Source organism: Rosa chinensis, chromosome 3 (assembly GCF_002994745.2).
Source record: "Rosa chinensis cultivar Old Blush chromosome 3, RchiOBHm-V2, whole genome shotgun sequence".
Classification (NCBI taxonomy): Eukaryota; Viridiplantae; Streptophyta; class Magnoliopsida; order Rosales; family Rosaceae; genus Rosa; species Rosa chinensis.
In genome coordinates, this window is record NC_037090.1 from 43,684,070 (window position 1) to 43,756,158 (window position 72,089).

The window sequence follows — 72,089 nt, forward strand, 5'->3', positions numbered from 1 at the left end:
CTAACTTAACCATCAAGTAGCAATTCAAGTCTCATCTAGACAATTAAAGGACAATGCCGTCGGAACTCTCCTTTAAGCTGCATACCTATGAGTCTCAAGCAACCTCGACCGTTACTCCCATAAGCTATCATGGCAGATAAACTAGAATTCTATTGAAATTGTAATCACTCGTCCTACCAAGGACGTGATTACCTATTTCCTGCCTTGATCACCATCTGCGATCTGTCACCATCTGTAACATATGATTTCAGACTCCGTCTAGTCATGAAATCAACATCAAGGTCGCCATCTGCAACTATCACCATCTGTGACATATGATCTTTAGACCCATCTGATCTCAGCTCAACCATTGATCACTATCTATCACCATCTGTGACTAATGATCTTCAGACCCCATCTGGTCATCAAATCAAACATTAAGGTCACCGTCTGCAACCTGTCACTATCTAAGATCTATCACCATCTGTGACATAAGATCTTCGTAGACCCTATCTGGTCTTAAGGTCAACGTTAAGTAAGTCACATCTGACTTAAAAACGTTACAACATCTAGTTTCGGTTTTCCTAATCCCTGCTCACCATCTGTGACCCTTGATACTAAAACCAATACATCTAAAGTGAGTCACGCTTGACTCAAAATGTAACATCAAGCTCAAGACTTTCCAAACAATAGAAAACATCTTTTTCTATAATATCGAATCCTGAAAAGTCACATTTAACAATAATATGAACACCATCATGCATATTATTATTCATCACAATAATTCACAAGGATATATATATATTTCATCTAAATATATATATGTAGTCATTCGCTCAGGAATGCCTACTAATACCAACTATAGTTTGCAGTTAAATAATTAACGCCAAAACAATAATGGTACTTCTGTTCATAAAGGTCCTTGTGAGATTTACTCACCTCGAAACTCCTGCTGCGTCTTCAACAAAACACAAAGCCGCCAATTCACAAATAATCATCCACTGTACTTCGTCAAGTACCTAATCACATACGTTTCCAATTTAGTGACGATTTACATTTGATTTAAGTTCGAAACCCTCTGTTTTGAACTAAAACCCTCAAAGTGGCGCCAATCGAGGCAAAACCACATCCAAGACCTCCCAAGGTCTCCGGAATACGCCCACGATCGATGTGACCAAACCACAAGTCGATCGGACGCTCGAATCCTCACGGATCGAATAAATCGATCGGTATGAAACTGTAAAAATCATAACAATTTCATACGAACTCCAAAATTTGCATATTATATATCGAAACACTCGTATCAACGACTAGAACATATATAATACCACAAACAGTCCCTTACATGGCCGGAACACTGCCGGAACGCCGCCACAGGCGGTGGCGCACCGCCGCCGGCCAAAACTCAATATTTCACAAAACTCCCAACATCAAAAAGCTTCATCTAAGCATGCTTGTGAACTTTCATAACTGGATCGAAGTCAGAAAACAAGCTTAAGGGATCGAAAACTACCTCACAAGCCGTGAACAGTAATCCAATCCGAGTTTATCCGATTTCCACGTAAATCGATCGAAACAACCACCATAGATCGATCAGGAAGCCTATTCTGAACTCAACCAAGGAATCGTTGAAGCCATGAAGTCACCGGAGTTGTGTTTTCCGGCCGGGTCCGAAAACGCTAACTGTACAGCCTTGAAGCGCCGTACACGGTGGATCTCGTCGCTAGAGAACACCACAGGGACCACCAGACGGCGGAGATGATCCTGTCTGGAAAGTTTCGTCGCCGGAGATGGCCGGAGCTCGCCGGAAAAGTCGGGTCGGAATGCCGGGTTCGGGTCGGGTCAGTCGAAAATCTTCGACTCTGAGGACGCGGACGAGAGAGAAGAGAGAGAGAGGATGGCTTCCGGAAAAGGAAATGAGGAAAATGAAAATATTTTCTGATTTTTCCTTTATATACTAAAACGGAAACTTTTTCCAATAGCCATAACTTCCTCATACGAACTCCGATTTACGCGTTCCACATGTCCACGAACTCGCATCGACGCGCTCTACGACTTTCGTGAAGGAAGTTTTCCGAGAATCCCAACATATAAAAAGTCAAACTTCACACGACCCCCTAAACTGTGAAATTCAAATATTTATACGTACGAAAATCTTTCCACTCTACATACAACCTACGAATAAAGCATAATAACAAATATTTGTACAACTGGTCCATTATTAATTACCAAATTTAAATAACAGAAAACCAGGTCATCACAGTCTACCCTCCTTAAAGGAATTTCGTCCCGAAATTCATGCTTGCTCATCAACAAACAACTGTGGATACTTCGCTCTCATATCTGACTCCAACTCCCAAGAAGCATCACCCTCGTCATGGTGACTCCACAATACCTTGACCAAGTCAACTTCTTTCCTTCGAAGTTGCTTTGTTGACCTATCCAAAATTCGAACAGGTTCAACAACAAAGGTCGTATCCGCATGCACCTCAATCGTACCATAATCAATCACATGTGACTCATCCTGAACATACTTCCTCAACATAGACACATGGAAAACATTATGCACGCCAGACATAGTAGGAGGCAAGGCAAGCCTATAAGCCAAATCTCCTACCCTTTCCAGAATTTCAAAAGGTCCAACAAACCTTGGTGATAACTTCCCTTTCTTGCCAAATCTCACCACACCCTTCATGGGTGAGACCTTCAAGAACACATGATCACCCTCTTTAAACTCAACCTGTCTCCTTTTCAAATCTGCATAACTCTTCTGTCTACTCTGTGCTGTTCGAATCCTGTCCCTGATAACAGAAATCTTATCAGAGGTCTCCTGGACAATCTCAGGACCCAATAACACCTTATCTCCTGCCTCTGCCCAGCAGATCGGAGATCTACATGGCCTACCATACAGGACCTCATATGGTGCCATGCCAATACTGGAGTGATAACTGTTGTTGTAAGAGAATTCAATCAACGGCAGATGATCCTCCCAGCTTCCCTTGAAGTCCAACACACAGGCTCTCAACATATCCTCCAACACCTGATTCACTCGCTCAGTCTGCCCATCAGTCTGAGGGTGAAATGCCGTACTCATATCTAAATCAGTTCCCATGGCCTTTTGGAAACCGCTCCAAAATTTAGAAGTGAACCGAGCATCACGATCAGAAACAATTGACACAGGCACACCATGAAGTTTCACGATTACCTCGATGTAAAGCTCGCATAACATGTCAACCGAATACGTCATTGACACCAGAAGAAAGTGCGCTGATTTCGTCAAACGATCCACGATCACCCACACTGCATCGTGACTTCGTTTGGACCTAGGCAGTCCAGTGACAAAATCCATTGAGATCTGCTCCCACTTCCATACGGGAATAGGTAACGGCTTTAACATACCTGCAGGTCTCTGATGCTCAGCTTCACACGTTGGCAAGTAAGACACTTAGAAACATACTCTGCCACATCCCTTTTCATTCCATTCCACCAGAATTGTCTTAGCAAATCCCGATACATCTTAGTACTTCCAGGGTGTACAGTATACCGCGATCGATGTCCCTGACGAAGAATCTCTCCCCTGAGGTCAACACGATCCGGAACATACAACCTATGGTTCAACCTCAAACCACCATCTACTCCCACCGTCCACTCAGATGGAACACCAATTGACGAATCCGCAGCCAACTCTGCCAACTTCGCACGCGAGAACTCATCCTCTGTCTGACCTTGAATGATCCTGGAAATCAAGGTAGACTGTACCGTGATACTTCCAAGGAAACTTCCATTCTCAACTCTTGCTTGCACGAGGTCAAACTCAGATGCAGTCTCCAACATAAGCCATTCCTGAACCATAATAGAAGCAACAATACCTCTGGGCTTCCTACTCAAAGCATCCGCCACCACATTGGCCTTTCCTGGATGATACTCCAAGGTGAAATCATAGTCCTTTATGAGCTCCATCCACCTTCTCTGTCTCATGTTCAACTCCTTCTGAGAGAACAGATACTTCAAACTCTTATGATCCGAAAAGAGTTCGAACTTCTCCCCATACAAGTAATGCCTCCAAATCTTCAAGGCAAACACAACTGCAGCCAACTCCAAATCATGAGTAGGGTAATTACGCTCATGCACCTTCAACTGTCTAGAACCATAAGCGACAACACCACCATGCTGCATCAACACACACCCCAAACCCTGATGAGACGCATCACTATAGATGACTAAACCACCACCGCTTGTGGGAATAGTCAGCACTGGGGCTGTGGTCAATCTAGCCTTCAACTCATTGAATGCTCGCTCACATTCCTCAGTCCACACAAACTGGACATCCTTCCTGGTCAACTTGGTCAAAGCCGAAGCAATGCTAGAAAATCCCTCAATGAATCTCCGGTAATAACCTGCCAAACCCAGAAAACTACGTACCTCAGTAACAGTAGTGGGTTGGCCCCAGTTCATCACTGCCTCAACTTTAGAAGGATCCACGGAGACTCCATCCTTCGAAACTACATGACCAAGGAACTTGACCTCCCTTTGCCAAAATTCGCACTTCTCGAATTTCGCAAACAACTTCTTTTCTCTCAAAATCTGTAGCACAATCCGCAAATGCTTATCATGATCCTCCAGCGTCTTGGAATAAATCAAGATATCATCCACGAACACTACCACGAACTTATCCAAGTACGGACTGAACATACGGTTCATCAAGTCCATAAAGGCAGCAGGTGCATTGGTTAGACCAAAAGGCATGACAACAAACTCAAAGTGTCCATACCTAGTCCTAAAAGCAGTTTTAGGAACATCATCATCTTTCACCCTCAACTGGTGATATCCAGATCTCAAATCAATCTTCGAGAACACAGTAGCTTCCTTAAGCTGGTCGAACAAGTCATCAATCCTAGGTAAAGGGTACCTATTCTTGATCGTCACCTTGTTCAATTGCCGATAATCCACACACAACCTTAGTGAACCATCCTTCTTCTTCGCAAACACCACAGGTGCACCCCAAGGAGAAGTACTAGGTCTAATGAACCCTTGTTCAAGTAAACCATCAATCTGCTCCTTCAACTCTTTAAGTTCAGTTGGTGCCATCCGAAAAGGTGCCATGGATACAGGTGCAGTACCTGGTATCACATCGATAGCAAAATCCACTACCCTCCTTGGAGGTAACCCCGGTATTTCCTGAAATACATCACTGTACTCGGAAACCACGGCAATCTCTGCCATAACCGCAGTACAACTCACCGACTCCACATGAGCTAAGAATCCTGCCCTTAAATCAGTATCTGACCTAAGACACCGATAACGAAACACTGGCTGTCCAGGTATATGAAATGACACTACCATTTCAAAGCAATCAATCATAGCATGATTTGGCCTCAGCCAATCAATTCCCAAAATAACATCATACGTATGATCTGCTAACACAATCAAAGTTGCAGAAAGCTCCCTACCACCGATCACAATCGGACATGCATCACAAAACATATCAAGCTCAAGGGAAACACCAAGTGGGGAAATAACACACAAGGGTCTAGCAAGAGGTCTAGGAGTCAATCCTAACATATCAACCACAGAGCTAGATATGAAAGAGTGAGAAGCTCCCGTATCAAATAACACTCTAGCAAGGAAATCAAATAAGGATAAGGTACCTTCCACTCCGGTATTCTGCTGACCAATAGCAAACACCCTAGCCTGCCCCTGAGGCTGTTGCCTCTGCTGGTTCCCTTGTCCCCTACCCTGCTGGGTACAATCCCTTAAGAAGTGCCCCGTCTGGCCACAGGTGAAGCATGCCAAGTTCTTCGGTTTCGTGCAAGCTCGAGCAACATGGCCCATCTCATTGCAATTGAAACACTTCGGGTTCGCCACCGGCCTATTAGGTGCAACCCTAGCAGGTGCAGCTGCAGCCCTAGCTGGTGCCTGCTGATTTGTCCTCTGTCTCTTCCAGAATCCACCTCGATTCCCAAATGTTTTACTGCTCCCCGCAGTTGCCTTTCCCTTTCTTTGGAAATCCCTCTCAGCTGATTCCTGTTCCTGGAAAGTCAAGTTCTCCTGCTCAATGGCCATAGCCTTCACGAAAATGAGCTCCACCGTCTTCAGTTCCAGAACAGCGACATCGCGCCGGATCGAAGCATTCAGTCCCCACTGAAACTTCATAGCTAAGCTCTCAGCATCCATCTGCCTCACAAAGCGATACAACCTTGAGAACTCAGCCTCGTACTCTCTCACACTTTTAGTCCCTTGGACTAACGAGATAAACTCCCTTTCCAATTGCTCCCTCACTGAAGGCGGAAAGTACTTCTTCCTGAACAGTTCCACAAAACCATCCCAGGTCATGGCGGACACATCCATCACTCTCTGTGTGCCATTCCACCAGACCCGTGCATCGCCTTGGAGCATAAATGTGGCAATCTTCCTCTTCTCAATGTCGTCGCAAACGACTATCTCGAAGTAGGTCTTCATGTTCTCGATCCACTGATCTGCCAACATGTGATCCGTACCTCCCTGAAATGGAACTCCTCCCAATCTCGAAATCTCCTTTGCCAACTTAGACAAACGAGTGGGATCTACAACATTTGCAGCCTCCACAACAGGTGGAATAGGCAACTCAACATTCGATGCCTCAACTTCTTCCTCGAATATCTCCTCAACAGGAGGAGGAATCCTGCCCCTACCTCGGGCTCTACCCCTGCCTCTGGTTCTACCTCGACCCCTAGCTCTGCCTCCTTGAGAATCCATCACCTAAGGAGCATAACAACATGTGGTTAATACATGTATAACTCTCAAACACAAGTATAAGTCAACGCTATGACTCCATTAGCCACAATACTACGTCAGAGGATACAATTCCATCCCCTACGTAAATCTTGAGTTAAAACTAAAGGTCATCATTCCTTATAAGTCTTTAACTCATAGAAGCTACATCTAGCTCCTACACTTCATCCCCTGAGCCGACACTACCTTGACGACTCGCATCATATCGCTCATTACATACCCAATGACTATATCAATACTGAAGAGCATATGATGGGGATCCGCTGCAGACGGGCCATCACTCGAGGAGTATTGATTGTCACCAAATATGTACCTTACGCTCTGATACCAATCTGTCACGCCCCTGATTTTACACACATGAAAATCGATATATATAATCCCATAATTATACATGCGTGAATGTTCAGTCATCAATACAAATACCTGGAAACATCTTTTCTTATAACGAGTAAATACTGATGCCCCGAAACCATCCGAGTTAATATACACTCGCTCCATAGAGTTATATATTACACAAATTTATGAATTAAATTGTCATCACAAAATAAAGCGTAAATGCTCCTCAGAGCTTACTACATAGCGGAAGTCATAACAATGGCAAAGCCAACAAAATTTGCTTCCTACCCGTTCAGCTGCCTGTAGCTACTTCAGCTTCAGCCACGATTTTCCTGACCTGCAGGATTAACCCCTACACCAAAAGAATGGTGCACCGGGTTTTCCACACAACAAAACCCGGTAAGCTTATGAAAGCTCGTATGAGTAACTCATGAACATCAATCAACAACTCACATCAATCTACTTAAGGAAACATGCAGCCATGATTCCTTCTAACATTCCATATCCTATCCAAAGAAAGGACAACATGAGTCACCGCTATGACCATGCTCTATTTGCTAACTTAACCATCAAGTAGCAATTCAAGTCTCATCTAGACAATTAAAGGACAATGCCGTCGGAACTCTCCTTTAAGCTGCATACCTATGAGTCTCAAGCAACCTCGACCGTTACTCCCATAAGCTATCATGGCAGATAAACTAGAATTCTATTGAAATTGTAATCACTCGTCCTACCAAGGACGTGATTACCTATTTCCTGCCTTGATCACCATCTGCGATCTGTCACCATCTGTAACATATGATTTCAGACTCCGTCTAGTCATGAAATCAACATCAAGGTCGCCATCTGCAACTATCACCATCTGTGACATATGATCTTTAGACCCATCTGATCTCAGCTCAACCATTGATCACTATCTATCACCATCTGTGACTAATGATCTTCAGACCCCATCTGGTCATCAAATCAAACATTAAGGTCACCGTCTGCAACCTGTCACTATCTAAGATCTATCACCATCTGTGACATAAGATCTTCGTAGACCCTATCTGGTCTTAAGGTCAACGTTAAGTAAGTCACATCTGACTTAAAAACGTTACAACATCTAGTTTCGGTTTTCCTAATCCCTGCTCACCATCTGTGACCCTTGATACTAAAACCAATACATCTAAAGTGAGTCACGCTTGACTCAAAATGTAACATCAAGCTCAAGACTTTCCAAACAATAGAAAACATCTTTTTCTATAATATCGAATCCTGAAAAGTCACATTTAACAATAATATGAACACCATCATGCATATTATTATTCATCACAATAATTCACAAGGATATATATATATTTCATCTAAATATATATATGTAGTCATTCGCTCAGGAATGCCTACTAATACCAACTATAGTTTGCAGTTAAATAATTAACGCCAAAACAATAATGGTACTTCTGTTCATAAAGGTCCTTGTGAGATTTACTCACCTCGAAACTTCTGCTGCGTCTTCAACAAAACACAAAGCCGCCAATTCACAAATAATCATCCACTGTACTTCGTCAAGTACCTAATCACATACGTTTCCAATTTAGTGACGATTTACATTTGATTTAAGTTCGAAACCCTCTGTTTTGAACTAAAACCCTCAAAGTGGCGCCAATCGAGGCAAAACCACATCCAAGACCTCCCAAGGTCTCCGGAATACGCCCACGATCGATGTGACCAAACCACAAGTCGATCGGACGCTCGAATCCTCACGGATCGAATAAATCGATCGGTATGAAACTGTAAAAATCATAACAATTTCATACGAACTCCAAAATTTGCATATTATATATCGAAACGCTCGTATCAACGACTAGAACATATATAATACCACAAACAGTCCCTTACATGGCCGGAACACTGCCGGAACGCCGCCACAGGCGGTGGCGCACCGCCGCCGGCCAAAACTCAATATTTCACAAAACTCCCAACATCAAAAAGCTTCATCTAAGCATGCTTGTGAACTTTCATAACTGGATCGAAGTCAGAAAACAAGCTTAAGGGATCGAAAACTACCTCACAAGCCGTGAACAGTAATCCAATCCGAGTTTATCCGATTTCCACGTAAATCGATCGAAACAACCACCATAGATCGATCAGGAAGCCTATTCTGAACTCAACCAAGGAATCGTTGAAGCCATGAAGTCACCGGAGTTGTGTTTTCCGGCCGGGTCCGAAAACGCTAACTGTACAGCCTTGAAGCGCCGTACACGGTGGATCTCGTCGCTAGAGAACACCACAGGGACCACCAGACGGCGGAGATGATCCTGTCTGGAAAGTTTCGTCGCCGGAGATGGCCGGAGCTCGCCGGAAAAGTCGGGTCGGAATGCCGGGTTCGGGTCGGGTCAGTCGAAAATCTTCGACTCTGAGGACGCGGACGAGAGAGAAGAGAGAGAGAGGATGGCTTCCGGAAAAGGAAATGAGGAAAATGAAAATATTTTCTGATTTTTCCTTTATATACTAAAACGGAAACTTTTTCCAATAGCCATAACTTCCTCATACGAACTCCGATTTACGCGTTCCGCATGTCCACGAACTCGCATCGACGCGCTCTACGACTTTCGTGAAGGAAGTTTTCCGAGAATCCCAACATATAAAAAGTCAAACTTCACACGACCCCCTAAACTGTGAAATTCAAATATTTATACTTACGAAAATCTTTCCACTCTACATACAACCTACGAATTAAGCATAATAAAAAATATTCGTACAACTGGTCCATTATTAATTACCAAATTTAAATAACAGAAAACCAGGTCATCACAACTATTGTGTGAAGTATATTTGCAAGACTTATTTGTGTGGTCTGAATGCCCTTAAATAAGAAAAATGAAGACTCATATGTAGTCTCTTCTCTCATACAACAACACTTAAAAGTTGTGCTAATTAACTTTACACGACAATTATATGTGGTCGTAAAGAGAATCAGAGGACAATTAAGTGTCGTTCTAGGGTTGGTTTGTATGACATTTAAGTGTTGTGTGAAAGATTTTGAAATTATACATATATGATGTTGGGAAATGGTTTAGACAATAGATATCATATTCTTTCTGTTATGTCAATCTCATTACGACGACAATTTACTGTCGTTTGAGATTATTTAGACGACAAATTTTTGTAGTCTGAATATAAATAGTACGTGTTTTATATTGTCTGTAATCACATCCAATCACACTTATTTGTTGTTGTTATACACTTTAGCCAATACTTTCAACTAACTTATGTTGTTGTTTTGGCTTTCAGACTACAATTTTCTGTTGTCCCATTGTCAAAAAGACAATAGACTTATTATTGATTTTTGTGTTGTGTCTGTGTAGCTGCAACCACACGTTTTGCTGTGTTTTTGTTGTAGCTTGCAGTTTGTGACGACACATTTTAGTAGTCCCATGTACAATTGGTATGCATGCATTTTGGAAATTAAAATTGGCTATTCCTGAAACCATAAAATCCACATCCAAAATCATTCATTGCAATTTCCATTAATCCACCTTTGTCTCATGTACACAAACCTAATCATGAATATTGATTCAAAATGTCCCATATCTACTAATTTGGACATGCAGACAAGTCCAAATGCTTAAACAAGGAAGAATTTCTACTAGACACAAGTTAATAAAAGAACTAGCTAGCCATACTGCTGTACCAATTTCACAATCTAATCATGAATGGAATCACCCGAATCATAGAAGTGGTCATATATAGAAGACGGAAGGTATTCCGGGGTGTGTGAGTATATATGCATAACCCTGCAGATAATATGCACATAGAATGAAATTATATCCTTGTTTTGCTGGATCAGATATCATGCAACCAAGGACAAAGCAGTTTAGCAGAATAATAAACAAAATAGCAAAACATCAAGCCACATTACTCAAGTGTCCTTACCAAAGAAAAGAAAAGAAAAAAGCTTACCAAAGCGTGATTAAATTTGTCTTTGCTATTGTGGGCATCCATGAAAATGATAGCCAGTAAATAAGGATCCATTTTCTTGCAGCAAGCCAGCACAAACAGCAAACTGACGTCTTACAGCCCTTTGAAGCAAATCAGAGAATAGATTAGAGAACATATTAGCTTGCAAGAAAAAAACAAAAACCTTCAAACGACGAGCCCAATTAGAGCAAGAACAAAGCAAGAAACAAGATGATACCTCATGACTAACAAACTAACAAGAAGCAAAATCTTGACATCGATTATATTTCAAACAAACATCTTTCATGGCTTTACGTGTTCCCTTATAAGAAAAGAATAAAATAAAAAAATTTAAAAGCTTTCAAACACCATAGTAAGAATGCTAAAATAAAGCAACAAGTGCTTATTGACCGAGAGTTGACTCTACTAGATCTGCTTTATTCCCAGCTAGTGCCATGACCATATTTGGATTGCCTTGTCATAAGGGAATGATCCAAGTAGATAGAATTAGCTATATTGAAAGACGCAAACTCGCATAGAAAGTTAGTATACAGAGTACAGCACCTAAACAAAACTGAAATTAAAGTTATAGCCTAAAATTGTTTAAAGCAGCCGAGGACTGAGTGAGTTTAGACAGCAAGAAAGTGCGAGCAATACCTTGTGATTTCAGTTCTAGCACCCATTTTTTTGCTCGCTCAAATGAGGCCTACAAGAGAAAAAATAAAGTTGAATTTCTGTTTAAGGCATAATCAAGTAGCAGAACTTAAGAGCTTTCCTGGCACTATCCCTATATTCAACATATGAAACGGAAAAGAAAATTTCAAATGATACTTAGTTACACATAAACAATTGTCAGCTCGGGAAGACTAAAATATTTTCATTGTTTTAACTTTTATTTTTCAGAACTAGACCTCTTCGCAAAACGCAGCAAGGCTGACGTGCATTCCTTCACCTGCCACATAATAGAATTGCCAGAGCTCAGTACTTTCAGTCCTGAAGCCATTGTATGGTCTTATAATTTGAGGTTAGTGTTTTTGATAATCTCAACCTAGTTGGTTTAGAGTTTGAAAATTAGACAACTACATGAAGGTGTCTCACAGTCAAGAACCTAGTAGTCAAAAGTGTGGGTGTTCAGATGCAATGCAAACATTGTCAAAAGGAAACAAGTTTTTAAGTATAAATTGATTGAAACAAGTTTCAAAGTACTACACAATTTTGATTCTCCCGAAAGGTGTTATAGCCAAAGCAGCCAATGAAGATCAGACATCTAGAATTTGATCATATGCTTGGTATGTTACAAGTAAAAACTCCAACCTGAACAATGCCTCCAGGACTTCCAGCCACTCCTTTTAAATGAACTGTTTGAATGGAATCAGCAATTAGAGCTTGAGGAGCCAGAGACCAACTTTCCTCTAATATATCCTGAGGAAAAGCATGAAAATCAGTTGCTCAGCTTTATTCAAAATATTCCAGATTAGGACAAATAACATGCCTTGCTGCTCAGTGATGATAGAATAGGCATGGAATGCGGATGTGCGCTTATGTTTGAAATACATATAATAGAATTACTGTAATAAAGTCATGAAAACTGGATGGTGTAGCACCACTCCACTAGTCTTTTGTCATTGCACAGAAATGTGGAATTTGGATCTAGTGTGCATGAGACTGATTAAAATCTAATCGTTAGAAATAAACACTTTCAGAATAGCCCAAGGAATTCAGGATAGTGTGTCAAATAAAATTAAGTGATGACCTGTCAGTATTTACGTCAAATTGAATAAGAGTATTGTGAAAGGCTAAGTCAGCATGAATCGAGAACTACACACCTCAATATCAGTACTTGAGTACAAGAAAAGATCCTCTGTTTTAATCTCCATACGATCAGCTTTGCTCCCAATTTGCTCACTACTCTGCTAGCAGACAGCAATGTGAATTAAACTACAAATCATATCCTTTTTTTTTTTCTTTCTTTGTTTGTTTGTATGTTTTTCTAAAGACATAGCATGGCATGGTGAAACCAGAGATGTTTCAGGCTTGTTGACCAATTCATATTACTTCAGCTCCACAACCAAAGTCTTTTAGGCTTTCAGCCACATTTTCAATCTAAATGGATTACCACTTTTTTTTTTATTGAAATAAAATTATTATTCAGTTACCTTATCTCAGATAAGCGTTAAACAGTAAATAACATAATAACATTAACAATATGTAAAAGAATCCTCTAAACAAAATCTATGATTCAGCTGATCAGCAAACATAGAAAACGCTATTGCATACAAGAATTAGATAGCTGGAGAGCCACTATACTGCATCAGTGAACCTTTAGAACAGAATGACTTTATAAAAATACCAGGCTTAGGAAAACGCTAACCTCTTCACCGGAGACATTTAAAACACGGGATGCTTTACCCAGCTCATGTCTTTCAGCTATAAGTGCAGCAATCTGGCAATTTAATAGTATAATTTGACGTGGGAAAAAAGAAACAAAAGAGTAATAATCAATATGGGGACTAAGATTTTGAAAATCAAAGACATAACAGACATATAATTAGGTTCTGAATAAGCTGCAAAGGAAAAGCTCCATATGCTCAAATTGCAGTACCTGGAATACAAGTGTACTCTTGCCAGCACTAGGATCACCGCCAACTAAAACCAATGAACATTCAAAAAACCAGAAGGAAAAAAAAAAAAAAAAGCTTACTGTTGTGAATTTGGCTCGTTGATATGCCTAAATTGATTAGGATTCCAGGCAAAACCAGATGGGTAAGTGAAGATTAGTGCGCACAGGAATTCTTCTAGTATCCTAATGGGTTTTGGAATAGGAAGAGTTATTCCTATTGATTTAGACCTGGAAAGTAAGTTCTATTCTAGTTAGGAATAGGAAAGCTAGCTCTCTTTCCTTGTTCTAATAGTTTTAGGAATCCTAATGTGACATGTTTGTAACCAGCACCTATAATCTATAAATAGGGCTGCAGGGAGGTCACATAATGTGTCCTCAGATCAGAGAAGAGATCAAAGAGAGATCTGAGAGAGTTCTTAGCTACATATAAACACAAGGGCAGGGAGAGCCAAGGGTGATAGAGAGATCTAGCAAAGGGGTTGGGGATTAGCATAGGGATTTCAATAAGTACTTGTAATCAAGTTGTTATCTCCATAGTGCTAGTGATTCTCAAGAGAGATCACACAGAGGACGTAGGCAATTGTCGAACCTCTATAAAATTCTGTGTTGGTGTGCTGTGGTTTGTCTTGCTGTGATATTTTGCATCATCATCCTATTACTGTTTGCAGTCATAAGTCTATAAAGAGAAACAAGGTTCTGGGTAAAAGGTGCATATTTACTACACTTACAACCACTTAAATCACTGGGAACAAAAGGAACATAAACTATATACCAAAAGCTTTTAAAAGAAGCAACTAAATACATAAGCCAAAACACAGGACACGAGGACTGAATGATTCATATACTCCATAAGCCAAGGCTAAATGTTCATCAAAGTTAAGAATAACTGAAAGACAAAAGTTAAACTTGCAACAGTTATTGGTGAACAAAAAGAGACATAATTTGATCACACCTGGTACAGTACCACCGCCAAGCGCCGTAGCAACTTCATTTCCAAAGGTTCCATGCCTAATATCAACCACAAAAACATTTACAGAATTATCAAAATCATTTTCCCAACTCAAAAAGGAACCAAACATTCTTTCAAAAACTAACAGAGTCTAATATTAAACTGTGACACAAAACTTACAATGGAATTCGCCGATCTTTCCAACTAATCCCCCAGTTCACATCATTCAACCGCACAGACTTAACCTTCCCACTTGGCAACCAAGACCTCACCTTCTCTAGTTCACATCAGTCAAAATATCATCCAATTTCCTAATACAACACAAAATAAGAGACATTTTACTCAAAAAAAAAAAAAAAATCACTACATATTAATCATTTACTGAAACAAAAAAAAAATATCATAAACTCGAGGTCTAAGCCATATTAGCATCCCTATAGTGTCAATTTCACATTAACGTATATGCAAAAGCAAGATCTGCTATGATTGTTTCCATTTACAGATCATGTTCAAGTGTTGGGCTCTCACTTTTTCACTCCAAGTCCAACAAGAACAGTAATCACGTTCAATCGACCTCAAGAGTTGAAAAGGTCGAGAACAAAAAAGAAGGAATGAAATTTTAAGTTCTAAGAGAGCAAAATTCATACAAAAAAATTAAATGAATCAAGAAAGTAAAGTGAGAAAGCAAGAAAACCTAAATACCAAATCGAAGAGAAGAGAAGACCCACCTTTTCTTAGCAGAGGGTTGAGGAGTGGGTCGTCGTTCTTGAACTCGAGAAGGTTATTGAAGTCCATCATACCATGAAGAGAGGCGCAATGTAATAATCACCTTGCAGGTACTGGAAGTACCTGGTGACCTTCTATCGATAATCAAAGACGATATCGGAGTCTCGATTGAGGGATTTGCCGACAAAAAGATTATCGACTACGCCACCCCGGGATCCTACGACGATGTTGTTGTTATCGGCCTCTTTGCCCAGCCTGTATAAATCGACAATATAATTAGGCAACCAAACTGACCATTGCCCATAACCAAACCCTCCTGAAGTGAAAACTTTCGGAAAAGAAACAAACAAGCACAACAAACACAAGAGTCCTACCATGGAAGCCAAATTTTTGTTTTGTTCTTCCAGTTCTGCATTCTTCCTATCCAAGTCTCTTATCTGAGAAACTAAAGTACTAACATCGCTCTGCACAATCCATTTAATAAATTTATAAGAATTTAGAACTGAAAGATCACAAATTGTTAATCAAATCATATAAACTTGAAAAAAAAAAAAAAAAAAAAAAGGTTCTTTTCTCCTACCTCAGAGAGTCGATTTACGCTCTCCGATTTTCTCATTCCTCCATTATCTGTGCACAGAAAATTATGAGCGATAATAGAAGGCAAAATTCAATTCCAAAGTTAACAGAGAAGTTGAAGAAAATATAAATAACGGACCAATAGGTGGGATCTGGCTGAGATCGGGTCCCGAAGAAGTTTTGCTCAATATTTCTGCAGCTCGCTTTTGACGAATTTCTTCCAACTGCAAAATTGAACCAAATGCAAATAAGGAAGAGAGGATATTCCGAATCCATATATCAAAAGTTTAATAACGAATAGAGAATCAAAAAAGTTGAAGGCGAAGAGGTCGGTACCGTTCGACGGCCTAGAGATGCGTGCCGGGAATCCATGGCAGAGTGAAGGCGAGGCTAAGGATCCTCCTTACAGCCTCTGCACGGCGTTTCCGGCTTTCTGTTTTGGTTTTGTTTCAATTCCAGACTACAAAGAGAGTTACAAGTTTTAACGGTCAGCAAGGCCCAAATGAATAACAGCAAAGTGGTCGACACTCCTCACCTCTTTGCCTTCCCTTCGCCCCACGCGTCCAGGCCAGGTCGCACCTCCTCCAGCCATGCCTCGAAGCATTGCCTTTGCGAGAGAGATTTCATCAATTTCAATCTGCAGTAAGAAAAATCATGAGAAAAATGTAAGAAACCAGACAAACCCCAAAATCAGAAGAACCCTAAATGCCCAAATTAAAAAAACCATTGTTTTTGGGAGAGCAGCCTTCTGGGGATTGGATCTGAACGGAGGGTTGAGCCGGAAGAGGAAGAGGCGGAGTTTGGAGCATGTTGGTTTTTGATTGAAAGTGATTGCGGTGGCTGTTGGGGAGGTTGCGGGGTTTGGGGAAGGAAATGAGAGAGATGGAGAGGAAGACGGGGTTTTGCTGAAGGAGAGAGAGTTTTAGACAGAATTTGTGGGAATGAAAAAAACACGAAGGGTTTATGTTATGCCAAAAGAGACCCAAAACAAAAAAAGTCAAACTCACCTTATTCAGACAACACTTATATGTTGTCTGAATATCACCCTATTGATTAGTTAACTATAAGGTTTGGGCGCGTAAGAGGGAAAAGACTCAACTTGTTGGAGGGAAATCTAAAATTTCTGCTAGGGTTTTTTCCCATCTTTTCAAACAACATATAAGTGTTGTCTGAATGCTCACCATTTATCTAAATTTGAGATAGGAAATCACCACCTTTTACAACTACACAAATCTGTTATCTGAATGCTCACCATTTTTCCAAATTAAACCAGTATGGTTTTAGTGTATATTTAGACGACAGAAAAGAAAATTATGTCGTCTGAAAAACTCAGATGACATAAAACAAAACTTATGTCGTCTGATGCGTGTCGTCTGAAGGCCTTTTTGGCATAGTGAAAGCATATATGGACCACCTTATGTCACCATTTTTGTGGGCCAATTATCATTGTTTTGGGCCCAACCTTAACTCTAACGAACATGGAAATGGACAAAGGCCTAATTTTCAACTTTGAGCCTTCTACAAATTTGAAAGTCCAAAACCACACTTCAACAATTTCCCAAGAGTTTTCTTTTCAATTTGTTTTCTCTTTCACTGTTTTTTTTTTTTTCATTTTCTTTCATTCATTTTTCACGGCAATCTTCTTTCTTTTTCTTGGTTTTTCCCCACCCCACACTTGTCTTTCATCGTCACCCCTACACAATATGTCATGCTCTACTAAGTCCCTAAGACAAGGGTAGAGATATCCTGTACTAAGCTCATGGTAGGGTAGTGAGGGTGATGAAACAAAGGTTTTCAACGTAGGCTCAAAGGGGTTCATTCTAAGGAGTCCCACGACGGGCACAATTGGGGACACATGCTTGTTTGGCTATGGTGGTTACCCTAATGCCTTCTATCCTATCCAGGATCAGGGCATATTATGGCATACAAGTTTTGACAGTCACAACAGTCGAGTTCTAGTACTCTCTAGTCCATTAAAATCTATGGCACATGATCATTGGATTTTCAAAGAATGATGAGGTTTTGCAAATACAGCCATGAAATTATGAATTTATCAATTAAGCACTCAAAAAGAAGGTATTTTAGCTTAACAGCTCACTTAGGGTCAAATGAATCAGACTTAATCCTAGCATGCTTAATGAACCAAGTTACAATCCTATCTCAAATCTTCATACAAGCATCACAACGTCGATTAACCACAGAAAGTCCTATTTTGATTGTGAAAACCTTCAGCCATGAATTCAGAGACATGTTCATCCTAGACGTTAGGGGCATCCTAAGACTCAAACAAACAAAAAGACTCTATAAAACCAACGATTTTTTTTTTTTTAAACTGAAAATATTCTGAAATAAAGGTGTAAACCCACCCCACACTTAGAATCTACATTGTCCTCAATGTAGCCAAAAAATATGGTATATAGACCCTAAATATGGGGGCTACGAAAATAAGAGAAGGGTAAAATAAACAAACAAACAAACAAAGACACAAGTACAATTCAACCTAAGCAAGTGAAGGGATAGAAATGTCAAACTCTCGTTCATGGCTCCTTCACAGCTTCGTTTGAAATGGGTTGCCTCCCATGCAGCGCTTAATATTTATAGTCCTTTAGCATAGACTCTTCTCCTTGTTCACACGTCCTGGGGTGTCTCCTGGAGGGGTATCTCTTCCAATGTGTGCTCCACAAAGGACTCACCAGATCAAGTGTTAGTATTTAGACAAGGCTAGGAATACAAACATTATCCTTAACTTCCTAAGTTACTTTTACATTTACATACTTAGATACTGGAACAAAGGATCCAATATACCTTAAGCATGTCACACAACATGTTTTTTTTTTTTCTTAGTTTGTTATAAACATAGTTAATATCTCAATTGATTCCAAGTTGTAAGTCGAGCCCAATAGAAACCACTACTATTGGTGAGATACGATATAGGGATAGTCGTCTAGACATAAGTCTCTTTCCTTTGTTTCAGAAGGCTGGATGGCCAGATTAAGAGGTAAGTGAGAGGGAGGACTCATTTTAGTGATACTACGGTGGCTACTCCCTCATTGAGGTTTAGGCCCCTATCGGCTACTCCCACATAGTGGTTTACGCTCATTCTATAGTATCTCTGAGATCCAATTGAACCCATCACCCAGGGTCCCAACCTAAGACACCATCCGTATGCGCCCCTTACTCAGCTGGAAAATTAACTTATGTGTTAGACCGTTCTCCAAGTGCTAATAAAGGCCGCCCTCAACCTCAAGAGACCTTAGTAAGGTACTAATGAAGGGTTTAGGCCAATATTAACAAAAGGGCCCTCGTCTGCTCATACGATTTTACACACTTACAACAATTAAGTATTTAGCTAAATTCATAACCACATACAATTTACAACAATTAAGTATATTAATCTAAATGAAACACATAGAATTTACAACATGCTGAAAAGAAAAATCTAAGTGAAACATATACAATTTACAATATGCTTAAAAAAAAATCTACAAATTGTACAACAATTATAAAACACATGCTTAATTTCGTAACACTCATAAAACTTAAACTAAATCACAATTAAAGCTTGGCCTAACCGAAATCGCAATTTGTCACCATTCCACAAGTGTAGTACAAAAATTAGCATGCATTCTATATACAACAAAATCGATGACACTTTAAGCGTTAGGGATTTTAACAATCCCCGGCAACGGCGCCAAAAATTTATGCGGCTGAAATAGCCTCACAATTTAACCCTGCAAAATGTAGTTGTCAGTATAGGATAAGCAGGGATAGTTCAGTCCGGGGATTGTAGGGTACACCTACACAAAAAGGTCAATTAACAAATAAAAGAATAAAATGGGGGGTTTTGAAAGTTGGTTTCTAATCTACTTAAAATAAAAACAAAACAAATAAAATTATCTACAATGATCGACTTCCCTAACCTAGATCAATACCACTCAGAAATTACTAAGTGTAAAAACAGAAAATTCATTTCAACATGCTACAAAAATGTGCCCATCTTAAATGCCTAGATAAGAGCTCAAATGAAAAGGCTCAGCGGATCAATCCATTTATCTGATTCATTCTAATGTAGGCTTGGATTGGAAAAGTCCTTACCAAGCCTAATACTACGAATTTTCAAAAACACTCAGCGTAGTTCTCTCAACTCGTAGTATTATCTAACCCTTGAATCAACTCACACGTGCAAATTAATCATTAGACATAGAATTTAACACGTAATTTCCAGAATCATTTAATCATTAAAGCATGATTTTTACCACCCGTTAGAACTAATTACTACTTGTTTTAACTCAGCGTCTTAACAAATAACAATTACTCTTGGCAAATTAAGCAAACACACAAGAACTCTCACCGTTATTCTAGCATGCAAACTTATGAACCTAACTCTGAAAATTACCTAAACACGTAAAAGGGCACAAGATTGTAACATGCATCATAAAAGAATTCTTGAAATTAACTCAATAATAAACTGAAAATCTCAAAAATATTAATAAAAATATTCTGAAAATTTCATGTCTCCAATTACACAACTTACAAATTGAAACACACAAAACCGAAACAAAAATTATAAGTAGAGTCATAGTTACACTTTGAAGCTTTCCTCAGCAGCTTAGCAACACGGTGATGAACTCGTCTCTGCGATGGTGGTGGAGCGTCCTTGACTCAGCGCCTTAGAGCTTTGTAGATTGATGGATGGATGGTGTCACGGTCTTGTAGGTGATGGAAGTTTAAGGAGTGAATTGGGCAGTCTTGGAATGGTTTTTGGCCAGGAAGTGATAGGCAATGAAGTGATAGGCCAGGAAATGATCTTGGCTGGGAAGTGATGAAAATTCTGTTCTGGACGTTGCCTATTTATAGGGGAGCATTGGTTGGCTTTTGTTGATCATACCCTTCATCATTGGACGGATGGGATTGCATCGTAGTTCATTTAATTTTCCAACTGAAACATCTCCTTTAAAGCCTTAACTCCTCTCATAATGGGGCAATTCCTTTAATTTCCAAGCTGAAACATCTTTTTCTTATTTATTTTCCAGTTGAAACATCTTTCTCTTTTATTCCTCAACTGAAAACGTCTTTCTCCTTTATTTCCCAACTGAAAACATCTTTCTCCTTTATTTCCCTTCTTCATTGCTTGGTCAAATATCTTAATGCTTTATTTTATGACTCAATCATTGCTGTTTCCAAGAGTTCCACCAAGCAAGGTTTCCTACAACAAGAAAGAGAATATTAGAATTTTCTAGAGAAAATAAAGGGAATTAAAATGTAAAGACCGCAAAAACAGTTGACAGTGAGGAATCCTAATCCAGCTAGGATTTTTCATGAATTTTACTTTTTCCGCTTATTTCACTCCAAACACTCAACAAGACTCTAAAAACGACTCGATGACTCAAAACACGAAACTTAAGGGAGAAACAAGGCTAAAATGGAGCACATACTCATTAATATCATCGCACATTGTGCTCCTATCAATAATTAGCACCTGAGCGATAAGTTCATAAATATTTATCAAGCCAACTTTGTGAGAGAAGTGTGTTCCATCTGCGGAAAATATCTTATATTATCAAGAAAACATACTATAATTGTACGTTACAAGTCAGAGATTATTACCAACCAACTATTCTTTAAACAAGAGCAGCAAACTCATCCTTGCATTAAATTGTTAATGCCTTGAAGATGATCCCCTCTTTCAGACCAAAAAGGACGCTGCTACTCTTTCACAAAGTGAAAGGTAGCTAGGGTAAACCTTCAATGTTTGACACTGAATGTTACAGTTACACCATCTTTTCTGTAGTTTTATTAAGAGCAAAGAAGTCACAAAATACTATCATTTAGCAAGTTAGAAGGGATGGTATAAAACTGACCAACTTACTGCTCTTTCACTTTGGTTTTGCTCAAAAAGTCAAATCCATCTTGTTCTCTATAGAACTTTTATTTCCCATTCAAGCAATTTTTGTTCATAAGGCATGAAAGATTTTTCCATTGTTTTTGGATTTACTTGCCTATAGGACATACAAGAGGCAAAGTTAATTAAACAAGATCAGAAAACTAAAATATGTAGAGACTAAGTTATAAACGTAAAAATAAGATGAGATAATGCTAATAAAACCATTAGCACTAAAGTAAATATTACATCACATGACATGGTCCAGTACGGTAATAGAGACATTGCTATAGTAGAGGAAATATAAAAAGTAACAAACCTATGAAAGATGAATATAGACAAAGTATGGCCATCGCAATTGCCATAGTATGAAGTTAGTTGTCTTCTCTGCAAATTTTTTTTGGTCAGATACAAGCAAATCTGAGACCATTGTTCAAGATGGGCAATGTCTTATCTCAAAACAAAGATTTTCTCAATACCCAATATGTACCTAGTTTTGTATTGCTCATTCTTTGACAGAAACCATAGTAAACATGAGATTGAGGAGGGGAAATTTATACCCATTATAGGAGCAGTTTTGAGATTTCCATATAACCACGCGCACCATAAACAAAAGTAATAATTAAAACCTACATCGCGAAACTAACGAAGAAGATATTGATGTATCTCTCAAGCTAGAGGTGCAATATGACCTAATAGAAAATTTACCCAAAACTTCAGATCATAGAAAACAACAAAATTAAATCTAATTCAAACATACTAGAAATCTAAGAGAGATAAGGACATAGAACACGTACACCTAATCGCTTTGCAGTTTTTGTTTTTGTGGTCGACGAATTGGTTCAGATGATAGATTTCAAAAAGGAGTTAGAGAGCTCTAAGAAGAGCACAAAGGCATGACGAAGGATGAGATACGGAAGAGGCGAGAATTTCTGCCATTAATCAGTTACCTTGTGATATTTAGGGACGTGTTAGTCTTGGAGGCAAAAAAGAAATTTTAGATAACTTAAAAGTTTTAGTGATAGCGCCTTGGTGTTTTAAATTCCCACTATTTTAAGAAACAAAAGAAAAAAAAATCCAAGATAAAAGATATTAGTCCTTATAAGAACTGTTGTCTTTATTCTTCTTTTAAATTAGAAATTTGTTAATCCGATGTTAAAAAATTAACAACATCGGTTTTTAACATATCCGATATCTATGAAGTGATGTCTATCTATAGATTTGTACTAGTGTTAAAAGCTTATAATCACTCAATTATATGTGAGAGAAAATACTTTGAGGCAATCAAATAGCTCACATATATAAGAAACGAAAAGAACTTTGTGAATATAATTTTTTTCAAAAGATCTAATGAAAGATGTCAACTACTTGCACAAATGGACCCAAGCCATAGGTTCAACTCTTATAACTCATCTCCACAGATCAAAGTCTGTCCCATTTTAAGGATAAAAAAGGTCTTATAAAGGGTTGTAATGGGGCCAAGGCTCAAGGTTTTAAGAATTGAAAGGATAAGGACTTTAACAAAGTATCCTAAAAACCTAGTAGAGCTCTTGTAGATGTAAAGAGACTTATAGAAATCCATCAAGGCATACAAAACGTCACTTCCAAAGAGGTAAAGTAAAAGGGCCTAATGTCTTCATGTTGGGCTCAAACTTCATTCTAAACTTCCCTTGAACTCTCGTGAACTGGACAAAGACAAAATTTTTCTGTAGTGGGCCTTCAATTCAAAGCAAACTCCAAATCCACTAAGTATGGGGGACTAAAATGCAAAAACATATATCTTTTTTCTTATTCATTTTTTTTTCTTTTTTTTTTCCTTTTTCTTTTTACAACTTTCACACAATTTTTCTTTTTCATGGACAAGTCTACCCCCACACTTGAACTTTCACCTCTTCTCAATCTCTAACGCCAAATCCATGTAGTAAGTCTCAAAGGAAAGCTCAACTAAGTTTTTAGAACAAAGGGTAGGATTGTAATTATACTAAGGTTCAGGTTAAGGATTTTAAGAGTGATGAAAGAAAATGGCTTAATGTAGGCTCAAATGGGTTTATCTAGGGGGGTCCCACGATTGGCACAAATAGGGACACAGGCTTATTTGGTAATGGTGGTAATTCCTAGGGTGCCTCTATCCTTTCCAGAATCAGGGACCGGTATTGATAAAAGTCTTAACAAGCACAAGAGTGAATTCTAGTATTCTCTAGTCCATTAAACTTAATCTATGGCAAGCAATCAACCAAATGAAGAATAATGAGATCATCAAAACATCGCCAAGAAAATAAGAATATATTTTTCATTTATCACTCCAAGAAAAAGGGATATGAGCTCAAATATCTCACATGGGCTTTTATGAATCAAAACTCCTCTTAACATGCTCATATTCTGTACCAAGGTCACGAAATCCATATCTACTACTCAGGCACATGCTTTTCATATATCTCAATTAACCAAAGAATACCATTTAAAATCATCTCAATATTGTGATCCTCTTTTAGCCATAATTTCAGAGATATAAGCTCATCCTAGATAGTTGAAAGAGCATCCTATGACTCAAAAATAAAAACAAAAAACTAATACAGACACCAAAAAGGTTTTGGACTAGGGCTATTTCCTTTCTCTTTTCGGTAACTCATTTGGGACGTAACCAGGTAAGGAGGGGACCGATTTTGGTGGAGCTCAGTTCACTTGTTTAGCAGAGGACGAGACCCTTTGCTAGCACTTCTCGGATCCAAACCATACCTTAGACATCATGCCTTAATAGATGTGCCTACGATGAAGAAAGTATTTCACCCAAAAATCATTTTGACTCAATAAATAAGAGCAATGAATTTTTTTTTTAAATTTTTTGACATTTTTGATTTTTTTTTTCCAAAATATAAGACTCCAAATAAAAGACAAAAATATAAATCCCTTCCCCCACGCTTAAATATTGCATTGTTCTCAATGTAATCAATCATAAGTATGCAATGAAATAATTAAGCATAGATAAAAGGCATTTATGAAAATAAATCCTAAAGTAAAAACAAAAGAGAAAAAAAGAAATAGGGAAAGAGAAATCAAATTTGTGTTTGTAGACTCCTTCACAGCTACTTCTGAATTGGGTTGTCTCCCAAGCAGCGCTTGAATTTAACATCTTTTAGCCAGACGGTACCTCAATTAAATAAAGTTCGTGACTATAATCAAGAAAGAAATACAAAAAATAAAAACAAGTAACTATTAATTACAAACTACAAGTATAATTAGTAGTACTGTAATGTTAAGTACACAAGAGAGTAAAAACGTGAAAAGTATTTTTATAAGTGTTGTTTTTTTCCTTTTTTTTTTTTAGTCAAGAGTTCAATTTATTTTCAACACTTAGGTACGGAAATAAGGAGTCTCAATGTGCAATGGGACTGAAACAACTAACCTTTTTCAAGACTAAGTTTTATCCAATATACCTTAGTGTATCACAATATTTTCTTTTGTTATAAATATTATAAATTCCAAGCGGTAAATCAAGTGGACGTGCGGCCTAAGTATAGTCACCTAGACACAAACTCCCTTTTACATCCTTTGGGCAACCTTACTGAAATGGCCTGGTGGGGGAGGACGAACACGAGAGGAAAAATACATTTTGGCATGAGCTACTCCCACATAGTGGTTTAGGCCCATTTGCAAGCACTTTTGGATTCAAAAACCCGTCATGAACGTTGTCCCCTTCCAAGACACCATTCCACATAGGCTATACTTACTGAGATGAAAAATGCCATAAGTGTGAAGACAGTTCAACAAATGTTAATAAAGGCCACCCTCAACCTTAAGGGACCTGAACTAAGTACCAATAAGGGGTTTAAGCCAATATTAACAAAAGACACTTCACCTATTCCATTCAATTTACAACTTACAATTAAAACTCGTATTCAACAATATAAGAAAACAACCTAGTTAATTTACACTAAGTTTCAAACAGTTTACATACAACAATTATAAACAAAAACAAGTGATTTTTCAATCCCCGGCAACGGCGTCAAAAACTGACAAGCTAAAAACAAGCGTGCAATTTAACCCTGCAAAATGTAGTTATCAGTATAGAATAAGTAAGGATCGTTCTAGCCGGGGATTGAGGGTACACATGTAATTGCAAAAACAAATAAAGAATTAATAAAAATAAAGTATTATTTACAAAAATAAAACAAAGAAATGAAATATACAAGTAAACACAAAAAGTGGGTTTTAGAATTATTAAATTAAAAACTAAAATAAATAAAATAAAGAAAATGTAAAAACACATGTACAAGAATGAAACGTGAGAAACAAAGATCAAAACCAATTCCATATGATCAAACTCAATTCAAATCCTATAATAAATCATCTAAGTCATGAGAAAGAAGTTGATCATGTGAAATATTCGACGCAAATGATTTTCCATATTTTACTTTCTTTTACTAATTAACCTAAGTGAAAACACCTAGATCAATCCTATTAAATATGCAATCAAAGTCTAGAAAGCTAGCTAATCAAAACATGTTCAACGCAAGAAGTATAGAGAAAGGTTATCAACTTAAGTGCACATCCTAGTATGAATAAGCTCACCTATTTGCAATCCTCTTCAATTGAATTCAACCTTTGTCCAAAGCCTTTACTACTTGTGATTTAGGTTCACAAAACTATTAGGTGAATCGTTTACCTAAATCTTCCACCAATTACATGCAAATCCTATAAGTGTCGACCCAAATAAGATAAACATATAAAAGTTTTCTATCAAGCAAATTCAATCGAACAAGCTCACATAAGCAACTTAGAATCACAATTATGGAATTCAAAAGCTTTATTTAAACATAATTGTTTCATGGAACAGAGGCCTAGGTTGAGGGGAGTTGGAGCTCCTACCAAGTGTAGGATAGACAGATTTACAAGCCTTCCGGACCATCTTGTTCATCACATACTTTCCTTTGTTGCTATCACTGACCTTACTCGTTTCGGTTGCGCCTCTAAAAAGTGCAGAGAGCTTTATCTGTCAACTCCCTCGTTGAATTTTAATGGATTTTCTCATGCCAATTTGGATAATGGTGATAAGCGATTAGAGTTGTTGAGTTCTTTGGATAGGTTCTTATTAGTTCATCGAGGGGTTAATAAGCTGAAACGTTTGTGTATCTTTTTGAATGCTTACCAAGGCAGTAAGAATGAGGCTTTTCGAATAATCACATGGATCCACAGTGCTGTAAGGTGTAATGTTGAAGTCCTTGAGCTTGACTTTGGTGTACTCGATGAGAAACTGCCTTTTCCCTTATCTTCCATTGTGGATCTCTGAGGTCTCTATTGGTTGAGATGAGCTGTCGGATTCTTAAAGCACCCTCACTCGCATCTTTCTCTAATCTTGAATACTTGAAGTTGACATGATGAGGGGCTTTTCAACTGGATCTCTTGTTCCTGCAAATGCATTGAGGAATTAAGTCTTGAATATGTTTCTGGGATTAAAACTGTCACCATTCAAAGCTCTCCTTTAAAATCATTTCGCTTTCTGAACGATTTTGTGTTTTGTCCCTACAATCTCAACATCTCTGTTGGAAGACTTGAAGACATATTTATTGACTGGGGATATGATTCCACTTGCAGCAAATCCTTAAATCTTTTTCCCCAGATCTTAAATATTTGAATCGGTCAGGGAGCTTGTCGACTCAACAAAAACTGGGGAAAATGGCCTGTTTACAGAAAGCTTAGCTCTTTCTGAAACCTGAAACAGATGACTTCAACATGTTTGAGATTCTTTGCAGTATTAACAAGGTTCCCTCCTTCTTGTGTCTTTCTTTGCGAGTCCTTGAGGTACTTAATCCTGTGTAAGATCAAATATGGACATAACACATATCATCATAAAGTAATTGATGATTAGCTTAATATCAATCCTAGTTTAACATGGATACAAACAGTAAATCAATACTAGTGACTTAATGAATAGTGTATCAATTCATTAAGGATAGTAATCTATTGCTTAGTCTACAAGGAAGGCTACAAGTTGTGATACATTAAGAATCTAACTAGGAAACCTAAACCGATATGGATAGCTTTAATGGGAAGCTTCTTGAGGTTTAAGTCACCTATATATACAGATGAATTGGTCCCTGATTACTACCGACGTTTTGCATATTGTTCTGTCCATTGAGAAGCAAGTTGGTAAGTAACAGAAGGCTATATTCAGTGTTCGTGTTTGCAGTTGCATAAGATGGAATCCATGCCAGTAATTGCTGAAGGTAAGCCTTAATCCCTTTTATGATTGTGTGCATATGTTGTGAGCATGTATATGGTTATTTTACAATTGGTATCAGAGCATAGGCTCACAAGTATCAAAATCGTTTTAGGGTTTTGCAAAACAAACACAAAAAAAAAAAAAAGAAAAAAAAAAAAAAAAAAAGAAAAAAAAAAAGGGGTTTTTGCTTTACGGACCAAGTCACTGATCAGGTAACTGACCATGTAACTGGTCATGTAACTGATCAAGGTAAGTTACTTAAGTCAATTGCTGCATCTGGTTAAATATCAAGTTCACGCTTCCGCTGTGATTTTTAGCAGCAAATTGGGGAAAAAGCAAAAACAGGTTTTTCTGTGAAATTGATTTCGATTCATAGCATGATAATTGAATTTTGATTGTGCTCAAGAACACTAGTTGCATTCCCGGCGTGCGTTAGGTTAGAGTAGATGGTGACCGGATGAAATTTACAATTTCTTGATTGTTCTGTGGTTTCTTGGAATCGAAACAATTTTGATTGTGCTTGAATATGCATGATGAATTGATTGATGATATGGTATTGTATCTGTGATTGTGTAAAAATTGCATGAAGAACAAAAATCTCCCAGATTTTGTTTACACATTATTAAAATTGACAGATACGAGAGCTTAATTTTCTTACAAGGATGAATCTGGGTAGAATATAAAGTTAAAAGCTCATGGGTTTTGTGGTTTTCTGTTGGCATAAGTGATTATGATGCACAAAGCATTCTTCATTGATGTTGGCAGAAAACGATGATCAGGTAACTGACCAACTAGTCAGGTCACTGACCATGTAACTGGTCGGGTCACTGACCAAGTAACTGGTCAGGTCACTGACCATGTAACTGGTCAGGTCACTGACCATGTAACTGGCCAGGTCACTGACCATGTAACTGGCCAGGTCACTGACCATGTAACTGGCCAGGTCACTGACCATGTAACTGGCCAGGTCACTGACCATGTAACTGGCCAGGTCACTGACCAAGTAACTGGTCAGGTAACTAATCAAGTAACTGATCGAATAACAAAACTGAAATTGTGTTTTGTGTTTTAAAACTATGCTTCAGTTTTATCTTCCAAAGAAGTGGTCAAGTATGGTTTTAGAATACAAAACAGCAATATGCGTGCTTGATGAAAATAAATACGGATACTTAGAAATTTTTCTTCTGTCTAAAGATGTGGATAAATTTCTTTGGATAACTTGTTTTCATTGAACATGGTATATTGATAAAGAACTCCAGGATGTTATGCTTCTGCTCAAAAGTGTTGCTTAACATTATTTTTGGTTATGGACTGATATGAATGCAAGTATGGATTGTTTAGGTTTTCTTTATGTTCTTGTTTTGGTTGCTTAAAGCTAAATAAAACACAGAAAACTTAAAGTTATTTTCTTTACAAATTGAGAACTCACACGAATTTTTGTTTTGCTCCTTAGGTAACTCTTACATGAACTTGAACAGTGTCTTGATGCTAACTGGAACCAACTATAGAGCTTGGCTAGATTCTGTAGAGAACTATATGGGAATGCATGAGAACATAGACTATTGCTTCACTGAGGATAAACCTGAAGAGTTAACTGAAAAGAGCACTAAGAAGGAAACTGATCTTTACAAGAAGTGGCATAGATCCAATAGAATGGCTAAGAACCTCATTCGTACCTCTATGTCCAAGACTGTCAGAGGAAGTATAGAAGAACCTGAGCTAGCATCAGATTTTTTGGAACTCATAGGTGCTAAGTTTAAAGAAAGTGAAAAGGCAGAAGCTGCTAGGCTAACCAAGGAGTTTCATGATTTGAAGTACATGGGTTCAGGGGGAGTTAGAGAGCATATTATGAAGATGATCAATATAAATGGCAGACTCAGGGAGCTCTTGATGGGGGTTAGGGATGAGCAGGTAGTGCATTATGCACTACATTCCTTGCCTAACAGTTTTAGTCATCTTAGGACCAGTTACAACTCTCAAAAGGGAAACTGGACTCTAGATGAACTTATATCCATCTGTGTGGATGAAGAATCTAGGATCAAGGAAGAAAAGGAACCTGCTACAACCATTAACCTCATTGAGAAGCCTAAAAGGAAAAAGCCCCAAAATAAGCTCAAGCCTATCAAAGCCATAACTAAGAGTTCAACAGCTGCAGTGGCCAAGGAAAATAGGCCATTTAGGTTCAAGTGCTACTTTTGCAAAAGAGTAGGACACATGAAAAAGGACTGCACTGGCTATAAAAATTGGTTAGCCAAAAAGGGTAAGATTTTTTCTAATACAGTTTTTTCTTTAGAAATTAATCTTATAAATGTTGAACCACAGTCTTGGTGGATAGATTCAGGCTCACCTATTCATATTACTAATTCTTTGCAGGGATTCATAAGGAGGAGAATCCCAAAAAGTGATGAAGTGAACCTGTGTGTAGGCAATGGCATGAGAGTGGCAGTCAAGGCTATTGGAACCTTAAAGCTCGATTTAGGATTAGGAAAATTGTTAGTTTTGGACAATGTTTTTATGTACCTTCCATGAGAAGAAATTTGGTTTCGGTTTCTCTTTTAGTAAAATCTGGTTGTAGACTTGTTATGGATAGTAATGGAATTCTTATTTCTAAAAATTCTGTTCAAATTGGTTCTGGTGTTATTATGAATGATTATTTACAGTTAAATTGTTCAATGGCTCAACAAGAAATTTTACTTGTTGAAAATAACACAAACAGTACTAACACTTTAATAGGTGTTAAAAGAACCAAACTAAATGAAAAGTCTGCATTTTTATGGCATAGAAGACTCGGCCATGTTTCAAAAGAGAGACTGAAAATTTTGGTGAAAAACAACATCCTAAATGAACTTGATTTTTCTGATCTAACAGACTGTGTTGAATGCTTTAAGGGAAAAATAACTAATACTAGAAAGAAGACTGCATATAGAAGCCAAAATTTATTAGAACTCATACACACTGATATATGTGGACCATTTAGGCATCAAACTATCTGTGGGAATGTGTATTTTATCACATTCATTGATGACTTTTCTAGATACAGTTATATTTATCTACTTTCAGAAAAGGCACAAGCATTGAAAGCCTTTCAAATCTTTAAGTCTGAGGTAGAAAATCAACTAGAAAAGAAAATCAAAACAGTAAGGTCAGATAGAGGGGGAGAGTTCTATGGAAAGTACACTGAATCCGGCCAACAAAAGGGTCCATTTGCCTTGTTTTTGCAAGACAATGGAATTAAAGCTCAATACACAACACCCTATAATCCACAACAGAATGGTGTTGCAGAGAGAAAGAATAGGACTCTTTTGAACATGGTTAGATGCATGATGTGTACAACTGGTTTGCCTAAATTTCTGTGGGGTGAGGCTTTAAAAACTGCAAATTATATTTGCAATAGAACACCTAGCAAAGCCATAGAAAATACTGCTTTTGAGCTTTGGTGTGGCAGGAAACCTAGTCTTCATCACTGTCATGTTTGGGGATGTCATGCAGAAGCTAGGATTTATAATCCAAGCTTGAATAAACTTGACCCCAAAACTGTTAGTTGCTATTTTGTAGGTTATCCAGATAAATCTAAAGGCTATAAGTTATATTCTGCTCATCATTCACCTAGAATTTTTGAAACACATCAAGTAAAGTTTCTAAGTGAAAAAGTTCACAATACAAACCTTGAGGATTTAACCTCAGTTTTTGAGGAAATTGTGTCAGATGAGAATTTAAGTGTAGCATTGCCTTTAGAACAAGATGTAACTGATCATGTCACTGGTCACGTAACTGACTATGTCACTGACCAAGTAACTGTCCCTGGTCGAGTAACTGGTCAAGTGACTGACCATGTCACTGACCAAGTAACTGTCCCTGGTCGAGTAACTGACCAAGTCACTGACCATGTAACTGTACCTGATCAAGTCACTGCCCATGTCACTGCCCATGTCACTGACCATGTAACTACCCAAGTAACTGTACCTGGTCAAGTCACTGCCCATGTCACTGACCAAGTAACTGACCACGTAACTGGTCAAGTAACTGAACCTCAAAATCCTCCAGTAGCTCAACCTAGAAGATCACAGAGAGCAAGAAAACCAACTTATGGGGGGGAAGAGAGTGACTACATTGTTTATCTACAAGAAGCAGAAATTGAAATGGACTGTGCAGAGGACAATGATCCAACTACATTTAATCAGGCCATTGAAAGTAGTGAATCTCATCAATGGCAGCTAGCAATGGAAGCAGAAATTAATTCCATGAGTCAAAATGCAGTTTGGGAATTAGTTGAACCTGACCCCAACCAGAAGCCTATAGGTTGTAAATGGGTTTTCAAAACCAAAAGAGATGCAAATGGCAATGTAGAGAGACATAAAGCAAGATTAGTTGCCAAGGGTTTTACACAGAAGGAGGGCATTGACTTTACTGAGACTTTTTCTCCAGTTTCTACAAAAGACTCGTTTAGGATAATCATGGCTTTAGTGGCTCATTTTGATATGGAGCTGCACCAGATGGATGTTAAAACAGCTTTCTTGAATGGCGAACTAGATGAAGTGATTTATATGAGGCAGCCAGAAGGGTTTGTACAAGCTGGAAGTGAAAACTTAGTGTGTAAGTTAAGAAAATCAATTTATGGCCTAAAACAAGCTTCTAGACAGTGGTACAAGAAATTTGATTCTGTGATTTCTACTTTTGGATTTACAGAAAATCTTGTTGATGAGTGTGTTTATTTGAAGACTGTTGGGAACAATTTTATTTTTCTGGTACTCTATGTGGATGATATACTTTTGGCTAGCAGTAACATTAAATTGCTTAAAGATACTAAGAGTTTTCTGTCAATGAATTTTGACATGAAAGACTTAGGAGAAGCATCCTATGTACTAGGTATTGAGATTAAAAGAGATAGGGCACAGAGACTACTTAGTTTGTCTCAACACAATTATATTACCAAAGTTTTAAAGAGGTTTGGTATGGAGAAGTGTGCAGCTGGAGAAGTTCCCATGTCCAAAGGAGATAAGTTAACCAAGAAGCAAAGTCCCAATAGTAATGTTGAAAAGGAAAATATGGAGTCAAAGCCTTATGCCAGACTTGTAGGAAGTCTCATGTATGCGCAAGTCTGCACTAGGCCAGACTTGTCTTTTGCAGTAGGGATTTTGTCAAGATTCCAATCTAATCCAGGCCATGAACATTGGGTAGCTGGGAAGAAAGTGTTGAGATACCTGCAGAGAACTAAAAGCCATATGCTAGTTTATAGGCAAGTGGAGGATCTGAAACTCATAGGATTCTCAGACTCGGATTTTGCAGGGAATTATCCAGACTCCAAGAAGTCGACTTGTGGATATGTGTTCATGCTTGCAGGAGGTGCTATTGCTTGGAAAACCATGAAACAAACACTTGTTTCAACTTCTACTATGCAAGCTGAATTTATTGCAGTATATGAAACTGTGTGTGAAGGACTTTGGATTAGGAATTTTCTCATGCAGACCAAAGTATTGAGTCACATTGTGGCTGGAACACTTGCGATTTATTGTGACAATGAGGCTGCAGTTTTCTTTAGCAAGAACAGTAAAAGGTCAAATAATTCCAAGCATATTGATCTAAAGTATTACAGTGTTAGAGAAAGAGTAAAGCATGGTGAAATAGCTGTTTTGAGTATTGACACAAATTCACAGCTAGCAGATCCTTTCACCAAGGCATTGTCAGTAGCAGCATTCCAGAAACATACAGCAAGCATTGGAATTTTAGCTAATATAGATGCTTAGGTTCAGTAGAGAGTTAGTCCAGTTGGAGCATTTAAAATTCTAAGGTTTTTTGAGTTCTTGTGTTTTAGTTGTGATCTTTTATTTTGTTTATCACAACTTGTTTGTAATGACAGATTTTATTATTAATAAATTTTGAGGTATTTTCAGATTTTGGTTATTACTGCAGTTTTTGTTGAATGTTCTGAAAATTATCGATTTTGTGTTTAAAGTTATACTTGCTATCAGATGGCTTAAATCATGTGAAGCATGATGTTAAGGTTCAAGCAATATCTTTAAGCCATCAGTGTTCAGTAAATTTGCTTGAGTTTTTGGTTTTAGAAACATAAAGTAGGACCTAATATATGTTTACTTGTTGATACACATTAACATATATTGTATCACTTCTGGTTTGACATATGTGGATTGCAGGAGCTTGTGTTTGTGGTTTTGAAACTCTGCATTTTTGTTAAAATGTATACTGTTTCTTGCTCTGCATAAGTAACTGTGATCTGACCATGTTGGAATGGATTTTCGATTTAAGTTTGTTATCTGGCGCGCACTTCAGTAAGTTAAGTAGGTTTTGATGTTCTCTGGTGCAAATCATCGAGCATGATATGTGTGAGTCCAAAGGGGAGATTGTAAGATCAAATATGGACATAACACATATCATCATAAAGTAATTGATGATTAGCTTAATATCAATCCTAGTTTAACATGGATACAAACAGTAAATCAATACTAGTGACTTAATGAATAGTGTATCAATTCATTAAGGATAGTAATCTATTGCTTAGTCTACAAGGAAGGCTACAAGTTGTGATACATTAAGAATCTAACTAGGAAACCTAAACCGATATGGATAGCTTTAATGGGAAGCTTCTTGAGGTTTAAGTCACCTATATATACAGATGAATTGGTCCCTGATTACTACCGACGTTTTGCATATTGTTCTGTCCATTGAGAAGCAAGTTGGTAAGTAACAGAAGGCTATATTCAGTGTTCGTGTTTGCAGTTGCATAAGATGGAATCCATGCCAGTAATTGCTGAAGGTAAGCCTTAATCCCTTTTATGATTGTGTGCATATGTTGTGAGCATGTATATGGTTATTTTACATCCTGGACATGAAGTGTGCAGTTCTTGAAGCTCCCTCCTTTTCTACTTCTCCTACCTCTAATCTTGCGTCCTTGATTTTGAGAAATGTAACTATAGTAGACGATGGAGGGTTTTGCAAATGGGTCTCCTACTGTTGTAGGTTTATTAAGAACTTGGGGCTGGAACGGGTTTATGGGTTGGAAAACATCACCATTGAAAGTTCGTCTTTGGAGTCATTCTCGGTCCAGTGTCCCTGTTATTTTGACATTGACCGTCTTGTAATAGCTGGTGATAAAATTGAAAATATAGATATAGATTGGGAGTATGATTCAGACAAGCGCAGCAATAAAAGTTTGTTGAATATTTCGGCCCCAAATCTGAAGTGTCTGAAATGGGTTGGGAATATGTTGAATCATCAGCATCTTGGGGAAATGAATTGTTTGGAACAAGTTGAGATTTCTCTTACTTCTTATGATGTAAATGATTTGGATAGCGTTTCTGAGCAGTTTTTGTGCAGTATAAGTAGTGTTAAAGTTCTTCTTCTAGACCAAGTGACTGCCAAGGTAAAGAGAAACTATCTAATACTTCCCGCGGTTTATATTATGATTGATTAGATTTTTCATTTATCCATTTTGAAAAGATTTCTGACTTTGGTTTAATTATACTGTTGTGACTTTGTTCAGGGAAGGTTTCACACCTGCCCCATTGAGCAATCCTTGGTACTTGCTTATGTCTATTTGGTGCAGTATTGATGACAACCTTGCGCCAGCCATGACCTCTCTTTTCAGGGCTGTGCCTAATTTGACTACTTTGAACGTATCATCATCTCCCGAGTTTCCCTTTCGTGGTGGTGGTGATAATGTAAGTAGAAGTTTGTGGAAGTCCAATCTTGGCACGTACCTTTTGTTTTGGTATCAAAATTCTTTTGATTTAATTGCTTGTTTGCTACTTTTTCAGGTATCTGGATTTGATAGGGGATATTGGGAACTCCAAGGGCTTGATTTTGTTTCTAAGCTGGAGGAGGTAACCATAGAGCTTACCACTAGGTCCAATGGATTTGAATTAGCAAGGTACATGCTTGAGCTTGCTGGTAATTTGAAGAAAATGTTTGTTATTACTACACCCGATCAATCAAGTTTAGTACTGGAAATATGGAGAATTAACCGTACTTCCAATGCTAGAGTTGTCTTACTCTTTCTGGAAAAACGGAATCTGCCTTGTCGTCGTGTTTAATGACCAAATCCTATGTCTATACAAGTGGATTTTGATGCTTCTTTTGGGGAACTTCTATTGTGCAGTTTTGTTTGACGTGAAACTCTTGATGCTTCTGTTGTAGTTTCAAGCGAGGGATTCATTTGTAGTAGCATAAGCAGGTAGCTGATTATGTTATATGTTTTGTGCTACTTCTGTGTAAGAAAGACGGATCTCAATCTTTTGTTCCTTTAATTAAGGTATTAAGGGTTCTTAGAAATAAACTATCAAAGGGATATACTTAATTTAGTAAAGGTGTTTAGAAGATTTTGATGTATTTCATAACACTTGAAGTGTTACATTTAGAAGATTTTGATGTATTTCGTAACACTTGGAAGTGTTAGTGTGTTACCATGTTGAACGTCTTCAAAATTTGGAATAAGTTTTTGCAGTGAATACTGAAGTATAACGAGTCAAAGCAAGCGATTACAAAAGTTACTTTTTTAAATAAAAAAGGAGGGATAAATTGTTGAAAACAGTCCAAATTAAATGTCTCTATACATAGGAAGCATCACTTTGCCGGCCTGAAATATTAATAAGATGTTTTATCGGAAATATAAAAAGAGTTTTTCTATAAATGGAATTTGTAAATATAATAATATTTATCTAGTCATAATACAATAATGTCTACCTAGTTAGTAACTATCTGACCAAGAAATTTATTTGGAGACCATGGTATTCACTTAGTCAGTAACTTTTCAAGTAAATTATACTCAACTACTTTTCGATGTAAATTCGATGGTGGAAATAAATATTTTAAAGTTGAGTTATTTTGTTTCTCACTCTCAATTGCACATTTGTAGTTTTCTACAGGAGTTCAATTGAACTGTAGTATGGCTTGGCCAATGAACATGAATACATAATGATGTTGTGTTGTGCAAGAACGAGTCAATGTTTTTCATTACAGTAATAAGGGGTCTTGAAAGTAAAATTTTTATTTTCTTTAAACTTTCCAATCTTTTCTAGCATACTTTTATTTCACCGACATATTTTTGGTTGGCAAAAGTCTTTTTTATTATTTTTTTTATTTTTTTTAGGGGGGTGTATTGTATATGGAATTAGTGGAACTTTTAAAGAAATTTATGGAATTTAAAAGTCTGGGTGTATTCAATATAGACTTTTAACAGTCCATGAAAGTCTTGAGGTATTCAATTAGGATTTTTAAAGACTTCATGAATTCCACAAAAATCTAGGGGTATTCAATTAGGACTTTTAAAAATGAATAAAAGTACAGAGGTATTCAAAATATCATTCATACTTATGGAATTAGAAAATCATAGATAATCATGGACTTTGTAGTGTTAACTATACATACCAAACTCCAATAATTTTCCAGCCTCCAGACCAAAGATTTCAAAAAGTCTATCAAAGCTTCCTCTTCAAAAAAAAAAGTCTATCAAAGTTCTTCTCGATCTCTACACACAAAAAAGTTTGTCCTTCATCATCTCTCTTTCTTAATTTTTGTCTTTTCTCTAATCTTTTATGATATCAACTTTTTTTGATACCTAACATGTTCATTGTAGTTGTTGAATGTGATTTTTTTTTTTTTTGGTTCAATTGTGATACTTCGAACCCTAATAGGTATAAAAATAATTTATGAAACCCTAACACTCAAATATTGTGGTCTAACCCCTAAGACCTTTTTTATTTTTTATTTTATTTTATTTTATTATTTTTTTAAAGAGGATCAAAGAGTTTCACTTCTGCCCCCATAGTGACTCAAACCCATGACTTCGTACATAGGTAGTGAGTGCTCTAACCACTGAGCTAACACCTTGAACCATACTAAATTTTATCTTATTAATTGATTATTCTCATTAATTTGAATTTACATTATGGTTCAAAAAAAGGTTAAACAATTGCATTTCAATTGAGTATAAATTTTTTGGTCAGCAACTGACCAGGTGAACACTACTGACAATAAAAAATGTTCACCTGGTCAGTACTGACCAAGAAAATAATGCTCAACCACCCTTGGATGTAAATCCAATGGCAGAGAGAATTATTATTAAGTTTAGGTGTTTTGTTTTCCACCCTTGGATGTAAATCTAAGGGTAATTGAGTATAAATTCTTTGGTCAGCAATTGACCAGGTGAACACTACTGTTGCTACAATATATGTTAATCGGTGAAAACAAAATTGTTGAGAATAATTAACCATAAACATCAAGTGATCTATATTGTATATTTATGTTGTTGGGAGATCTTTCCTGAACTTGCTAGACAGACTAACAATAATTTATTTGAGTCAATTTCAATTAGAAGATACTGGAGCATTGAAGAGACAACAAGTTATTATTTTGTTTTGTGTTTGGGCTACATTTGTTTTATTTTTTTTTGTTTTTGTTTTTGTTTTTTTTATATTTTGTACATCCTAGGAAATCTGTAGAAGTCATTCATAATAAATTATATAGATTTTCATGAATCAATAAAAGTCTGTTGCTAAAATCAATGGTTTTAAGCAATCCATAATAGTCTATCAACTTTTTAAAGAGTCTGTGGACTTTTCAAAAAGTCTGTCATTTAAAAAAAAGTCTGCACAAATCCAAATACAATACACCCCTTAATCTTTAAGATCATTGTCAATAAATGTTTGTCGGAATCAGTGTTTTTTATTTTTTTAAAGATGAAATTTCATCGCAAAAGTTTTTTTTTTTTTTAGAAATCAATACAGATGAAATTTGTTCAGAAATTTATTTATTTATTTTGGAGACGATTGAGCATTTTATTTTATTTTAATAACCATTGCTGATGAAATTTCATCAACAAGTTTGTTTTTTTTTTCCCTTCTAATTTTTGATACCATTGCTGATGAATTTTCGCTGACATAAGTGTCTTGAAATGTTTCATGTAGTTCAGATTACAACATAATATAATGGCCAGTTCCGATATAAACCATATAAAAGCCATAAAAACATTAATTGACAAAACATAATCCATCAATAAAGACATAATAGAAATTGTTAAAATTAACATGATCGCTTTAATTTGTAATTGGAAATTAGAAATTGGTCCATATATATATTATTTAGACAAACAAAATGCTTTTAACTAGGTACTTTGGAGAGGTAATCCTTGATAATTTCCTTCGGAGAAACAAAGCTCGGAATATGGTCTGCCACGAAATGGAAGCCCCCTGATGGCATCCCATCAATCTCAACCCTCACAAGGGTCCTTGTTTCAGGAGTATAGAGGCACAATTTAGTTTTTGCTAACAACAAAACCTTCCCCTCTGTAAATTTCAAAACTGAAACATATGGTATATAGGACCCATATAGGTCATTAGGATAAATTGTATCATGTCCAATTTCAAGCTCTTTGGTCCAAGACCTCTTGACGCCGTACTCTTTCATTACCCAAAACGTGCGGCCATCACTTACAGAAAGTGAACCTCCTAAGACTCGCATTTGAGGCATAAAATCGGGACGGAAATAATAAGGGGGCATTGGTAAATCCTTGAAACCCTCGCTTTCAACATCAAATGCACGTATGAAAAAGTGATGACAACCTTTTCTATAGTGGCAAACCCAGTGAAGAAATCCATTATGAAAGACTCCTTGTCGTGTTCCAAGCATGACATTGGATACTTTGCCAATTCTTCTCCAAATCCCAGAGCCAACAGTCAGAACCATCACGTTCAATTTTCTTTTGTGAAAGCGATGTTCATTAACTTCATTGGATGTAAACACAACCACCTTATAGACATCACTTATGGGACTAAATCCAAACCCAAAGTGAGCTGGACGACCTATTTCTTTATTGACTGGAAGAGGTACAGACTCGCCGGTAATGGGATTGGATATGTTAAAAATGAAAGCATCAATTTTACCATTATGGCGGAATAAGCAGAGGAAGCCATTGCAGGATCCCATAATACCTGTAACACTTGTATGGAGCCTGTTGTATAAGGCATTGGGATTTGAAAGCTTCAAGACCACGTTGTTTGGGCTCGAGACGCTTTCCAAGTTGGCCAAGATGTGCTTATTCGGAGATATACGATAACGTTTGGTGTTTCGGCTCCGGTGGGTCCTACTATAGTCTTGGAGAAACAACCACGCCGGAGTTCGGGCAAATAGGGATTTTTCTTTTTTTTTGAAATTCGCAAATAGGGATTTTGAGAACTCGTGGTCTGAGAGAGAACGACGCCAACAGTTGCACACATACTTGCATTGGATGACCGTGTTTATGGGGATTCTACAGAAGATCTCCAGGATTATGTGGTCTGGCAATTGTAGAATAATGCAGGGTTTCTCATCATCTCTTTCGTCTTCTACTTCTTGATCTCTCACAGTGTTGGTTGTTTTGATTTTCTGCTTGTTCATTGTTCTCGATGTCATGGATGAAGGCAGGAATCGTTTTTCAAATAGACCTCGTGAGATAGAAAAAGAGTCATCGATGAAGTATATAGCCATCAAGTCCTAATTCCTCCTAATTAATCAAGGAAAGACCTAGTTGAAATCAGGTTTTGAATTAGAGATATTTTTGGAGATATTCATAGATATCCGATTAATTGTACGATTATCTTTCCTTGTACATATTTGATTTCATGTCTTGAATGAAGAGGTGTGGAAAACGTCTAGCATAGAGGGGGTTTATATAGGGGGACGGCCAAGCTTCATGATCTTTCTTTTAATTTCCCAAGGAATTAATCTGATAATGCCACATAACTTCGACCAATCACTTAGCGCCACATCAGCTCTGTTGTGTCATCCAACCAATCAAAAAGCTTCAAAATAAATCCCTAATATATTGTTGCCAAATTTCCAATGATTTAAACTGATTTTATTCATAAATTTCAGCCAAATATCTAGGCATGAACCTAAATAATGTATCTGGACACATTTTGGACATTTTCTCCCTTAAATCTCTCCATAGCTTTATCCTTAATGTTCTCCCCTTGATTTTCTCTTGATTTTCACATTAAAATTGCATATTTTAATTCCTTAATTTCGGCCAACATAGCTTGAGGGAATTAAGGAGCGAATCTGGACTTGTTTCAAGCCTTATCTTGTTGCACAATCTCTTGAAACTCTCCCAAGATTTTCTCAACGTAATCTCCCTGATTTTCACATTGTCTTCATCATTTCCCATGGCAAAAATCAGATTTAATCTCCCAAAATATCTCCAACGTCATCTTCAAGCCATAAGGTCTCCAAGTGCCTCCAGGACTCTTCTCCCAACGTCATCTAGCTTTTCTTTATGTTTTAGGCTCATTTAAGCTTGTTTGCTCCATAGGACCTGAAAATAGAAACTATTACTAAAAAAAGAAACTTCCTAAAAATAGTAACTTTCCTATACAAGAATGATTCATTTAAGGAAATAACTAAGTAAATATGAAGAAATAACACTTAAAACGTCCTATTAAAATGCTCCTATCATCACTTTTGGACAAGATAATTTTTTGTGACCACTTCAGTTCATTTAGTTTCACTTTGGATGTCCAAATTCAAGAAAACTTCTTGGCGTGCAACTGGGCTTGATCAAATCAAATTCCCTCAACTCTCTTTCTAGCTTAAGCCCTCAGTAAAACTCACCTCTTTGGTTGATCTTTGGTGAGTATCATTCTTTCCTTAACACCATGTTTGATTTGGTTGTTGTTACGAGTTCTTGAAGATTACAAACTTATTACCACTGTTGTTGGTATCTTGCTGCTTTAACCTTGATTTCTCATTCATTCTAATGTCTAGGAAATTCTGCTTTAACCTAGGTTTATTTCTTATTTATATAATCCAAATATCATGTTACAATACATAATATCATTGAGCTACAACACCTGCCCATATAGTATCAGAAAGTAACTCGAGCTTTAGGTCTTTAGAAGCATTAGACATGTCCTTTAAGTGTGTTGGGTTCTCTTTGACTGGCCATATTGGGTACCAAAAGAACTTTGAATGAAAGAACAACTTTCTGCAGTTTTTCAGTTTTCAGTATATTCTGACCCAGTTGCATTTATTTCAAAACTGGTGTTAAACCGCTAGGAATTTGGGATCAATTTTCTAGAGAAAGATAGTAGACACAGAAATGAACATTTCAGAATTTGAATCACTTTAAAAGAATTTTTCTAGAATTAGTTATGCATTTCTGAAATATGTGTACAGAAGCTGATATTTTTGGAAAAGATTCGCACATTGTTTACTTTGGCCTTTAAGTCCTTTACTCTTTGAAATTCAATGACCATTTCAATCTTACTGAGTTGGTTGTCAAATAATCCTTCTTTTGAAATTTTCTCAAGAATTTACCCCTAGTAGTTTGGACAATTTTCCTTGACCTTTGACAGTTCCTTTTTAAGCTATGTTTTCAGCTAGCTTTTAGCAACTTGTCTTTTAAAAGTGTTCTTATCACTTTTTCCTAACAACAAGCTCTTTCTTGGAGCCCAAATGGTCTAGTTATTAGCTAGTAAATTAAATTAGATGAGGGGTTTTCTTTGGAGAGCATTGAGAGTGAATTGCTAGCCTTGTTTATCGTTGTTTATGTCACTTATTTGATCTAGGCTCGGCATCTTGGTAGGGTCTTGTGAAGTTGGTGGTTGCTACAAGGTAGCACATTGCCGCCAAGTATTGTAAGAGAAAGCTCGGATTCCAGGTAGGGGATGACTTTAACTCTATCTATGCTTTTCTTGCATATACTACGTTTTATATGAGGTCTCTTGCATGTTTTGGAAATTATCTGTTTTTACACTTGAAATGGTTTGTGTGGTTAAAATGATATGTTGGCAATTGATGGGGATGTAAGGAGATGGTTTTGACCCTCCTTGGGGATTGAAAATCCCGGACCACCGGTAGTGGGCAATGTGCATGACCCTTGTTATTGATTTTCCCCTTTGTCGCTAGCCTTGTGATAATGACTGAAGTGATTGGCTAGATTGATGGTTATGATGGAAGTTGTGGAAGGAGATCAATTGCCATGGATTTATAATTACGTGGTGAAGATCACGTGGAATCGCAAACCGGTTTTATCTACTATCCTTTTTATCAAAAATATAACTTATGTTTTCAAACTTAGATATGGGGGCGGGTATGGGCAATGACTGGATGTAGGAGTCTAACCCCTACTTTAGTTTGTTTTGCAGGCCGTTACTGTCGAAGCTTGGGTACGAATGATTATCCTTGGAGGCCACAAATTGTTTTATCTAATGTATATTTTTCTCTTTATTTGACATGTTAGATCCCGTCAAATTTTTGTAAGGATATGTATGGTTGATGATGTGTGTGATTGCTTACCACTAAAGTGGAGCCTTAGTGTTGGAACCTCCACTTGAATTTAGGTCATAGTGCACTAGACTTAGAAGACTCATATTAAATTTTATTCGAATGAACCTAATGTAAACTTGGGCTAAGAACTAAAAATGACGTAGGTTCTAAATTCAACACAACACCACCTTCCTTTTTCTCTTCCTTGTCTAGTTCGTAACCTTGTGGTTACGAGCCAAGCCTACTATTCAAGCCTAAGAATTTTGGGCTTATAGATTTCTTGTTTTTTCAACCTAAAGGCATTGTCTCTTTGAGGAATCCTAGGCCCAAAGCACTTACTCCTTAAGTGTCGCGGGTGTAGGGTTCCTTAGGGAGGTGGCGCTGTGATAGTCCAGTCTCCGGGTTGCCATAGTAAGATTAGGGGAATAATTACTAGGTAATAATGGATCTAACAGCACCACTATGATCTTGTAGGCCCGAGTTCCGCACGACCTAAAGCACGATGAAACCACACCGCCACAAGCTGCTTCACCACTAACCTGCCTTGATTTTAGCGTCCTCGATCCACGCCACCACCGATTTCGAAACCCGAAGCCAAAGCTTCACTTGCCAGAAAGCTTGAGCAACCCATTCACAAGGGACTACTCAACAGATCCATTCAGTCCCCATCCGGCAGCAAAACCGCGTGACATCGGCTAGGCCAAGGACAGTCGAGATGCCAGTGCTGCCACCGCTGGTGAGTTAGGGTTTCTCCCAAAGGGAGAGAGAGAAGAGTTAAAGGCTTGAAGGACTACTCAATGAATACAATGCAAATAGTGCCATGGAACCACCTTTCTTGGTGATATGTATAAGGATAATTTGCCTGGTGATATGTATAAGGATAATTTGCCAGTGTCATAATCCTCAGAATTAACAAAGTTCGCCATTTCTTCTTTTTTATTTTAATATTTATGATTATGTACTTCCTAAGAAATTTTATTTTCATCCTCTATAAAAAGTCTATCTGATAATGAGATCAATTTGTAAGAATGAAGCAAATGAAAATGATGAGGAGAAAACCAAAGAGGACAAATTAGAGAAGCATGGAAGAGGATCAGGTCTTTAACTAATTGTAATTTTTTTTTTTTTTTATCAAAAGAAATTTCATTCCAATAAATTGAAATTACAAAATTAGTGGCATAAATGAAAGTTTTTTTTTTAATTTTTTTTTAAATATTTTTCATCTATGCAAGTTTTACAATATTTCAATTATTAAGAAAGAAACTTTATTTGGTTTCTGTGTCTTCCATTAGGATGCATTGGAAGCCTAATTTTTCTTTTTCAAGCTAAATGTGGACGAGGCTGTGAATGTGGCCGATGGATGTTGAGGATTCGGTGTTGTTATACGACGGTGGGATGGGGCTGTGTTAGTGATTGCTTCCCAATGTTTGGTAGGTATTTATGCTCCAAGAGCTAGTTTGTTTGTGTTTGCAACCTGCTAAAAATGGAGGTCTTTCTTATGTTCGACTTGAGTAGATGCAACGGAGGTGATGAAAGCTGTGTTGCGGATGGGCTCTTGTGGAAGTAGGTAGGACTATTTGAAAGTTAAAGGTCTTTCTTTCTTTTGTACTATTTAATGTGTGTTTTCTCCACATAAATATAATCAGGCAGCGTATTTAGTGTTTAAACATGCATTTATGATTCCTAACTTCCACGTTTTGATATATAATAGGCCTACGTGGCTTAATGATGTACTATCTTTCAAGATTTAATCTCTAGTAACAAAAATAAAAAAAAATAAATACATTAATAGTGTCTGTTAGGTTCACATTGCAAACCCACCACACACGAAGAGCCTTGAAATAGAAAAACGTTGGCGCATGAATCGTAGCAGAAAATAACTACGAAGAAAGGAAGGAAAAACGAAATACCAAAAAAATAAAAATAAAAATAGTCCAAAATAGGAAAAAGTAGGGAGTGGGGGATCGAATAGAGAAGGAGAGGGAGAGAGGTTACGGGGGCCTGGGGTGGTTGAAACCAATTAGGTTTGTTCATTATCAAAAGAGAGTGGGAGCTGGGGAGAGAGTGGAAGGAGATTAATAACAATATATACATTGTTCAAACATAATTGGGTGACGAATTGTTGTCGTCTCTCACGCTCCCCCCTTCTGTTCGTCTCCCTGAATGCCTTACCAGTGTTCAGGGTACCCATCTTATCTCTCTCTCTCTCTCTAGCTACTTCTTTCATTTATGATACATTATCAGTTTTAACTTGTTCTTAATTTGTTTTAGAATATCGTGACGATTTGTGTGCGGTGGAGCGAGGGGAAAATAGGTTCTTCTTTTACTATCAAAGCTAAACAAGGAAGAGGTTGGTTATTCTTATTCGAGTAGTTTAAGGCTTTTCTTTTTCCTTTCTTGTTGTGATTTCTGGATTTGAAATGTGCAGGTTGTGATGGTTTCCTGCAAAATGAAGACAACAGTTTGGGCTGAATGTTCTTTGCTCATTCACAAATTATGGTACTAAATCCAGCATTTGCCACCTGTATCCCACTCTTTGGTATGATTTTTTTTCACTTTTCCTTCCCAAATGTTTTGTTTTGTTTGTCTTTTTCTCATGAATTACTTCATTTACTACAGTGAAACTCGTTTATTCAATTTCCTTTATGTTCAAAAGTACCTGATGCATGTGGATTTTGACATTTCTAAAAACCCTTCGGAAAAATTAGACAAAAGGATGACCAATGAATAAATTTCACTAATACTAATTTAAAGATATGGCGTTATTGAAATCATGGAGGCCATGAGTTGCTCGGTGCATTTGCTCTTACGAGGCTGAGTGGTGTGGCGTGGGGTGGGTGGAGATCCACAATCGCTACTTTTTAATAAGAAAAAGAAATTATAAAAGAAACTAATACTGATCGTATTACTTCTTCTCAAGATATATGCATATGTTGGTAACTTAGTAATGCGCTTAACCATCCACCTTTTAGGTATTTTTAAGATACTAACAATTAACAAAGGATAAGTGGGAATGGGGTGCATGAAATGTGATCTGTTGGTAAATCGGTGAGCTGTGACTTGTGACTAGGAGAAGTGGATACTACATTGACCAATTTAAAACCCATTATATTTTCCTCTAAAACTGTGGTAACGAGGAGTGGATAGTTAAAAATCAATTATTCTTTTTTAATTTATTTTATACATGCACTATTTTGTTATACGATTTATTATTATTATTATTATTATTATTAGGACAATTTTTAGGTATTCACCCCAGTTGTCGATTAACATATTTTTACTTAATAAATTTATAATCCAACGGTCTATATCTTAAATTATCCTTTAAAGATCATCTCTGTAAAAAATCAATTGAATCGGAAATCGTTTAATTATGTAATTGAATCAAACAAATGGATGGTTCTAACAATACTTACTACTACTAATGATGAATCGTCCATGTATTTCATAGAAATGAATAACTAAAAGGTCTTCAATTTGATTGATTTTTTACAGAGCTAATATTTGTATTACGTTATATAACATGAACGATTGGATTAAAAAATTATAAAGTTATTATGCGTTAATTGCAAGAGATGGTGAATATGCTCATGCACCCTAGAGGTGAACCTAAGAATTGTTATTATTATTATTATTATTTGACGCAGAAATGAGAAACTAATCTAAAATTAATCATAAGTGTGCCTTCTTGTACGCCATGCAGATATATGATGTCTAATCTCCCAGGGAAGACTAATTCTCAAGGGACATTGTGAAAAAATAAAATATAAATACGGTGCCCCTGGCATGCACTGCTTCCATTCTTACCTGCATGAGATTCGTCCAAATGGCTGTAGTAGTTGATCAACATCACGGAATCAAGCCATTAACCCGATCCCAGAGATGCAGATTACAATCCTACACCCATCTTGATTACAGCATATTTCCCCACTCCTTTATAAATACATGCGGAGTTGCTAATATTCACAAAAGCTTTTCGACCCCATGTCTCTCCCAAACTACCGCACTGGAGGACGACTTTGACTCTAATCCACGGATTGAGATTGTTGGTGGTTGCAGAGTTCCTAGGGTACATGCTCTTGTAGTTGAGGTTGCCATAGCTATGGCTTCCGGTGCTGATCTATTGCCAGTGCCAAGCGGGCTAGGGGGGGCCTACTTCTTATGTAGTCGAAATGGTGACAATATTGCTGTAGCAAAGCCCATAGATGAAGAACCCTTGGCCTTCAATAATCCTAAAGGCTTCGGAGGTAGGATGCTGGGCCAACCTGGTGTAAAACGCTCAGTTCGGATTGGTGAATCTGGAATTCGAGAATTAGCAGCTTATCTCCTTGACCATGGTGGATTTGCTAGTGTTCCTCCAACTGCTTTAGTAAAAATTTCTCATGTTGCATTCCGCGTTAATAATAATGCAGCTAAAATTTCTGCTACTCCCTACAAGATTGCTTCTCTTCAGCGGTTTGTAGATCATGACTTTGATGCAGGAGAGTTGGGTTTCTCTGGCTTCTCAATAGCTTCAGTTCATCACATTGGAATTTTTGATGTAAGAGTCCTAAATCTTGATAGGCACGCAGGTAATATGCTTGTTAAGAAGTATAAGCAGAACAAGTATGCAGTTGGTGCGGCTGAGCTTGTGCCTATTGACCATGGGCTTTGCCTTCCTGAGTGGCTTGATGATCCATACTTTGAATGGCTGCACTGGCCTCAAGCTTCAATTCCATTTTCTGAGTCTGAGATTGAGTACATATCCAATCTCAATCCCTCTAAAGATGCGGAGCTTTTACGAACTCAGATTCCCTCTTTACGTGAGGCTGCTATCCGTGTTCTTGTGCTCTGCACCATCTTCTTGAAGCGGGCTACAGCTGCGGGGCTTTGTCTTGCTGATATAGGTGAAATGATGACTCGACAATTCTGCGCTGGCGAAGAAAGATTGAGTACATTAGAAAATCTTTGCTTACAAGTTAAAGCTACAATGTCCGGTACAGATGACAAAAACAGAGAAACAATTGGAGAAGGTGAAATATTTCAACTTCAGAATGATATTAAAGAAAGTTTCGATGAGAATTTTGATCTTCCTCAACTCTTACAGATCTATCCTGGAATGTCAAGGTTTTCATCTGTAGGATCAATTACTGAGTTGACCGATGCATATATCTATCCACCATTTAAGGAAAGCAATCATGGCAATGATGATTCTGATAGTAAGAATATGAAAGGTAATAGTGGTTATGTTGATGGTAGTACTAGTGGTAGTCATAAGGTAGGGGGTCTGACGGAGAGAGTGAGTTTCTCAGTAAATAACTTCAATTGTGAAACAGGGGCAATTTCTTTCGGAGACATGAGTAAAGATGAATGGGATTTGTTCTTGGACAATTTTGAGAAGCTTTTGCCCGACATCCTCCTCAAGGGCACAAATTACTTGAGCTTGAAGAAAAGGTTGAGAACGTCCTGCAAGTATTAAAAACTTATTAGTTCGACAGATGAAAAGAAAAGAAAAATACCTTTGCCACTTAGAACTAGTATTAAATAACTGTACATGATTGCCAAATGACATTAGAGTAAATTGTAAATAACACTCTTTAAGTACGGAAGGAAATGTGAATGGTAAAACGCCATCCTTTCTGTGTACTTTTCGATATGTTTCCTTATCTTGTATAATTGTACAACAATTATATGGAACTGGTTTCTAGCAGACGATGTTTTGGAAGGCATTTATTTTAAATGTTCAAAACATATGGTGTTCAACTTATCTCGAATATGTGTCTGGTCCAAACTCGAGGTTACTTACTCCAGTTGATATAGAGTTTATATTAGAGATATTCTCGGAGAATCTTAATAGATATCCTCGGAGAATTTTAATAGATATCCGATCAATGTACGATTATGTTTCTATGTACAAACTCTATCTCTATGCTTGTAATCCTCTATATAAAGAGACCCCTATTATCAATGAAAGCACGACTTAATTCTCTCTCAATTTCAGTTTTCCTTAAACACGTTATCAGCACGACGCCCTAACTCTAAAACCTAATAGCCAAAACCCTAAATCCAAATACAAAACCTTGAAACCCTTTCAGCCCCACCATACCTTGAAGCCCTTGACACTAGGAGTCTAGAACCTTCGGCAGAACAACCAGAACCGGCCGAAAACCCACCGAACTGGCCACTGGAAACTACAAACCACCCGCAACAAATACTCCACTAGTTCACCACCTTCTGGACCTCCAATTGCTACCAAATTTTGCCAGCAGCAACATCTCGATCCCAGGATTCAGGAATGGGAAGCACAACCCTAAAAACTGGTTTACAAGTTACTAAACCGGCCGTGACAGGTTCCGCCCCGAATTTCACCTTGAATTCAGAGGTGGCCCTATGGGGCCCACCTTAGGAATAACTCTACCAAAAATTTGGCAAAAGTCACCCCTAAAATGGATTACCCAAAACCTGTAGAAACACATTCACACTTCTAATAAGCCTCCTTATTCTTCTGGAGCCACCCTGCTCCCCAAATCACAACTACTCCACAATTAACAACTGAAATCCGAGCCATACAACATAATCCAAATACACAAGTGTAACTCCCAAACTTTACAACATTTGTCCCATAGGTTATTAGAGCAATCTAAAAGAGAAAAGAATTCATAATACAAGTAGGTTTAGCGATTAGCCTACAATATGAAAACAACAGCAGCAGATGCTATGCCCCGAATCCTACTATGCCGAACCCGCTACTCTGCAAACTGGGCAAATGAAACCGAAGGTCCTAGGGGGAAAGTACATAAAAACTTTAGCGCGAGTGGACAAAAATATGTAATTGTAAAGAAAAAGGAGTTTATACTTTTCCACGTTTATTCCTTTAAAAACCGGATGCATGCAAAAATTAAGGAAAACAAACCGACTGATGTTCAGCGTAAGAAAACCGACTAGCCCTGCTAGTCACAAACAACCATGAAAAAAGATTGAAACTCCGATACTCAAGAAAAAATAAGGCCAACCCTGCTGGATAAACAAGATCGAACTAGTCCCACTAGTCAAGTAAGAAAAGGATATGGGGAAGAAAATATCACCATGCAATGAAGGGAGTCTCCCAGGCTTGGGTCGGAGCCTCCCATGCTGTTAGTATAAGTTATAATTGGCATTCCCTCTTTTCACAAAACACTACTCATTAAGAAGCCCAAGTATGAAACCTAACACCATGATTCTTTAATAGCAATCTTCTTCACTTTTGTGCTTGTCTTGCTGTCGAAAATTGAAGATCAGTTTGCTGTCAGTTTCCCCATCTTAGCATGATAGTTTAATTGCAACATGCTTCTTCTTCTCTTTGGGGGCTGCCTTGTTGTCGAAGACCAAGACCAAGTTTTGAAGATTAGTTCAATTGCAACTTGCTATCTCATCATAGCTTGTTGTCTTGCTTCCCCATTTGAACTTGCTGTCATGTCGAAACACCTTACTTGAAGATAGAAGAAATCTCCTCTTCCTCATGGCTCAAGTAAGCTTATGCATTGCATCTCCTTAAAAATTCATGGGTTTTTCATGGGTTCCCTTCTTGTGTCAGCCTTGATTAAGGAATTTAGAAGTTGGCTTCTAAATTTGGTTTTCCAAATTGAAATTTGGGGAATGGGTTTACATGTGCAATCTGAAATTAAGGGGATAGGGTTACCCACTCCAATTGAGCTTATGGGGTCTTTGAGTGAACTGTCCTTCCTCTTCCTCCTATATATATAGGGGTACTCTGTTCATTCTCAGTATTGAAAATACTTTTGTTTTTTCAATCCCTTTGTCTATCAAGAGTTTATCTCTTTGGTTTTCTGCTTTTCAAAGTGTCTTGTTCCATGTTGAAAACAATTTGAAAAACACAAAACTATTCATGCATATTCATCTCTTGAATCCCATGAGGTCAATTGGGTATTGCAAACTTCAAAGGTAAAATCTTCAAGAAGAACTTGATGCGTTCATAGCTTGTGTCTTAGTAAGATTTTTGAGTTGTTCACTTGTGTAAACAATTAGCAAGATTTGAGTACAAACAGTCTAGTGAGTGATGATACGCTAAAAGTAAGCGCGCAATTTAACCCTGAAAATATCGTTAGTAGTATAAGCAAATAGGGATCGTTCTATTCCGGGGATTGAGGGTACACCTGTAATTGCAAAAACAATTAATTAATTAGTAAAAGTAAAAAGTATTATTTACAAAAACAATATATACAAATAACGAAATAAAAGGGGGTTTAAGAATTATAAAATCAAAAGTTAAAGTAAATCAAATAAAGAAAATGTAGAAACATATATACAAGGGTGGAACGCAAGGAACAAAGATCAAAACCAATTCCATGTAATCAAATTCGATTCAAACCCTATAATTGTTCATCTAAGTCATGAGAAAGGAGTTGATCATGTGAAACATTCGAAAGCAAATGATTTCCCATATTTTACTTTTCAATGCTAATTAACCTAAGCGAAAGCACCTAGATCAATCTTATCAAACATGCATTCAAGCACTAGAAAGCTAGTTAATCATAACATGTTTAACGCATTACACATAGAGAAAGGCTATCAACTCAAGTGTACAACTTAGTTATGGAAAAGTCCACCTAATTGCAATCCTCTTCAATTAAATTCGATTCTTGTCCAGAACCTTTACTACTTTTGATTCAAGTTACACAAAGCAAAAAGTTGATTCATGTTCTTAAACCTAGCACCAATTACATGCAAATCCTATAAGTGTCGACCCAAATAAGATAAACATATAAAAGTTTTCTGTAAAGCAAATTTAATCGAACAAACTCACATAAGCAACTTAGAATCTCAATTATAGAATTCGAAAACTTTATTTAAACATAGAAATTGGGCTTAAACTTTGCCCTAAACGTTATTGTTAACTAGAAACAAGTTCATACGAAATCAAACAAGGAAACCAAAAAGGTTACAAGGAAAAGGAACGAATTACACCGTGAGTGGAGATGGAGATGGAGAGCTAGATGGTTGGATCTTGAATCTTGGAAGCAAGCCTTCAAGGTGGATGATGGAGGATATGATCTTCACGGCTCATTCTTCTTCTTCCTCTCCTTGCTTGAAAACGCAGAGCTTTGCAACTAGAGAATGGAGAGAATTTTTCTGAATGAAGAGGTGTTGTGGTGTTGTTCTTCTGTTTGATGGTGTGTTTAATTGTGTAGAGAATGCTCCTATTTATAGGAGGATGGCAACTTAGTCTCCAAGTCTTCAAGATTGATCCACACAGCATTAGCCAATCAGAGAACGTCACGTCAGCTCTGCTATGTCATCCAACCAATAAGAAACCTCCAATTTAACACCTTGATTTAGGGAGATTATTTTTGAATTAATTGCATGATTATTTTCTGATTTATCTCCTCAAATAACTATCCAATCATGCCACACAGCTTCGACTAATCACAGAATGCCATGTCAGCTCTGTTGAGTCATCCAGCCAATCAGAAAGCTCCAAAATAAATCCATAATCTTTCCAAATATATTATTGCTGATTTTCCCAAGATTTAATCTAATTTTTCTCTTAATTTTCGGCCAAAATACTCTTGAGTGAAAATAGGAATGAATCTGGACTTGTTTTGGACTTTTTCTCCCTTAAATCTCTCCATGGCATCATTATCCTTGATCCTCTCTTAATTTTTGACATTAACTCCATGATTTTCACACTATCTCCATGATTTCCCATGCAAAAATCAGATTTAATCTCCCATAATATCTCCCACGTCATCATGTTGTCTCCTAATGCCTTCAGGTTTCCTAGCCTCATCAAGATTCCTGCGTTGACTGGGATTCCTAGTTGGACCAGGAAAACTCCATTTCTTCATTTCAGCTCATTTCTTCTCCATTTATTTCAATGTACCTATAAAATAAAAACTAAATTAAAAATGATTAAATAAAGGAAATAACTAAGAAAAATATGAGGAAATAATTATTAAAACGTCGCATAAAAATGCTCCTATCAAGTGAGTCTAGAAAGGTTGCCGCAATCAGTGTAACCTCTGTCTTGTAATCTTGTGATTTGGTTTTATTAGTGATTTGGTTTTGGTCTTTCAAGAGTAAAGGCCACGCAGATGTTTTCCCTTGATAGGTTTTACTGTGTCAACAAAACATGTGTTCTTTATTGCTTTAGTTGGTTTGGTTGATTGTTCAATATCAGCACTCAGAATTGATCACCCAGTTGCAATCCCTGAGAAAGTTTTTTGAACGAAAAAAATTGGTTGTGAGCCTATTCACCCCCCTCTAGGCTCCTTCTAGGATCTACACAGGCTCTATGCTCAATTCACCCACAAACACATATTAAGCAGAGAGGAGTACTAATAATGCTCAACTACACCCATGTGAGGAGGAGAACTAAATAAATCAACCCATGGTGAAGAAAACAATAGAAAAACGAAAACAAGTAAAGCTTCCCCAACATCTCGCAAATGAAAACACGAGTATGATTCCCAACTGTACTCGAAAAATCTCAAGATAAACAAATAAATTACACTGTGTCCCACACACCAAAAGAGTACTCACAAATCCGTCAACAAAACATAAGTCGAAAATAATAATTATAAATCGGAGATAAATCATCGGAACTCAAAATCACACAAAATAGTAATATAAAATCCATTTCTGAAAATATAACTGAAAAGAATCATAATCAATCTCTGAAAATCATCATTGAAAGTGAAAATCAAGATATAACCCGAAGTCAGTTTCCGAACTCAATATATGCTCAAGTTATAATAGAATGGTAAATACTTAAATCAATAATTCGGGAAAAATAACTGCATGCATCACTTAAAATCAAAAGTCCACTCACAGTATACTGCTAACGTGTTACCCAAGCATAAGGATCTTCGTCGAGCGATGAGTCGGTACCACGTCTTGTACACAATTATATTCCGTAAACAACAATTCGACATATAAATAAGATTCTAAAACGAAACTTGAAAACCCCACGTAAACCAACATCTCCATTTCCTTCCGGATTCAAGCCAAACTTCACCACTAATATCAATTCGTCAATTAAAGTATTCCATAGCGGAAACAAGGGAAATCTGAAGGTCGGATTCCCATAAATCGACATCCGAAACTCCAAAATTCGAAAATTCACAATCGATGTCAAACTTCTCCAAAATTCAGCAAAATCACATATTCAACCTCCACAATAATGATAGGATTTAACTAGCTAACAAAATCGAAGCTAGAAACCTGCTTTACGCGCCTTTACATGCCACCCATAGTGGCGGCACAAGGGCCCCAGTCGCGGTTGCCACCACCTTCGATGGCCACCAAATTTTGGCAGCAACACCTACTCAACAGGCCCAACAACTTTCTCAAGTACGACAAAGTCAGAAATACCTCGAAGTGGTCGAACAATTAAGCAACCCGATTGTATAGTGAAATTTTCCAATTATGCTTTCTACCTTTATGCTTCAAATCACTGCAAGAGGTTTGGAGAGCATGAAGTGTAGTTCAAGGTGCTTCCAAAGAACCTGGTTTGGTCGCTTGAGGTGGCTGGATTTGAGAGAAACCGACGTTGACCACTTTCTGCTACAGTAACCGTAAGGTTCTCGATGTTGGATCTCCATTTTTCGGCCAAATCGTCACAAGCCACTATTGCAGGCTTCAAGGGGAGGAGGAGATGAGTCTGTGGGGGCCAGTAGCTCGCCTGTTGGTGGCCAAAAGACAAAGAAACGTCGAAGAGAGAGAGAATTGCAGAAGAGAGAGACAGCGGGAGGTAGGAGAGAGAAAAGAAAAGGAAAATTTACCGGTCCACAGTAACTTTTCAAATTTATACCAAATTACCATAAACAGTAACTTTCGTATTTTGCTTATAAATTTTACATACGAACTTTGATTTTCACGTACCACATATGCACGAACTTGGTTTAACATCCTCTACAACTTTCATGAAGAGAATTTTCTCAAATTTTGACCCAAACAAAAAGTCAACTTTTAGGGCCACTAAAAGTATCGAAACAGAGTAAAAAGTGAAAGTAATTGTTGTTTATTGTCCAAATGACTAGTAAACGGGTAAATTTAGGTTCGGGACGTAACATGCCACCATAGTAACTGAACCTCATGTAGAAAAATCGGCAGAAGAAGAAAAGATACAAGCCCAGAAAGAAAAGAAAGAGGCTGATGCGGCCCAAGTCAAGAGGAAGGCTCGGCCCAGAAGAAAGAGAAAAAAGAAGGCCTACAGCCCACCCTCAGTCAAAGACAGAAGAAGAAGTCAAGGCCTCATTGGGCCTGGACCGAAGTAAGAGAAAAAAACAAAAACAAAAAAAGGGAAAAGGGCAGCTCACCAGCCAACCTCCAGCCGCTGCCGGCCTCCAGCCAGATTTCTGGCCACTTTCAGGCAACATTTTCTGGTGAGATTTCTAACACTTTTTTGGAAACTTTTCAATCACTATTTCGAGGTATTTTTTACTAAAAGTTCCCTTTTTTGAAGTTTTTTTTTTATTGTTTTTCTCTTCTTCATAGAGGAGACCAAAAGCCGAACTGTGGGGGTTCGTACTCACTCCAAGCTTCGAGCTTGTTGAGATCTCCAAACTTAGAGTTTGTAGAGAATTTATGATCGACCACTTATATCATTTTTTCTATCTAATCCAATACCTCTTGGAATCCGATTTCTTGGAAGCGATTACACTCGGAAATTCATAATTTTTTGGTAGCGACTACGCTAAAAAGTTTTATATGTTTTCATGATAGCCTTTTTTGCTCTAAAACTAACCATTTTTCTTGTTCTCTTTCAGGATGAGTGACTTGAACAAACTGGACTTCGTTCCATTGGGAACAACTGGCTCTGGAAATCACAAGTGGGTTCGTCATATATGCCAGCATCTCAAGGCCGGCGGAATGCTGAATACGATTCTTGAGCCTAGCCAGGATGTGCTAACTGTTGAGCAAGCTCAAGCTTTAGAAGCAAGCTTTGGAAGCAAATAGAGCAGCGCCTTAGAGGCAAATAAGGCGAAAGCCATCATCCTAGTGACTCGTCATATGGACGATTTGCTCCAATACGAGAATATGAATGAAGAAGACCCCAGAAGGCTGTGGGTCTAACTCAAAGAAAGATTTGGCAACGTCTGTGACTCCCTGCTTCCTGAACTAGAAGTGAGATGGCATAGCCTTCGCTTCTGTGATTTCAAGTCAGTTATTGACTACAACTTGGAAGCACTTCGCATTAAATCCTTAATGGAATTCTGTGAAAAAGATATCACAGATGAGATATTGATTGAGAGGACTCTCTCTAGCTTTCCCGTCTCTATATTGATGGTTGCTAAGAACTATCGAATTGATGTTACTGCAGGATGGATCATAAGGTTTCATGAGCTCATTAGAGTTATGAATGTCACTGAAAAACATGACAACATCCTTCTGAAGAACTATAATTCAAGACCCGTGGAAACAGAACATATTCTGGGGTCCAATTATAATCGCACCTCTAAGGGAGGGTGCCAAGAGCGAAACCCTAAATCTAGGGATAATTCTAGACTTTCTGGTTCATATTCTTGCTTTAATGAGGAAGGTAACTACCAAAATAGGAGGCCACTTAACCGAAAAGGTCAAGGTGGAAAGAGAGAGGGAGGCAACGCCTCTAGCCATGTTGGTGGCGCCACTAACACTAAGAGCCATCCAAATGACTCCTTCAAAGCACCTCAATTAATGGAGTCTGAGCACAAAGATGAATGTTCCCGATGTGGAGTATTCAGTCATTGGACACACATTTGTAGAGCTCGTGAAGAAATCGTCACTGCTTACAAAGCATATTGTGAAGCAAGAGAAGCTCACTATATGAAACAAGAAGACCAAGAAGATGATCTAGAATGAAGGGTTGAAGACTTCAAATCTGGCTGGGATCAATAGATCGCCAATTCTGTTTAAGTCTTTATTTTTTCAAGAGATGTAATAGACAATTGCCATATATTTTGTAGTAAATGCCATTGGTTTCGTTTTTCTTCACATAGGCTCATCCAAAATGAGTATGATGTCTAGGAAGGTTTTGAGATAAGCAGTATTTAAGCGAGTTTTGCTCAATCGACATCTCTCTACTCACCCAGTCATATTTATTTTGGAGTTACCGAAAGAAGTCAAACGACTACTTTTGTTTTGCATTAGCTAGCTTTTTGGATTAGATTTTCTCTAGTTAAAGACACAATGATGTAATTCTGTTTGGCTTATGAATAAAATTTTGAGTTATTTTCATTATGACTCTATTTTGATTCTGAGCATATTACTTTGTGACTATGATGGCTGGGCCATCAGTATTAGTTCAAGGACATAGAATAGCCCAAATTCCATTTGCCAAATGGCACCTTGATTATTGTACAAAAACTCTCTACACTCCTAGGGCAAATCAAACCCTATTGAGCCATTCAAGCCAACAGATTCCATGCAAGAATGTATGTAGAGAACAGAAATGAGTTCCTTTGCAATACCTCTAATGATTGCGAACAAAAGCACATCTTAGAGAAATTTATGTGTCTCTCTAATGGACTCTAAGTCACTATTAGAGCTATTAAATCCAATAAAGTTATGATAGAAGGTCTCTTGGATTTAAACACATATTGGCTTTGTCACGATAAGATAGGTCATCCTAATCATGATGATCCATCTACTAAAGACTTCATACAAACATCCATTCTTCCGAGCAAAATGAAGCATGAATTAGAAGTTGATTCCTGGACTAAGTGTGAACGCCGCTACTGCCTCTGGTGCCGCCGCCGTCCATCACCAGCCTAGGGCTGGCACAGTGCTTATCCATGACACCATGGATGGCGTCCATCATGGTGATAGTGCCTAGGTGATGTTGCAATCACCAACTTTGCTTCCAATTGCGTTTCAGACGCTCAGGGCCAACCAACATTCTCATTGATTGCTTCTAAGGCCTCTTGCTCATTTTACGAAGCCCATTCCTTAGGGAAATTAGGACTGAGACCGTCCTATGTAAAGGATATGAACATATTGATACGCTAAAAGTAAGCGCACAATTTAACCCTGAAAAATGTCATTGTTAGTATATGGTAAATAGGGATCGTTCAAGCCGGGGATTGAGGGTACACCTGTCATTGTAAAAAAAAATAAAGAATTAATAAAAGTAAAAAGTCTTATATTTATAAAAATAAAAAAAAGGATATATACAAAGTAACGAAACAAAGGGGTTTTAGGGTTAGGGTTTTCAAAAATTAAAATTAAAAGAAAGAAAATGTAAAAACATATATATAGAGATGGAACGCAAGGAACAAAGATCAAAACCAAATCCATATGATTGAATTCAATTAAAATCCTATAATGATCATCTAAGTCATGAGAGAGAAGTTGAACATGTGAAATATTCAAAGCAAATGATTTCCCATATTTTACTTTCCTTAATTAATTAATCTAAGTGAAAGCATCTAAATCAATCTTATTAAACATGCAATCAAAATCTAAAAAGCTAACTAATCAAGACATGTTTAACGCAATAAGTATAGAGAAAGGTTATCAACTTGAGTGCACAACCTAGTATGAATAAGTTCATCCACTTGCAATCCTCTTTAATTGATTTAGATTTTGCCCAAAGCCTTTACTACTTTTGATTTAGGTTCACAAAACTATTAGATGAATTGTTAACCTAAATCTAGTACCAATTACATGCAAATCCTATAAGTGTCGACCCAAATAATATTAACACATAAAAGATATCAATCAAGCAAAATCAATTGAACAAACTCACAAAAGCAACTTAGAATCAAAACTTATAGGAATCGAAATTTTTATTTAAACATAGAATTGGGCTTAAACTTTGCCCTAAACGTTTATGTCAACTAGAAATCAAGTTGATACGAATTCAAAACAGAGAAAACCTAAAAGGTTACAAGGAAAAAGATTGAATTACACCGTGAATGGAGATGGTGATGGAGAGATTGAGACGTTGGACTCTTGAATCTTGAAAGCAAGGCTTCAAATCTTCATGACACAAGGTGGATGAGGGCGGCTAGCTGGCTTCATAGCTTCTTCTTCTCTTCTTCTCTTTGCTAGAAGACACAGAGACTTGAAACTAGAGGATGGAGAGAGAAAGAGTTTGGATGTTGGAATTTTTTTGAGGGGGAGAAGTGTGTTCAACTTCTAGAGAGTGGGGATATATATAGGGGATGGCAAAGTGATCCCTAAGGTTTCATGAATCTTCTAATAATTTTCAAGGAATTATCTGGTCATGCCACACAGCTCCACCCAATGAATTAATGCCACGTCAGCTCTGCTATGTCACTCAACCAATCAAAAACCTCCAAAATAAAGACCATAATTCTTCAAAATATATTATTGCCGAATTTTCCAAGGATTTTTCTGATTTCTCTCTCTATTTTAGGCCAAGGAAATAGGAATGAATCTGGACTTGTTTTGGACCTTTTCTTGTTGCAATCCCTTGAAATTCTCCAGGAATGTATCTGGACATATTTTGAGTACCAAAACATCACTCTTTATACCCCTCTATATATCTCATGGCAAAAACAATTATTTCACTTAAAATTCACTCCTTTTGTGTCCAAGAAACCCTAGTATACTTAGGTCTCTTCCTTTTTGCCGAAAATCACAATTATCTAAAAGGATCTTGAGCTTTCTTGCATCTTCTTCATGCCATGTGGTCTCCTAGTGCCCTCAGGACTCCTCATTTTTCACCTTTTCTCTTCATTTTTTTGACAATGCTTCCTAGTTGACTCAGGAGTCTTGCTTTGACAAAGTTTCCTATTTTGAACAGGATTTCCTGGTTGAATCAGGATTTCCTGGCTGGACCAGGAAAACTTCATTTCTTCATTTTAGCTCAATTTTGCAGCCCTTGTGCCTTGCCTTAGCCATTTCCAACGTTTTATAGCTTCTCTTCCTCCTTTAAGCTCATTTCAACTCCATATGCTCCATGAGACCTAAAAATAGAAACTTTATTAAAATTACTAAAAATAGAAACTTTCTTAAAAAGGAAGGATTTATTTAAGGAAATAACTAAGTAAATATGAGGAAATAACATTTAAAATGTCATATTAAAATGCTCCTATCACATACTCATTTTGTTCTTACATAGAATCCGTGGGGATTTTGTGAACTGATTCAACCAACTTAAGGACATTTAAATATTTCATGATGTTGGTTGACACGCATCCACGCTGATCACATGGTATGCCATTGTCCACCTGTAAATGCTGCTTATACTATACTCTTAGCATATATCATATGACAACATGCTCACTCCCCAAATCATCCTATTCAGTCAATTGGACTTGACAATGCTAGAGAGTTTACATTGAAGACTTTCGATGGTTATTGCAATAGGACTGATGTTGGACATCATATTCCCCTGAACACACCCAAATGGTCTTACATAAATAACCATGATGGTAACCCGGACATTGATAATGCGTACAAATCTCCTTATATCCGTTTAGGTGATGTAAAATCGCATATAGCTATGCTAATTCGTCTACGACCCACCGTCACTCAATCTACCTCTGTGTTACGGCTAAAGGTACCAGTATCTAGTACTTAAGCATATTTGAGTGTGCTATTTATGTGCTAATTGCGCCGCCACAGCTCACTATGATGGGTCCTTACAGACGAATGGGAAACTAAGTTAGATTTGAGACTCCAACAATCATCCACCACTTAATTCCCTTGCTAGGCGATCTCCTTACTACTAAATTTGTGGATTGTCACTTTGATAAGACAGTCTTCCCGTCGTTAGGGGGAGATAAGAACATGGATGTTCAGTAGAAACAACAGGAATTGTCATGGCCTATCCCCACTATATCTCATCTCGATCCCTGCTAAAGTGATGAGATCACACATATCCGCTGCAAATATGTCTGTAAGGATGGACGTCCCTATGAGAGGACATAGCACTATCCTACGGGGAGGTAGGCATGGCGCCAATGCCATAAAGGTTGGCACTCTGACGTTACAGACCATGGCCCCAGCTAGCATGCGTGGGAGGCCAGTGAGTTCGAATGAGATTTTGCCACAATTCAATCCTTTAATCATTGACACTCAAAATCAGTCACATTAGAATCTTCTGGATTATGGTTATTGTTGGGGGATGCCTCAACGTCAAAACCTATTCCTGAGAATATAGAGCTCTTTGAAAATTACACTAGTGTACATGAGATGTGGGATATAAAATCCATCATGATTGATGATGTATTTGTGGATTTCATAGCGCATGAGTTTGTTGAGTTCGATGATATCAAACCACGTTCCGTTGGTGAATGAATGCCAACATTGAGAATGTGATGCCCCGGAAATTCGTAATTATTTTCTGAGGAATTTCCGAAATCTAATTTATGGTTGTTGGACGGTTTCGTGGCTCGTGGACGGAGCGGAAGTGTTTCGGATGAATTAATTATTTGAAAAGTATGACGTTAGGGGGGTCAAGGTTGACTTTTTATTCATTGGGATTCTCCAAAAACTTCCTTCACGAAAGTTGTAGAGCGCGTCGATACGAGTTTGTGGACATGTGGAACGCAAGAATCGGAGTTCGTATGAGAAAGTTATGGCCATTGGAAGGAATTTCCATTTTGGTATAATAGAAGTTTCCCGAAGGAGAAACTTACTATTTTCATTTGTTTCCTTTTCTGAAAACCATTCCTTTTTCTCTCTTCTCTCTCGGCTGCACCTTCAGAATCAAAATTATCCGGCTAACCCGACCCGAACCCGGACGATCCGACTAGACTTTTCCGGCGAACTGCGGCGGTCTCCGGCGACAAAACTTTCCAGATCAGTTCGTCTCCTCCGTCTGGTCGTCCCTGTGGTGTCCTCTAGCATCGATTCTCGGTGGTGGCGGAGGTAGAAGGCGGTGCAGGTTAGTGTTTTCGGACCCGGTCGAAAATCCTTGTTCCGACGTCTGCGAGGCTTCGAGTCTTCTTGGTTGAGCTCAGAGTAGCCTCGTTGATCGATCCTTGGTGGTTGTTTGGATTGATTCACGTGAAACTTCGATCAACTCGGATTGGATTACTATTCACGGCTTGTGAGGTAGTTTTCGATCCCTTAAGCTTGTTTTCTGACTTCGAGCCAGTTATGAAAGTTCACAAGCATGCTTAGATGAAGAACTTTGATGTTGAGAGTTTTGTGAAATATTGAGTTTTGGTCCGCGGCGGTGCGCCACCGTCTGTGGCGGCGCTTCGGCGGTGTTCCGGCCACTTAAGGAACTGTTTTTGGTATTATATATGTTCTACTCGTTGATACAAGAGTTTCGATATATAATATGTAAATTTTGGAGTTCGTATGGAATTATTATGATTTTTGCAGTATCATACCAATCGATTTATTCTATCCGTGAGGATTTGAGCGTCCGATCGACTTGTGGTTTGGTCACATCGATCGTGGACGTATTCCGGAGACTTTGGGAGGTCTCGGATGTGGTTTCGCCTCGATTGGAGCCACTTTGGGGATTTTAGTTCAAAACAAGGGTTTCGGACTTAAATCATTTGTGAATCGTTACTGATTTGAGATCATTAGTGATTAGGTGCTTCGAAAGGTGAATTGGACAAGTTGTTGGTGATAGTGTTAGTTCGGTTCTATATAGAAGACGCAGCGGGATTCTAAGGTGAGTAATCTCACGAAGTTCATTCACGAACGGACATACCTTTATCGTTTTGAGAGTTATTTAGTTAACTGCAAACTATAGTTGGTATTAGTAGGCATTCCTGAGCGGATGACTACGTATATATATATATTTGAAATATATGTGTTTTGGTGGTTTTTGGATTTTGAAACAATATGTATGAAATGATGCTTTTTATTGTTTTGGGTTGTGGCTTTTGGAAAACAAATGATTGTGAAAATGTTAATTTTGATTTGTTTTGAAAAGCGTTGAGATTTGTGTATTTGAGGAACATTTTAGTTTCGCGGGTGGTTTATTTAAATATGGGTTTTTACCGGGAGTAATTGATAGGGGTCAATTACGGGGAATCTTTCATTTTCGATTCGTGTAACATTTTGGGTCCACTGTGACTCCTTTAATGTTTTGGTATTTATACTACGGGTCCAAAGACTTACAAGTTGAGGATCGTGGGTGGGAAAATCGGGACTTCACGCCTTTGGCCGGGTTAGTGAATACGATCAGTTAGAGCTCTAGTCTGTCCGCCGCGCTTTTTTATTGATTTAAACGTGATTTGAGTGAGTTTATCTCGTGCTTTGTTTATTGATTTAAACGTGTGAGTTTATCTCTTGATTTGTGTGAGTTTATCTCGTGCTTTGTTTATTGATTTAAACGTGTGAGTTATTCTCGTGATTTGTGTGAGTTTATCTCGTGCTTTGTTTATTGATTTAAACGTGTGAGTTATTCTCGTGATTGGCGTGAGTTGTGTGTGGTTTGAGTTACTCATACGAGCTTGCAAAAGCTTACCGGGTTTGTTGTGTAACAACCTGGTACACTATTCAAACGGTGTAGGGGTTAATCCTGCAGGTTAGGATAATCGAGGTTGAGGTAGCGAGCTGGCAGCTTTACGGTAGGAAGCCACCTTTGTGACTTTATCTTTGATAAGGATTTCCGTTGTATAGTTACTCTGAGGAGCCTTTACGTTTTATTTTGTTGTTGACAATTTAATTCGTAAGCTTGTGTAATATAGAACTCTATGGAGCGAGTGTATATTAACTTTGAGGGTTCAGGGCATCAATATGTGTGTAAGTTAAAGGGAAAAAGATTCCAAGTATTTTGTATTGATGACTGAACGTTCACGCATGTATAATTATGGGATTATATATATCGATTTTCATGTGTGTAAAATCAGGGGCATGACAGAGAAATTTGGCTAAATGGAAAAATGCGATCTAGATTAAGTTGGATTCTCTAACGAAGAGAAAGGTTTTTAAGCCAATGATGCCAACACCTCCTAACATAAAACCTATTAACTAATGGGTCTTTGTTAGAAAGCTTGATGAGAAAAAGAGATGGTAATCTCACCTTATGGCGCCAGGCTTCTAACAAAACGCTCTAGAATCGACTATGATAAGACATATTCTCTCGTAATGGATGTCATTGCACTCCACTACCTTGTCTGTTTGGTAGTTTTTGAATAATTGAACATGCAGCTTGCAAATGTGGTCACTACGTATCTTTATGGGGATCTAGATATAGAATATACATGAAGGTTTAAGGTGAACTTTATTTACCCAAGTCAAGTGGCTCTAGACCATGGATTGCGTTTGCAATGAGGTTGAAACGCTCGGTAAAATGACTACTTGATTAGGAAGGGATATGTAAATGCCCGCGTGTTTCCATAACAAGTTTCGGATTCTATCGCGGTTCATGTTGGACATGATCTTCATTAGAAGCCCTTAGAGAGTTAAGGAAAACCGCTAAAACTTGAAATCCGAGTTTGAAATGAAGGATCTTGGGAGAACACGACTATGTCTCGGTTTAGAACTTGAGCATCGTGTTGATAGATGCTTACGGGTTTTGACAAGGTCAAGCCTTCAAGCACCCCTTTGATCGTCCATAGTTTTGATCTTGAAAAGGATCATCTTCATTTAAAAGGATGATGACGAAGATGTGCTAGAGGAAAAAGTGCCTACTTAAGTACAATCGGCGCATTATTGTACTTAGCTCAATACACAAGACCGGACATCCAATTTTCAGTGAACTTGTTAGCTTGTTAGCTAGGTATAGCTCTGCGCCAACGCGACGCCATTGGATTGGTGTAAAAGATATTTTTTGATACTTGAGATGTACCATTGATATCAACTTGTTCTATCCCTATAGAGAGATGATGGATTCAGACCCATCATATGTCAGGAACGCCACCAACAGTGGTTTGCATTTCCTCTCCCCATCCCAAAACAACATTAGTGTTTTGGAAGGTTTTGCTGGTGCCGGTATCTCTTTGACCCACACAAAGGTCATTCCCAAACTGGTTATGTGTTCACCATGGGTAAAGACCGTGATATCTTAGAGGTTTACAGGACAGACCCTAGTCGCTACTTCTTCGAACCAGGCATAGATTATTGCTCTTCACGAAGCGATTTGTGAATGTATATGGATTCGATCCATAATTACGCATGTTCGAAGCAATTGTGGTTTAAAGTCTACCATAGATGAGCCTACGAGCATTTATGAGGTAATGCTGCTTGCTTTGGATAAATGAAACAAGACTACATCAAAAGCTACGACACCAAGCATAAACATCAACAATAGACTCTCCTTAAGATCAAAGTGAATTAGGTTCGATTTGAGGATAGTGTGTTAGACTTGCTCACTAAGTCATTGCCTAAATTCCACTTTCGAGAAACATGTTAGTAGCATCATTTGCGGAAGTTATCCGAACTCCCATGAACGTTGTCATCAGGGGAGATGCAGACATCAGGGGCAAATGTCTACATGTATGGTCTCGAAACGTGAAAGGTTTGTTGTGCTCTTCTTCCCCATCAATCGAGGTTATTTTTGTCCCACTAGGTTTTTGTTACTCGGCAAGGTTTTTAATGAGGTAACTAGAGGAACACCACGTTTAGGCGACACAAGGGGGAGTGTTCAAGTAAATCCAGAATATGTGTCTGGCCCAAACTCGAGGTTACTTGCTCTAGTTGAAATAGGGTTTATATTAGAGATATTCCCAGAGAATCTTAGTAGATATCCAATCAATGTACAATTATATTTCCATGTACAAACTCTATCTCTATGCTTGTAATCCTCTATATAAAGAGGCCCCTATTATCAATGAAAGCATGACTCAATTCTCTCCCAATTTCAGATTTCCTTAAACATGATGCTCTTTTTTCTTTTTGGTTTTAATGGAGTCATCCAATTTAATTATGTTACTTCAATAATGAAGTCAACATGATAAAATGAAATGAACAAAATCCACACTAACAACTATAAATCTCATATCACCAAAATTAACTCGAACCCTAGCTTATGTCGCACAACTCAAAATTCCAAAAAACTGATAAACCTAAATCATGTTAAACACTACTATAATCATATTGTCCTAACTTAACAACCTATTGGGTTTTAACTGAAAATGCCTCAGTATAATTGGGTGTGAACCACCAACTTATAAGTTGGATTTTATTTTGTTACTTTTCTAGTGGGATCTTGAGTCACCAACAAATTATGATTATCACTACGAACTAAAGCAAAGTCATCATAGGTACGCTACATCTAACCAAGAATAGATTGCAGAATCAGAGATGGATATGAGAATGAGTTAGTGTTAAACAATCTAGCTAATAGTGTAAAATAGTGTATTGCCTAATAAATTGTTTGTAAACCCATAATAATTAGGATATGACCAAGATAGCCAAAACACTTAAATACATTACAATAAACTCTTCTACTAGAGGAGAGAACTAAATTTAGAGAAAATAAGACATATTAAGGATTGAAATTTGGGGAAAAGATTTTACTAAAGAAACAATCGAAATGAGGTGATGTGAGATTTTATTATGACTCTTATCAAACCATCCTTAGTGGCTTATTATTCTTCAAAAGGACTAAAAATGTTGATGGTGGATAAATTTTACCAGATTTTAATGCAAAGTTACCAAAATTCTCAAATTTTTGAATAGTTTACAGCGATGCCATTGAGGATCAAATAGCCCAAACATAGAGCTCATCATCCCCAAAACAGAGTACCAAAAACACCAAAATAACTAGATTTCAATTCGTTCTTAAATCATGGTTGAAGATCCTTATACTCCGGCGACGGAAGACTTGAATCCCCAACCCTATGACCTCCACTTCAGCTTCAGCCGTTAGTCCTCACTCGACCTGATTTGCCACAGCCACGGCGAAGTCGATGCCGAACTCTCCGTGTCATAAAATCTCGACTCTACCATGCACTTTCTATTCCTAGCAAGTTGAGGCAACGTCCATGGAGTCAAAGACCATCTCAATCAAGGCTCAACATGACAAGACCCACCCCGAATTCCACCCTGGAATCCGAAGTGGCCCTGCAGGACCCACCTTTAAAGGAGGTTTACTAAAAAAATTCAGCATAACCTCCCTTAAAAATGGATAACCCAAAATCCTGCGGAAAACCAAAATTCACTTCTAATAATCCAACCACAACTCCTGGAGCCACCCTGCTCCCATAATTCAACCAATCCCATCTCAAAGTTAATAATATCATACATAATCTCCAAAAGGTAAAAGTTACTACAATCACCAAAGTTAGGTCATAGACCTCAAATATAATTCATACAAGTCTGGGTCACATATCCCGTAGTAATCAGAGCATTCTAGGAATATAAATGGACAAGGAGTGCAGTAGGTTAAACAGGTAACCTACAGAATGTGATGGCGGAAGCAGGTGCAGTCACTATGGCTCACACTCGTACACCGAGCAGCAATACTGCAATCTGGGCATTTGAAACAGAAGGGCCCAGGGAAAAGTATATAAAAACGTTAGCGTGAGTGGAAAAAAATAAATAATTGAAAGGAAAAAGGAGTTTATACTTTTCCACATTTATATCAATAAAACTCCCGATGCATGCAATAATTAAGAAAACCATGAGAAGCTCCGCTCAAGAAAAACCGACTAGCCCCGCTAGTCAAGAACAACAACAAAAGGATATGGGGAAAAGAATTCACCATACGGGAATGGAGCCCCTCAGGCTCTACCTACCCTCGACTGCCACTCACACATATATTGTGCGAGGAGGAGAACTAATAACCTCAACTACCACTCACACATAGATTGTGCGAGCACTACTAGAATTATGCCATCAGACATCACCACTATTAAATCGGTCGGAATTGCACGCGATGTAAAAAATACATCCTAACATCAGTTTGTGAAAAATCGATTTCTATTGTGATTATAAACATCAGTCGGTAAATTAACTGATGTGTAAAGTCTTGTTCAAAAATTTTGAAAAAACGCGGAGGGACTAACTTAAAACATTTGAGAGGCGCGGGGACCAAATTTTCATTCCCCCTAACACTTAGTATTTTCAGACAAAAAACTCTCCAACCCTAGCTAAAGCGACTCCCACTTTGACTTCGCGCAGTTCCTTCACCCTGGCCGACCTTGTTCTCCCCGACCTCGTTCTACGACCTGAGCTCGTTCTCCGACCCGACCTCGTCCTTCAACGACCCGAGCCACCTTCAGCTCCTTCACCGACCCAGAACTGCCTCGATCGACCATGACCACGAACTCCTTCAGTGAGCTCCTCCGACCTCGTTCTACGACCTGAGATCGTTCTCCGACCAGACCTCGTCCTTCAACGATCCGAGCCACCTTCAGCTCCTTCACCGACCCAGAACCGCCTCGATCGACCACGACCACGAACTCCTTCAGCGAGCTCCTTCAATGACCTAACCACGAACTCATTCTCCCACCTGAGCTCGTCATTGTCTGACCTGAGCCTGCTCGAGGTAGTTCTCCGATCGCCACCATCGTAGGTTCGTTCTCTCTCTTCTCTTCACCACCAGTACTGGTTTTCTGGCAGGTTTTGATCTAAAGTTTGGGTCTTTGCTGGTTTTCTGGCCTGTTTTGATATAAAGTTTGGTCTTTTTTGTTTAATTCTTGGGTATTTCAATTGGGTTTGTTTTTGAATGGCTTAAAGCTCTAAATGCTTTAAATGTTTTTGTTTTTGATCTTTTGAGCTGTTCATGTCGATTATATTTTATTTTTGAAACTTTTAGTTCTAGTTTGGTCTCATGAATTTGGGTTTTGCTGTTGAAACTATGGTGCTTAGATTGCTTGGTTTGGTCTCATGAATTTTTCTTTTCTGTTGAAACTATGGTGCCTAGATTGCTTGGTTTGGTCTCATGAATTTGGGTTTTCTGTTGAAACTATGGTACTTAGATTCGTTAATTTGGTCTCATGAATTTGGGTTCTGTTGGAACTATGGTGCTTAGATTAATCTCAGTTAATCAGTTTAATAAAGGGCTTTGCTTTTGCCAGATCGACATCATGAAATGTCTTTGATTGTTCAAAATTTGATGTTTCTTTGTATTTGTTTCATTATCCAAGCTACTGTCCTTATCTGTGTTATATATTCTGCTAGCTGACTTGAGATGTAAATGGTTTATAAGGTTTGATTAACTTTGTTTTCGTCCTTTGTTTTTGTTGTTAGTGGGGAGTTTGAAGGCTAGGACCTATTAATTTGGAATCAAAAAAGTAAAATCAAAATGCCGTGAAACAGGAACTGTGTTGTTTGGTGGTGTTGCTCCTCGCCATACCGTAATTGTATTCACTCGGTGAGACTACACCTTCTCTGTTGTATAGTATGTTTAATGAGTTGGCCATGCCTTTGTCAATTCAGATTATAAGGTGTAGAAATTGATGTAAATATTGAAACTGGGATACCCATTTAGCTCCTGCATCTCATTTTTCATTTATATGCTCTGCAATATTGTTAACAGCACTGTAACTATATTTTTTTTCTTTTGGTGTTTATGAAAAGTTTCTTTTGTTACGAATCAAACAAAAACTTCTCTCAAGTGAAATGGTTCCTTTTAAATAAATAACCTGTTAAGTATCTTTTTTCCCCACAGCTTTCTTTGATCACATAGAGCAATGGAATGATGTTTGCTTTGTTTCTTGTTTATCTTTCAATTTCTTACTGATCATTTCTATTTTGTGGGTTTAATTCTGCAGGAGAAACTGTTTGGTTGTTGAAGCAATCTTTTATTTGGTGATTTTATAGTAGGTAGAGTTGTGAGAATGTTTGTTGGGGTAACCTAGCCTTAAAGAGATACAGAGCTGAGCTAAATACTTTGGGAAAGGCAGAACATGCCACTGATCATTGCCTTCTGCTAACTGTATTGAGTTTGCCAGGTACAAACCAATATTTCATTTCCCTTCTGACATGGACATGCTGTTGTTAATCTTACACAAGCTCCATTTGGATTCTTTGACATGTCTATTAGTTTTCAAATGTTCATTAAGAAGGATAGAATAAGATAACATGATTGCCACATGTTGATGCCCTAAGATAACGTTTTTACATGTTTTTGTGATGATCTTTTCTATTCTGAAATGGGAAAAGACCAGTATTCCTATACCTATATTTGCAAGCAAGAGCTGCATATATAGCTATTCTCTTTATGGCTTTATGTTACTAGTTCCGAAACAACATGTTGACAATATTACTATGAATGTTCCGGACTTCTTTCTTTTCTACATCAGCAGCAAGTGAGCAATTTGACTTCGATTTGTATACTTGTTTTCCGTAAGGCAGATTAAATTTATATATGTGTGGATTGAGACAATTACTAGTCATTTGGAAATTTATATATGTGTGAACAATTATGCAGGCATATGATAAAAGGGAAAAGTAAAGAAGCTTTCATTGCATAGATATCAAGTACGTCATACCGTCATACCCTAATATCATTGAACTTCTCTTTTCATAGTTGCAGTCTGAAATACATGTCAGTATGTGGTTTTGCAAGAACAAATTATTTCATACTTAAATAAGCCAAATAGGCCCTGTAACTTTGCTATGTCCCGAATTTATGGAGGATGGTGGGCTGCACTACATCATAGTCTAAAGTGTTATTATGACTTAACAGGTCATATAAATAGCAAGGAGAGGTTGCAACAGCAGTAGAACAAGTTCACCTCTTCCTCCTCGGAAACCAGAGGTAATACTAGCATCTCTATAAGAAGGCAAAGTTAAATTTGAGTTCTCTTGTTCTGGCTCAAAATAACAGATATATAAATGTCTTTGAGCTTTGTTAATGGTTTATTTTAATCATACAAAAATATTTTATTCCACTTTAGTATCATTATTTGTATTGAAGTACTTTGTTGAATTGTTTATTCTAGGATTAATTGGACAGTGAGGCATTGGGGCAGATTATAGTTACTAGTTTTGGGAAGGGCTATTTCTTGTTGACGTTTCCATAGTCAGGTTAGATTGTCATTGATCTTTTCGTTGGTTTTCCATTTGTTTGTCTTGGTCTTCGGTATTTTTTATATGAGGAGCTTGATTTCCATTTTGTTGTTTGATGTCATGACTTCATTAATTGAGTGTTTTTTTTTTAAATGTTTCAGCCATGGATAAATCTTGGATTAATGAAGATAGGAACACTTTAAAGTATGAAATGGGTGTTGAAACTTTCTTGATTTTTGCTAAAGAAAATGCTAGCAACCCTAAAAGAATTCCATGCCCTTGCTCAAGATGTGTAAACTTCAAAAAGAAGTCGATTAAAGTCATTAGGGGACACTTGTTTGATTACGGATTTAGTTTGGGCTATACAAATTGGATTTGGCATGGAGAACCTACTTTGTCCTCCTGTGCTAGTGCACCTATTGGCTCTCCTCCAAACCCTCAGTTTTGTTCTGAAACTGTTAATATGTGTGAAGCTGCCTTTAATGAAGGTGATTATGATGAGGAGTCGTATGTGTTCAATAAGTTTGTCGAGGAAGCAGAAAGACCATTATTTGATAATAGTGACCACACTAAGTCAGAAGTATTAGCGCAACTTCACAATTTGAAAGCTAGGTTTAGTATGAGTGATACTTGTTTTTCTGAGTTACTTGCCACTGTTGGGTCTTTGCTTCCGAAAGATAATGTACTACCTCAATCTCTATATGAGGCAAAGAAGACTCTCTCCAATTTGGGTTGCAATATGAGAAAATACATGCATGTCCTAATGACTGCATATTGTTTAGGAAAGAGTTTTCTGATGCAATTACTTGTCCTAAGTGTGGTGTGTCTCGTTGGAATCTAAAGAAGGATAAATCTGTTAAAATGGGACAACCAGCCAAGGTGTTGTGGTATTTTCCTATAATTCCCAGATTTAAACGCTTGTATAAATCTGCTTCAATTGCTGAAATGCTTACTTGGCATGAAGACAAGAGAACTAAGGATGGACACATGCGCCATCCAGCTGATTCTCCTGCTTGGAAGTTGGTTGATTATAAGT

General features: G+C 37.7%; 2 protein-coding genes and 1 long non-coding RNA gene across 4 annotated transcripts; 1 reads left to right on the forward strand and 2 right to left on the reverse strand.

Moving 5' to 3' along the window:
• Positions 1-11,035: 11,035 nt before the first annotated feature.
• On the reverse strand, positions 11,036-12,008 carry LOC112191663. The gene is made up of 3 exons (XR_002933057.2): positions 11,940-12,008; positions 11,686-11,734; positions 11,036-11,150 (listed from the first exon to the last, which is right to left on the reverse strand). It is a non-coding gene; the product is annotated as an uncharacterized LOC112191663 (long non-coding RNA).
• A 27,104-nt stretch (positions 12,009-39,112) lies between these two features.
• On the reverse strand, positions 39,113-39,937 carry LOC112194614 (F-box protein At3g07870). The gene has a single exon (XM_024334829.1). The coding sequence runs from the start codon at positions 39,935-39,937 to the stop codon at positions 39,113-39,115; it is 825 nt and encodes a 274-aa protein (XP_024190597.1).
• A 5,275-nt stretch (positions 39,938-45,212) lies between these two features.
• LOC112191983 (phosphatidylinositol 4-kinase gamma 8) lies at positions 45,213-48,967 on the forward strand. Of its 2 annotated transcripts, XM_040517100.1 has the most exons (5): positions 45,213-45,438; positions 45,527-45,605; positions 45,684-45,794; positions 46,959-48,468; positions 48,571-48,967. In XM_040517100.1, exons 4-5 carry the CDS (start codon positions 47,067-47,069, stop codon positions 48,711-48,713), a joined length of 1,545 nt encoding a protein of 514 aa, XP_040373034.1. In that variant the 5' UTR covers positions 45,213-45,438; positions 45,527-45,605; positions 45,684-45,794; positions 46,959-47,066; the 3' UTR covers positions 48,714-48,967. The 2 variants fall into 2 exon arrangements, with proteins under 2 accessions (XP_040373034.1, XP_040373033.1); XM_040517099.1 differs by having other exon boundaries at positions 46,959-48,967.
• The last annotated feature ends 23,122 nt before the right edge of the window (positions 48,968-72,089 follow it).

What these genes read in the sequence shown, in the direction of transcription:
- LOC112194614 (XM_024334829.1), bottom strand. Translation starts at nt 39,937, where the DNA reads ATGGGATCCTGCAATGGCTTCCTCTGCTTATTCCGCCATAATGGTAAA.
- LOC112191983 (XM_040517099.1), top strand. Translation starts at nt 47,067, where the DNA reads ATGAGATTCGTCCAAATGGCTGTAGTAGTTGATCAACATCACGGAATC.